This window comes from Cervus elaphus, chromosome X, assembly GCF_910594005.1.
Source record: "Cervus elaphus chromosome X, mCerEla1.1, whole genome shotgun sequence".
NCBI lineage: Eukaryota > Metazoa > Chordata > Mammalia > Artiodactyla > Cervidae > Cervus > Cervus elaphus.
In genome coordinates, this window is record NC_057848.1 from 63987886 (window position 1) to 64059974 (window position 72089).

The following is a 72089-nucleotide window of genomic DNA, read 5'->3' on the forward strand; positions in this document are numbered from 1 at the left end:
AAGATCCCCTGGGTTGGGAAGATCCCCTGGAGAAGGAAATGGCAACCCACTCCAGTACTCTTGCCTAGAAAATTCCATGGATGGAGGAGCCTGGTGGGCTACAGTCCATGGGGTTGCAAAGAGTCAGACACGACTGAGCGACTTCACTTTCTAGAGAGGTTACTCAGAAAGTGGGCCTGATTCTGTAGGATTTAAAGAAAGCACACAAACTTGAGAATTAGCATCACCATAGGGAAAGCAAATAGGAGGCTGTCAGCACTCAGTCTGGCTTTGTAAGATTTAGAGAAGGCATACAGTTTTAGGAATTCATTTCCCTGACCACACACAATAAGAGCAAACAAGAAGTGTGGAGCCAGTGTATTCATAAAAAAGGTCTGACAAAGCCTCAGAATGTCTAGAAGGACTAAAAGAAGGTATTTTTGTCTCCAAAGCAGTGAATAGACACTGGAGGACTTGACTGCTTCTTCAAATGTGAAGACAACGGTGTAATACATCAAGAAACATAAGAAGTCAAGTGAGAATGGCAACACTAAAGAAATAATAATCTATTAATCAACCAAAAAGAAATCAATATGCAATAATCAGTTGTGTTTCTATAACTAACAACAGACTATTGAAAAGAAAGATTAAGAAATTGGTCCAATTTACAATAGCATCAAAAATACCTAGGAATAAAGTTGAGGGCCTGTGTATTTAATGTAAATTTCATGAGTGAACTGTATACTAAAAAGTTTAAAATGGTGATGCAAGAAATTGAGGAAGATGCAAATAAACGGAAAAATATCCCTTGCTCATGAATTGGGAATACTAGTATTGTCATAAAATTTATTCTATACAAAACTATCTATAGGTTCTATGCATTCCCTATCAAAATTGCATTAACACTTTTTTGCATAAAAAATGCTGAAAGTTGTATGGAGCCACGAATGACCACAAATAGCCAAAGCAAAGCAATCTTGAGAAAGGATAACCAAGGTGGACATGTTGCAGGTTGTAATTTCAAGCTATACTACAAAGCTATAGTAATAAAAATAGCATGTAACTGACAAAAAAACAGACAGACCAATGGAAAAGAATTGAGAGCCACAAACTAAGCCCATGCATATACAATCAACCAATATTTGATGATTCAGAAAGAGTAGTTTCTTTAATAAATAATGTCAGGAAAACTGGACAACCACAATGCAGATGAATGAAACTGGACCCCTGTTTACACCACTCACGAAAATTAACTTGAAATGGATTAAAGCTTAAATACAAGACCTTAAACTGTAAAATGTAGAAGAAAACATAGGGGAAAAGCTGTTTAACATTGGTCTTTACAATGATTTTTTAAAAAATGATGCCAAGGCACAACCAACCAAAAACAAACATTTTTTATTATATATATTCCTAGTTTGTGTATGCTACACATTGCCAGTAACTCTGGAATATTCCATTTATAATTTACCTATATATATTGAAATGTTTATTGCCACCTCATTTCTTTTCTTTCATTATCATTGTTTCCTCTCTTAAGACTTCTTTTTTGGTTCATTTGATGTTTGACTAGAGTCCCATAGTCCTTTCTTGAAAATATCACTCAGACAGGGTTGTGGTTGATATATTATCTGATGGGTGATTTATATCTTGCCTATATTTGGTAATCACAGTTCTTTTTTTTTTTTTTTTCCAGTACTTTGTCCCTAATAGTATACTATTTCTAGTTGCTGGCATTAGACATGACAAGCTTCATATTTGTCTGGTTTTTTAAAAAAATTACTTTCTTCTGTCCAGATGCTTGTTATAAACTTTTTATTTCTTTTGTAGTTTGGGGTAATTTTAAAATGAATATACACCTAGTTGTACGGCTTTACCCAGGTGGGTAAAGAACCCACCGCCAATGTAAGAGACGTAAGAGACGTGGATTCTATCCCTGGATTGGGAAGATCCCCTGGAGGAGGGCATGGCAACCCACTCCAGTTTTCTTGCCTGGAGAATTCCATGGACAGAGGTGCCTGGTGGGCTACATTCAGTGGGGTTGCAAAGCGTTGGATACGACTGAAGCAACTTAACAGGCGTGCACGCACGCCTAATTGTATGTTCCTTAATGAGTCCTTTCTGTAAATTCCTCAGTCTTTCCAAGAGATTCATTCACATCTTTTCAATTATTTGATTAATGATTACTTCTGTTGAATTTTCTCTTTCTGGACCTCGTATTCATTTCTATGATCTGTTTCTTCGGATTTCAGTTCAGATTTACATCTCTTTGTTTGTGGCTTGTGTTTTTGTTTTGAGGTTTTTTTTTTTTTTTTTTTTTCCTACTAGGTCCTTCAGGAATTTCATTTTGGTTTCAATAATATTATCCTCTCCATTTTATCAACTGAAAATTTAACATGAAAACACATATTTCTTGTCATTCTGTAGTCTTTTCATGCAATAGTTGAATGTTTTTAAGTGTTTTTATTAAAACTGTTGTCATCCATCTCCTCTAGCAGCTTCCTTGTACTAGTAACCTCCTGTTACTTTGTTCTGTTTGGTAGTTTTCTTGCCAATGAATTGTCTTAAATTAGTGATTTTCCTTTACTTGCTCATGTATCTATTTACTCCCAGACCTTAAAAGAAGCTGTTAAGGTTCACTAGACGCTGTTGGTCTTGCCTGTGTCAGATAACATGGTAGTTTCTCTCCTAGTAGGTTGGTGAGGTACCACCTAGCAAGTCATCAGCTCCCTGTCAAGGTACCAACAGGAAGTATTTCTGTTCTATGGTCTCCTTAGTTGGAAACATGTCCACTCTATCTCTTAGAGGATAGAAGACTCAAATCGCTTCTTAAAATCTTTCCATAGCAAAGGGTGAGCTAGGGAGACTGCTACTCATCTTCTAAGAGGATTTGTAGATCTCCTCTTGCCAAACTTTTCCCAGCAGCTCCTCATTCCTAGGCTCTGCAGCAAATCACCAAGCTCTACCTTGAGTCACAGAAGAGAAAATTCATCCTTTAATTTTCTTTGTGAGAACTGCAGCAGAGCTGGGGCTTGGTTTTTATAGTCTTGGGGCTCCATAGGTTTTCTTTGCCTCAGCCACTAGGCTGGTAAAGAGAGTAAACTGGTAGTTGGATTAGAATTGGAGGTGAGAGATGCAGAGATGAATGTTAAAATTGGGATCTTCTACAGTCTTTCTCCATTTCACTTGACCATTCCTCACATGCCATGGTTTGATTCTCCTTACATAACATCCAACCAGTCTATCTTAAAGGAAATAAGTCCTGAATATTCATTGGAAGGACTGATGCTAAAACTGAAGCTCCAATACTTTGGCCACCTGATGCGAAGTACTGACTCACTAGAAAAGACTCTGATGCTGGGAAAGACTGAAGGCGGGAGGAGAAGGGGACGATGGAAGATGAGATGGTTGGATGGCATCACCGGCTCGATGGACGTGAGTTTGAGCAAGCTCTGGGAGTTGGTGATGGACAGGGAAGCCTGGTGTGCTGCAGTCTGTGGAGTTGCAAAGAGTTGGACATGACTGAATGACTGAACTGAACTGAACATAACATCCTGGTCACATTCATTAGGCTACCCTCTAGTTTTCAAATGCTCCAAGATACTTGTACTGACTACTGCAGAATTGGTAGGGAAATTAAAAAAAAATTATTTAGGCTTCAGAGACAAAGCATAGCAGGCCTCTGACCTTGCTTCTAACCTGCCTGGACACTGCCCTGGCTGGGAGTAACTGTAAGTGACTGCCTGCTGTGAGTTCAAGACTTGCAGCACCTTAGATAAGATGGGGGAGAAATCTTGAGATTGTTGAACCCCTGAAGGGGGCCTGGCCAACCAAGCCCCAGGCTTAGCAACATTCCAAGTTTTTCAAAACAAACATCATTAACATGAAACTAGGCTTGCAATTTGATCACAGATTGATGGTGATTATCAGTTTGCATCCATCCTGGGATTATATAAGCGGAAACCAAACTGCAGTCTTTGAAGTCTCACCCACAGAGTGGATGTTGCCACCTGGGGCCCTTTCTCAATTGGGACTTCAGATGTACTGTGACATGGGACTTCCCAGTGCTGTTTAAATCTAGATGTTGGTCAAAACCCAATTTGTTGATATATTCCCTGCTCTTTCTATGTCTCTCTCTTTTTTTAATGTTAGTATGTTGAACTAAACTTGGTAATTCTGTAATAAATATTTATATTATTCATTAGTATATAACGAGTGGCTTATTTTGCTAACAAATCCTTCGAACCTGAGACAAAAGTGAAAACTTTCAGCAAAACAAGAATTTCCACAATGAGCAACACAATCATCAGCAGATTACTGCCCCTAAAGAATTAGGGACACTTCAGTTTGCAAAAATGGAGCTATCCCCACTTGAAAGTAAACTCCTAAGAAAATAAAATTTCTGACATTTACTTTAAACACATAATCTTTTAGTCATTTAAAACCATATGGCATGTAAACTTTCATTATTTATCTTCTTAGTAATTAGAGCAGCACATTTTAAAATTACTGCCAAATGAGAAATAAAGATTTTACCCCCAGAGACCTAGAAACAAAATAACATGCTTTAAAGGTTTTCAGGAAAATGACATTTCATCAAGCAAGATACATGAAAAAATTGAGAAGCACCCAATATTTGTATCTCATTTTCCCTACAATATTTACTGTTTAGAGTAATAGGAAAACTCTGCCCAGGTGATGCTAGTGGTAAAGAATCCACCTGCCAATGCAGGAGACAGAAGAGACGTGGGTTCTATCCCTAGGTTAGGAAGATGCCCTGGAGAAGGAAGTGACACCCCACTCCAGTGTTCTTGCCTGGAGAATCCCATGAGTGGAGGAGCCTGGTGGGCTACAGTCCACAGGGTTGTAAGAGTCGGACATACTGAAGTGACTTAGCACAACATACACTCCTAAGAGGATAGTTTTTAATGATTTTGGAGAAACCATCTTCTCCAGGCCAGCTACTATAACACTAGGCCATGTCTTCCTAGGATCCAAAATTGGTTGTAGTATTTCATTGATTTATAATTACTGTGACCATAAATTCTGGAATTTCTAGAATTTTCTCATTTGAAAGTTCCTGTAATATTGTCAAGCCATATTTTGCAACACTGGGCTCAGAAATATGAGTTGTATGTTGCATCTAGATTTTGTAGGAGAATTTCTCCAAGGTTATAGAGGATGAATATCTATTAACCAGATGATGAACAGGTAATGGATTTGGAACCTCTAGCCTACTTAGCAATTCCTTCCATGTAAAGTGAAAGTGATCTTCGTTTTATGAAAACTAGCCTTGACAGTCTTGATATTGGGAGAAAAGAAACTGTAATTTGGAATGGATGGTTTAGTCCCTAATGCCTTACCAGAAAAGTTGCTCTGTTCCTGTTGTTATCTGTTCTGACTTGCAACAGTGAAAATAATATTTACTCCCAATTATAAAGACTTGGAATAAATGAAGGCCAGAAATCATTAAAAACCTATTGGGTTTAATATAACATTTTATTTTAATGATCTTTTTGCTACTTTTCATTTAACCTTTTCAGTGACCTAGTGTGCTCAGGCATGGTATAGAATAACCAAGGGAAGTAGGACAGTTAATTGAAGTTCATAGGACTCCATCTGAAAAAAGTGTTTTCCACTTTTTGTAATTTATTGGATTATTAAATGTAATATGTTTTGATTGTATTTTAATTACTTTTCTGAAATGCTTCAAGGACTGGTTTTTCTAGTATATGTTATGGAGTCGTGTTGTCTAGTACAGTAGCAACCAGCTAGAACTAGCCACATGTGGTTATCACACACTTGACATGTAGTCACTTCAAGTGGAGATGTGCTGCAAGTATAAAATACACACTAGATTTCAGAAGATAATGTGTAATATGTTATTAAAACTTTTATATGTTGAAATAATAATTTAGCTTTGTTGGGTTAAACCAAATCTACTTTTAAAATTAATTTGAATGTTTAAAATGTTTGTATTGTAGCTATTGAAAATTTTTAACATGCATTTCTATTGTTCAACACTTGTACAGTGAAGAGAGATTTTTACATGATTTAAAGGAGAAGCTGATAAAAAGCTTTTGCTGTTATTATCCCTGTCGGAAAGAATTTCAAGTAGGACTTAGCTACTCAGAAAATCTAGTCAGCTGCTGGTCCTTCATGAGGAAAAGGACAGTGTCAGTGTGCTTTAGTCAGTCCCTCACATTATATTTTGGGGCTTGTGGCTTACTGTGTCTGGCCCATATAAGGTATTCCACATGTATGTATGAATTGATGATGACTGACTTACGAATTAGGAATTTTTTGAGTTTTATCTCCAGCTCTGCCATAAACTAGCTCTGTGACCTTGTACAAATCATATCCCTTTTAATTGTCTCAGTTTTTTCATATGTAAAAAGAGAGAATTTAATAAGCTGACTAAATAATTTTCAGTTCAGACATACAGTGGTTCTATTATGTGACTCCATATTGCTAGTCTACTAGACTGTTAGAATCCCCATTTCTAAAGAGGCACGGAAGTTTCTGCTCTAATGAAGGTGAGTTTAGTTTGTATGTGTCTGTCCCCTTAGACTGATTATTTCTTTTTTCTTGAATATGTTACCATAATGAGGTTCTGGAACCTGTACACCCTTCTGTGATCCTTACCTGGTAAGTGAAATATTTCCCTTCATCTCTCTCTTTACCCTCTGTAAAGTTCAATACTTTCATTATTAACCATGTTGGAATTTTAACTTTGATTTTGCATTAGAATATGTCTAATTGCTCAGCGCATATGAGCACATTTGGACTTTGAGGCATAGTGCTGCCTTACTGGATGACAGAGAATCTGTCACCACTTGGTGCCTTAGTTTATTACTCCATAGAATCCAGTTGATAATACTCTCTATGTTCCTGCTGACCTGTGTGAGGGAAAGTTCTACTCTGGCAGCTGTACTTCCAAATGAAAGATGAAGAAGAACTAGACTGGATAATATGTGCCAAGAAAAAAATCCCTTGAGGAGCCCATTTAGCACCTTTTGTTCCTTTCTATCTATACTTCAAGTTTTACTGTTTGCATTGGTTCATACCTATTCCTCATAGCCCTGTTTTCCCATATATTTACCTTATTAATGGAGAGGACAAGAGATACTTCCGAGGAGTATCTATTCAAGATATTCAAGGAGCTATTCAAGGAGTGTAAATTGCTTGTTTCTGTGTACTGAATAATTCTTTGGCTTTGTCAAACTTAGATACTTCCACCAAAGAGCTCGCTGTCTGGTAGATGTCATATATAGATACAAATAACTCTAAAACAAGGAACACATAAATTGGAGTGCCATTAAAATTCAGAGAAGACAATTTAGAAGAATTAAGGAGGGCCTTGGGAATATTTATGCTGGCCTTTTAGGGATTGGTAACAATTAAACATGGGGAGAAGGTGGGAGGGTAAAGGATTAAAGGAAGGAGGAACAATGTAAGAAAGGCAGAAGTAGGAGCCAAGTTAATAGAACAGGAAGTAATCTCATTTGAATTGATCATAGATTAGACGGTTAGTGAAATGGAATTTGTTAGATTGTTTTAGGGTTGCAAGGGATCTCTAATGGGAAGCTGCAGATTTGAAAGATCTGCAATGTCATGGCATGATTTGTAGACATTATCTTCAATTAGCACAGTTCTCTCACTCACAATTGGCCAGTATAGTGAATATTATGGCTCTCCACTCAGATGCTAATCTCAAGTCTGTGCCGTCTGCAACAGAGAATTATAAACCATTTGAAAAGCAGCTCCTGCTGTTCTACTCTACTGAATGGTAGAGTTAGAATATCTAAGCATGGGACTTGAAGTGATCACAGAGACAGAGCTGCACATTAAGAGCTGGATCCTGTCAGACCTTCCAATCCATAAGGACAGGAGGACCCAGCAGGAATCCATTGTAAAATTGCAGTAATGCATTCAAGGACAGGATTGAACAGCTGTAAGCTGCAAAATTTATGTGTCTTCCTGCTTCATCTCTATGCATTTCTAAGGCAATTTCCCTTGCTGTCCATTAGGGATACATGTGGAGCAGTCAGGTTTACTTCTAGTTCATCTTTATGCTGAAATTGTGAATTTATGAAGTTTAAATTTGTGAAAGTAGGGTCTCCTATTAAATTATCCATCTTGTGAAAGTCCTAGGGATTGCCTTCCTTCCCTGCAGCCTCAAAGCTCAACTTCTACATGTTTGGCAACAAAATTAGTTTCATTGCTTTCAGAAATCCTGTCTTCATATATATTTTTCCATGATAAATTCTTACTAGCTTTCGAGTTTCCCAATGTCTTTAAGAAGCTGGTTTTTAATTCCATATTTTAATCTCTTTTTAGTAAGATTTTGGTTTGGATTCTCAGCCAGACATACTAATGGAAATAGGAATCTCTCAGATGGTCTGTCCTCCCCATACAAACTACCATGTTCTGTTTAAAGAAGTGAAAATCTCATTATGTTATTTACCTTTTATACTTAGGATAAATTTCAATCTATTTATCATGGATTACAAAGTCTCACATGGTCTGGCCTTCCACTGCCTCCTTGTCATAATCTTCTAGCATTCTCTGTACCATTCACCTCTTTGTACACCACTGGCTCCTTGCTAGTCCTGGAATATGCCAAGCATGCTCTTGCTTCAGGGCCTTTGCACTGTTTATTCCCTAGATATCCACAGGGCCTTTTCCTTTATTCCATTCTGCTCTAGTGTCACTTTCACAGAGAGATATTTTCTTTCTAAATTAGTATTTCCACATTTTGATACTCTGCTTTATATTTCTTCATAGCACTTTTCACAACCTGACATTATATTATGTATAGTTTTATCAATTTTGTTTCTCTTCTCTCTGTACCTAAAGAATATAAGATGATTGATTTTAGGGACATTTTTTTCCTACTGTACCCTAAACATTTGAAACTGGACTTTTCAACATCAGCAGGATTTATTAACCAACTACTGACATTTTGGCCCAGATAATTTTTTATTGTGGATGTCTATCCTATGCATTGTAGTTGGTTTAGCAGTATCACTAGTCTCTAACCACTGGATACCTGTCGTATACCTCAGCTGAGATAGCCCAAAATATCCCAAGATTTTGTCAAACATCCTCTAGGGGGCAAAATTAGCCTTGTTTGAGAACCACCAATCTAGAACAGCTACTAAAATAATATTTATTTATTTATAAATGAGGAGTCATAGTGTTGAATTGCAATTTTGCCCTTACTGACAGTGTGACTTTGAGTCTATAAAATGACAGTCATAATAGTAATTGACTTACAGTTTTGCTGGGAGAATTAAAGAAAATAATGTATATAAAGCATTTACCAGAGTGTTTGATGTGTAGAAACCACTTAGCAAATGTTTTACTATTATTATCACTGCTGTTGCTGCTGCTGCTAAGTCGCTTCAGTCGTGTCCGACTCTGTGCGACCCCATAGATGGCAGCCCACCAGGCTCCCCCGTCCCTGGGATTCTCCAGGCAAGAACACTGGAGTGGGTTGCCATTTCCCTTACTATCACTAGCATCCTTTAAGACCTAGATCAAATACCACTTTTTACTTGAAGCCTTCTCTGATTTCTTTCTCACAAAACTATTCATCCTCTGTTCTGAATTGTACTAAAATTTTGTGTTTTATAGGCCATGACACATCAAGTTTAATTATTTCTTTCAGTGTCTGTTTATTCAAGTGTACTATGAACTACTCTCCAGGAAAAGGTACAGGACCATATATGTTTTGGTATCACTTGAGCTACATAACATTTGGCACAATTGCCAACATCCTTTGACTCATAGAAAAAGCTAGAGAATCCCAGAAAAACATCTATCTATGTTTCATTGACTATGCTAAAGCCTTTGTCTATGTAGATCACAACAAACTGTGAAACATTCTTAAACAGATGGGAATACCAGACTACCTTACCCGCCTCTTGAAAAATCTGTATGCAGGTCAAGAAGCAACAGTTAGAACTGGACTTGGAAAAACAGACTGGTTCCAAATTGGGAAAGGAGTATGTCAAGGCTGTATATTGTCACCCTGCTTATTTAACTTCCATGCAGAGTACAACATGTGAAATGCCGGGCTGGATGAAACACAAGCTGGAATCAAGATTGTTGGGAGAAATATCAATAACCTCAGATATGCAGATGATACCACCCTTATAGCAGAAAGTGAAGAGGAATTAAAGAACCTCTTGATGAAGGTGGAAGATGAGAGTGAAAATGCTGGCTTAAAACTCAACATTCAGAAAAGGACGATCATGGCATCCAGTCCCATCACTTCCTTGCAAATAGATGGGGAAACAAAGGAAACAGTGACAGACTTTATTTTCTTGGTCTCCAAAATCACTGTGGATGGTCACTGCAGCCTTGAATTTAAAAGATGCTTGCTCCTTGGAAGAATGCAATGACAAACCTATACCACATATTAAAAAGCAGTAATATTACTTTGCTGACCAAAGTCCTTATAGTCAAAGCTACGGTTATTTCAGTAGTTATGTATGGATGTGAGAGTTGGACAATAAAAAGGCTGTCAAAGAATCAATGCCTTTGAACTGTGGTGTTAGAGAAGACTCTTGAGAGTCTCTTGGACAGCAAGGAGATCAAACCAGTCAATCCTAAAGGAAATCAACCCTGAAAATTCACTGGAATGATTGATGTTAAAGCTGAAGCTCCAATAATTTGTCCACCTGATGCAAAGAGCCGACTGACTAGAAAAGACCCTGATGATGGGAACGATCAAAGGCAGAAGGAGAAGGGGACAACAGAGGATGAGATGGTTGGATGCACCAACTCAATGGACATGATGAGTTTGAGCAAACTCCGGGAGATGGTGAAAGACAGAGAAGTTTGGGGTATTGCAGTCCATGGAGTTGCAAAGAGTTGGTAACAACTGAGTGACTGAACAACAAAAAGAAAATATGTTAAAAAACAAAAACAAAAAATAGCTGAAAAGGCAAGGAAATGGATTCTTACCTGGATCCTCCAGAAGGCCCTGCTGATACCTTGATTTCAGTTCAGTGAGACTCATTTCAGACTTCTGACTTCTAAAACCATAAGATAATAAATTTGTGTTTTTAAAGCAAGAAAAAATAAAAGAAAATATGTTCCCTCTCCTTTAGAGTGGAAGAGAGTGAAATCCACGGAAATGATGGGATGTTGGGAAAGGTCTTATTACTGATCTTAGTAGAATAGGAAACATTTTTCCTGCCCCTGGATAGTAAAGTCAAGTATCAATCAATAACACCAGAGCAAGTGGAGGCAGAGTTGGCATTAAGGAGAACCTTGCCTCATCTCACTACATTAATCTTCAAATAGAAGAATAGAATTAGGGAGATGAACATCCAAATTAATGGTATTAACCCTAGTCCTAGTACTAAAAGTCATACACATTTTGTGAAATGTTTCTTCTGAGAATATTCAGTGGAAATTAACCATAGGAAACAGTTATTCCCTTTAAAGAGACTAAGAATTTTACACAGACACCATGTAGAGGCAATAGAACATGGAAGGAAAGAATTAAGATGACATATTCACACAGACCTGGGCTTGAAACCTGACTTTACCTTGTATTAGCTGCCTATCCTTAGACCAGGTGGGAAAGGATCCACCTGCCAATGCAGGAGATGTGGGTTTGATTTTTGAATCAGGAAAATCCCCTGGAGAGGAGAATGGCAAGCCACTTCAGATTACAAAAGTGTCAGACATGATATAGTGACCAAATAGCAACTCAAATATTCTTTAAATGTTTTCTAAAAACTTTTAATTTTTCATTAACACAATAAACATAAACTGTAATGAGTAATGCTAGAAGTCTTACAGAAACATTTTAAATATAGTGAATGGGGAATTATGATTGTGGTTTATGTTTCAAAGCCAGTTTCACATTAAACACCTTTTCCTTTGTTCTTCATTTTCCAGTGAGAAAGAACTGTTTCCCACTAATCAAAAGTGCTAGTTTTCCTTTTGACTTAGGTAGCACAGAGAAGAAATTACCAAGAGGGAAGAAAAGGCTATAATTCTTTTCTGGTTCTTTATATGCCATTCTCATCCCACCGTGCAAAGCTGTTGACTAGTGTGAAACTCTGTGATGGTGTTTCTTCAGTCAAAAGTTTCAAGGATTTTTGCTTTTCTTTTTCTTCATTTGTTTTATTTAACCACATACTACCTACTTCCCCATGTTACCTAGAGCCCATTGCTTCTGTCAGTACTCTAAATAAGCTATTAAAAAATGAAATGAATGGAACAAATAGATCTGACTCCCAATTACAGACTATCCAAAAAGGCAATTTGAAGTTAGATGCGTACAATCACAATTTATGTATAAACTTGTTTCAAAATGCATTTATGAGAGAAATACTTTGGAGAAATTTAAAGTGGACTCACCAAAATTCCGATAGATGTTACAGAAAGTCTACCCTGGAAAATTAAAATACATTTCTCAGAAATAGCCAATGTTTTTTTCCCTTTCATAGTTTTAGCAGTAGGAACCACAATCATTTTAATGCATACATAGTTACATTTCAATGAATGTTTATTGGGCATATGGATGTCAAAATAAATAGAATAATGCAATATTGTTTGTACAGGCAAAAAAAAAATACCATATGCACAAACATACACACTGAAAGTGACGCTCATTAAAAGTGCCTTGATTATATACATAATAGTCCTTATATTTTATAAAATATTAACAAAATATTAAATAAAGTGAAAGATTTTAATCTACAATGTATCTTTTATATGTTTTCAAAGGGTTGAAGTGGGGACAGCAAATAGCAAATAAATATATGTTATGATTCAATTTTAAAAAAACAATTAAAGAGCTTCCATTTCTGCCCATGAAGGAATAACCAATTTAGCACTTTCCCTCCCAATACAAAAATTAGAAAATTAGAAAATAAACATTTGAAACAATCTCTTTTCAGAGATCACTACGATGGCCAGTGCAGGACTGTGATCACTAAGAGAAGGGAAATAAACAAGGTGAGCTCTACAATCATTCCAACTCCTTCCCAGGAGGTAAATTTGTACTGTGGCAAAGGAAAGAAGAATTCAAGTAAACCACAATTGTTTCAATAAGTTGAAGAGTAGAAATTGGAATTCAGGTAGGTTGAAATAATTGAAATTTGCATTGCAAAATAATGGAGAGGAAGGAGCTACTGAGAAAATGAACTCCAGATATCTTCATGGGGGCCTTTTGAATATTTGTCTGACTGCTAATTAACACATTTGCAGGATGAATTTTGTGACATCCAAGAAAGAATGATTGCTTGTGAGTCATAAATTGAAAATTTTCCAGAACTCACTGTCACTGCCCTCCAGGAACACACAAGTAAATGAAGTCAGGTTTATTACTCATCTCAGTGAGGGCTAATGAACACCAGGGCATCTTAGTAAGAGGGTGTTAGCAAGAACCTATTATAGGGTTTAGGCTTTGGCTGGGTGACTTGAAAAAGAGTCTAAGGAAGTAATGCTTTGTTCTTGATTTGACGCTGTTATAAAACAGAGGCAGTACTAGGAGTGGATATCAAAATAAACCTTATATAGAAGGGCAGACTAGGGCAAATAAAAAGCTATAATTAGAAAAGCAGCATTTTCTCCTATTAGCAGAGAGAAGGGGATATTAATATTTTGTGGGTTACACAGTGATCTTATTTTGTGCTTAGACAAACTTATAAAATGGCCTGTTTTATTTCATGTTATCATGGTCTGAAATTGATGTTCTGTGAGATTGTTTATGTACAACTAGAGAATATGGCTTAGAATATGGCTTAGCTGAGTGCCAGGCCAGCTTCTAACAGCACTGAAGCCTAGTTATAAGAGTCAGAGAAATTCCCAGCTATCAAGGACAGTTTCTTTGTTTTTTTTTCCCACACACAGGGATGAAATATCTCCAAAATCCTCACCCTAATACTTTAAGCAATCGGTAGACTTGTCCAAGAGTACATGCTACTCTAGACTCACCCTCCTAAAGCTTCAAAACAAACTTTAAAATCAAAGTCCAAAACTTTAAAATCACCATCCAAAAAAATCAAACAAGAAATCCTTAAAATCAAAACCCCCAAATCTTCATTTAACTTTCTAACAAAACAAACTGAACAGCAAATGTATTAAATAATCTCAATGAGGAGGGTGGGAGTGAAGGTGAATATGAATGGAGACTATGAGAGTAAAAGCAAAAGAATTTACATAAATACTGCAGACTGTTGGATGACACAGTTTCCCATTGGTGTATAGGCTAACAATTCTAAAACCACCCGACATGTATACTGGAAATGGATACCTAAGCAAATATATGATCAACTGTGGAAACTCAGTTACTCATTTTTGGAATGTGGAAGTTAGGCAAGCAAGACAAAAGGCTAGAATGATACATATGTTGGTGGATTAAGTTGAAACTATCAGTGTAAAAGCATATTTAGCTTAATATAGATACAGATGGCGACATATAGAAATATTTATAGGTATGGGTATATACAAAATTGTGTATGTGTATGTATACTCACTCATTGTATCAGTTGAGAGGGCCTAGAATTGATGACAACTAACTAGCAACCAACATACCTAGGGCTCAGAATTTGGTTTCTAATATCATTCTTTTAAAAAAATAAATCAGGGCTTCTTGAAGAAATGGCTGATTCTAAGAATGGGGGCAGGAAATACACAATATGAGCCTGGAGTGTCTTGTAATACCACAAAGTGATCTAAAATGAAAGAATGGGAGATTGTCCAAAGGACACAGAAACCAGCAGAAAGAGCTCCTAGTGGTCCAAGCTGGAATAATATGAAAAACAAAATTAATAAAACAGCATTTAGCTGTAATGCAAACTATACAGTAAATATCTGATATAAATAAATTGCTGAGTAAATAAATAAATGGAAGACAAGAGACAAATCTCCTATACAGAAGAATTCCAAATAATTTATGTTGATCATGCCATACTCAAGAGGTGGAAGTTAAGTCCCCCTTTCATTGAGTGTTGGCAACATTCAATTATTTGCTTTGAAAAAATAGTGTATAGAAAGGGAAGGGTAAGTGTACTGTGGCATCTCTTCCCTAAAACTTATTCTTCCCTAAAACTTATAGCTTCAGTTTAATAATAAGAAAACATCTGATAGATCCCAGTTGAGGGATATTCTACAAAATACTTCATGAGTAATTCTCACAGCTGCCAAGGTCATCAGAAACAAGGAGAGTTTGAGAAGTAGCTAAGAGGAAACTAAGGAAACAAATTACCAAATATAATATGGTGCTCTGCATAAGATCCTGGAGCATATAAAGGACAACATATAAAACTTAAGAAATACTGAATGAAGTATGTTTAGTTAATAATAATAAATCAATGTTGGCTCATATGATATATACACTATACTAGTGTAAGATGTTAACACTAGGGGAGCTGGCTATGGGATTTTCTTATATGTGAACTTGCTATACAAGTTTCACATCTTTACAGTAAATCTAAAATTATCCTAAAAATTATATCAAAAACTCTTCAGAGCACTGGGAATAAGTGCATGATGCTATATCATGCAATATGTGTATATTAGGAATCTAAGAAAGAAAAGGGAGAAAGATGGTAACAGAAAAAAATCATCTGAGGATAAATGGATATAATTTAGTACATTTGACTGAAAACATTGTAAATTCATGGAACCAAGGAATTAACCACAGGAGGATAAATTCAAAGAAGACCAAGCTGAAGTCATCACAAATATTTAAACAAGTAGAAAAATAAAGGCAGGAGGGGAATAAAAGAGCATGTTGCCTGTAGATGAATGCAAAGACTTATTACAGATTTCTTGTAAGAAATTATGAAAGCCAGGAGACACTTTGACAAATTTTTTAAAGTGCTACAACAAACAAAACTGATAAACTAGATGTCTTTTTTTAAAATCACTCAGTCATGTCTGATTCTTTGCAACCCCATGGCCTGTCCACGGAATTCTCCAGGCAAGGATACTGGAGTTAGTTGCCATTCCCTTCTCCAGGAACCTAGATGTCTATATCCAGTCAAAATATACGGAGATGAAGAATTATAGAAATTTTCTTGGAGAAGAATTATAGAAATTTTCAGAACAAAACAAAGCATAGAGAATATTTCAAGCAGTCCTGAAGTATAAGAAATGTTATAGGAAGTTCTTCAGATTAAAGAGAAATGAAATATATGGCAATGAAATTTGTATTTTTACAAAGAATAGGGCCTAAAATGATCAGTGTTTATGATGAGTTTTAAAGATTTTTTTTCATCAGTTAAGATAAAAAGATAGGAGACACAAACGACCAATATCAGGAATGAAATAGGAGATATCCCTATATATCCCATAGTTCTTTCATAAATAATATACATTTCAAACAACTTTATGACCATATATTTGCATCATAAATGAAATACACAATTATCATGAAAGACATAATACTTAAATATAGAGAATTGTAATAGGTCGACATTGTGTACCTATATTGTATACAAATGTGCAATTCATATATGCTAAAAAAGCTGAATGTAATTTCCTTTTAAATATAATACCAACATTGTTTTCCCATTTGTACTACATAAATACTTCTAATTATGCTTTCCATATACCTCCCATTAAAATTTTGTTATTAAAGAAAAGGAAGAAAAAGTCACAATGTTTTAACCATGATACAAAACATTTAGCACTAAGGAGCTGAGATCATCCAGTACCCTTCTTGCTTTACCATGATCATGAAATGAGAATAAATCATTCTGGTCAAAATCCCTTAAAAAGAAATAGCTATGAAGAAAAAAATAATTCCTGGAATGAAGTTATAATGTAAACTTGCCCTTGAAGCACTTGACTTTGGAACATTCAGAGTTTAGAAGTCTTCCTTGACAGCTAGCAATTATTTTTATTTTGTCTTGACAAATTACAAAAAACAAGGGCTTTGGTCAGAAAAAGCTGACTAAGCTATGTACTTCCTTACTATGCAACTTGATGAAATTTACCTAACTGAGCTGAGTCTCACGTCCAAACTTATTAAATGAGACATAATACTTATGTCTTGTTGTTGTTGTTGTTTAGTGTTAAGTTGTGTATAACTCTTTGCAACCTCATGGATTGCAGCATGCCAATCTTCCCTGTCCTACACTATCTCCCCGAGTTTCCTCAAACTCAGAGTTTGCTCAAACTCAATGGCATCCATTGAGTCAATGATGCCATTCAACCATCTCATCCTCTGTCTCCCTCTTCTCCTCCTGCCTTCAATGTTTCCCAGAATCCAGGTCTTTTCCAATGAGTTTGCTCTTTGCATCTGGTGACCAAAGTATTGGAGCTTCAGCATCAGAACTTCCAGTGAATATTCAGTGTTGATTTCCTTTAGGATTGATTGGTTTGATCTCTTTGCAGTCCAAGGAACTCTGAAGAGTTCACCAGCACAACAATTTGAAAGCATCCATTCTTTGGTACTCAGCCTTCTTTACGGTCCAACTCTCACACCAGTACATGAGTACTGGAAAAACCATAGCTTTGAATATACAGAGCTTTGTCAGCAAAGTGATGTCTCTGCTTTTAAATATGATGTGTAAGTTTGACATCACTTTTCTTCCAAGGAGCAAGCATCTTTTAATTTTATGGCTACAATCACCATCTGCACTGATTTTGGAGCCCAAGAAAAGAAAACCTGTCACTATTCCCACTTTTCCACATCTATTTGCAAAGAAGTGATGGGACTGGCTGCCATGATCTTAGTTTTTTGGAATATTGAGTTTCAAGCCAGGTTTTTCACTTTCACCCTCATCAAGAGACTCCCTAATTCTTCTTTACTTTCTGCCATTAGAGTGGTATCATCTGCATAACTGAGGTTGTTGATATTTCTCCCAACAATCTTGATTCCAGATTGTGATTCATCCAGCCCCGAATTTTGCATGATGTACCTTGGTGGCTCAGATGGTAAAGAATCTGCCTGTGATGCAGGAGACCTAGGTTTGATCCTTGAGTTGGGAAGATCCCCTGGAGGAGGACATGGCAACCCAATCCAATATTCTTGCCTGGAGAATTCTCATGGACAGAGGAACCTGGTGGGCTACAGTCCACGGGGTCGCAAAGAGTCGGATATGATTGAGTGACTATGCACACAAGCATACACACACTCTGCTTATAATTTACATAAGCAGGGTTACAATATACAGCCTTGGTGTACTCCTTTCCCAATTTTGAACCAGTCCATCATTCCATGTCTGGTTCTAACTGTTCCTTCTTGACCTTCATACAGGTTTATCAGGAGGCAAGTAACATGGTCTGGTATTCCCATTTCTTTAAGAATTTTCCACACTGTGTTGACTGTTCCACACAGTCAAAGGGTTTCACATAGTTAATGAAGCAGAAGTAGATGATTTTCTCTAATTTCCTTGCTGTTTCTATGATCCAATGGATGTTGGCAATTTGATCTCTGGTCCCTCTGCATTTTCTAATTTTAGCTTCTACATCTGTAAATCTTGGTTCATGTACTGTTGAAGCCTAGCTTGAAGGATTTTGAGCATTACCTTGCTAGCGTGTGAAATGAGCACAATTGTATGGTAGTTTGAAGATTCTTTGACTTTGCCCTTCTTTGGGATTGGAATGAAAACTGACCTTTTCCAGTCCTGTGGCCACTGCTGAGCTTTCCAAATTTGCTGACATACTGAGTGCAGCACTTTAACAGCATCATCTTTAAGAATTTCAAATACATGTATTCCCCATCCCAATCCCCCGTCCTCCATGTAAATCCATGGCTAATTCATGTCAATGTATAACAAAAACCATTACAATATTGTAAAGTAATTAGCTTCCAACTAATTAAAATAAATGAAAAAAAAAAAAAAAGAATTTCAAATAGTTCAGCTGAAATGCCATCGCCTCCATTACCATTGTTCATAGGGATGTGTCCTAAGGCCCACTTGACTTTGCATACCAGATGTCTGAATCTGAATGGCCACACCATCGTGGTTATCTGGGTCCTTAAGACATTTGTATATAACTAGTCTGTATATTCTTCCCACCTTTTCTTAATCTCTTCTGCTTCAGTTCATTTCAGTTCCTCAATTGTGTCCGACTCTTTGCAACCCCCATGGAGGCATGCCAGGCCACGCTGTCCATCACCAACTCCTGGAGTTTACTCAAACTCATCCCCATTGAGTCGGTGATGTCATCCAACAATCTCATCCTCTGTCATCCCCTTCTCTTCCCGCCTTCAATCCTTCCCAGCATCAGGGTCTTTTCAACAGTCAGCTCTTCACATCCGGTGCCAGGGTATTGGAGCTTCAGCTTCAACATCAGTCCTTCCAATGAATATTCAGGACTGATTTCTTTTAGGATAGACTAGTTGGATCTCCTTGTAGTCTAAGGGACTCTCAAGAGTCTTCTCCAACACTACAGTTCAAAAGCATCAATTCTTTGGTACTCAGCTTTCTTTATAGTCCAACTCTCACATCCATACATGACTATTAGAAAAACCATAGCTTTGACTAGACAGACCTTTGTTAGCAAAGTAATGTCTCTGCTTTTTAGCATGCTGTCTAGGTTGGTCATAGCTTTTCTTCCAAAGAGCAAGAGTCTTTTAATTTCACAGCTGTAGTCACCATCTGCAGTGATTTTGGAGCCCAAGAAAAGAAAGCTTATGATTGCTTACATTGTTTCCCCATCTATTTGCCATGAAGTGATGGGACTGGGTATTATGATCTTAGTTTTCTGAATGTTGAGTTTTAAGCCAACTTTTCCACTCTCTTCTTTCACTTTCATCATGAAGGTCTTTAGTTCTTCTTCACTTTCTGTCATAAGGCTGGTGTCATCTGCATATCTGAGGTTATTGATATTTCTCCTAGCAATCTTGATTCCAGCTTGTTCTTCATCCAGCCTGGCATTTTGTATGATGTCCTCTGCATATAAGTTAAATAAGCAGGTTGACAATATACAGCCTTGACGTACTCCTTTCCTGATTTGGAACCACTTTGTTGTTCCATGTCCAGTTCTAACTGTTGCTTCTTGACTTGCATACAGATTTCTCAGGAGGCAGGTGAGGTGATCTGATATTCCCATCTCTAAGAATTTTCCACAGTGTGTTGTGATCCACACAGTTAAAGGCTTTGATGTAGTCACTAAAACAGAAGTAGATGCTTTTCTGGAACTCTCTTGCTTTTTCTATGATTCAATGGATGTTGGCAATTTGATCTCTGGTTCCTCTGCCTTTTCTAAATCCACAGCTTCTTCGTCTCTTCTGCTTCTGTTAGGTCCTTGCTGTTTCTATCCTTTATTGTGCCGATCTTTGCATGAAATGTTCCTTTGGTATCTCTAATTTTCTTGAAGAGATCTCTAGTCTTTCTCATTCTATTGTTTTCCTCTATTTCTTCACATTACTCACTTAAGAAGGCTTTCTTATGGCTCTCTGGAACTCTGCATTCAGTTGGATATATCTTTCCCTTTCTCCTTTGCCTTTCACTTCTCATTTTTCAGCTATTTGTATGGCCTCTTCAGACAACCATTTTACCTTCTTGTTTTTATTTTTTATTTTTTGGAATAGTTTTGGTCACCACTTCCTGAACAATGTTATGGATCTCCATCCATAGTTCTTCATGCACTCTGTCTACCAGGTCTAATGCCTTGATTCTATTTGTCACATCCACTGTATAATCATAAGGGATTTGACTTAGGTCATGCCTGAATGGTCTAGTGGTTTTCCCTACTTTCTCCAGTTTAAGCTTGAATTTTGCAGTTAGGAGCTCACAATCTGAGCCATAGTAAGCTCCAGGTCTTGTTTTTGCTGACTGTATAGAGCTTCTTCATCTTCAAATATCTTGCAAATAACATGATCAATCTTATTTCATTACTGACCATCTGGTGATGTCCATGTGTAGAGTCTTCTCTTGTGTTGTTGGAAGAGGGTGTTTGCTATGACCAGTGTGTTCTCTCGGCAAACTCTGTTAGCCTTTGCTCTGCTTCATTCTGTACTCCAAGGCCAAAGTTGCTTGTTACTCAAGGTATCTCTTGACTTCCTACTTTTGTATTCCAACCCCTTCTGATGAAAAGTACTTTTTTTTTAAAGTGTTAGTTCTGGAAGGTCTTGTTGGTCTTCATAGAACTTTTGAACTTCAGCTTCTCCAGCATTAGTGGTTGGATCCTAGACTTGGATTACTATAATGTTGAATGATTTGCCTGGAAAGAAACTGAGATCATTCTGTCATTTTTGTGATTTTACCCAAGTACTGCATTTCAGACTTTTGTTGACTATGAGGGCTACTCCATTCTTCTGATAGATTCTTGCACACAGTATTAGACATAATGTTCATCTGAATTAAATTCGCCCATTCCAGTTTACTGATTTCTAAAGTGTCAGTGTTCACTCTTGTCATCTCTTGCTTGAGGACATTCAATTTACCTTAATTCACATACCTAACATTCCAGGTTCCTATTCAGTGTTGTTCTTTACATCACTGAACTTTATTTTCACCACCTAACACATCCACAACTAAGCATCATTACTTCTTTGACTCAACCACTTAATTCTTTCTGGAAATTAAAGTTATTATTTGGAAATTAAAGATATCACTTAGAAATCTAAAATGGGTAGATGCCTAATAAATGACAGCTATTATGATTGGTTTTACATGTTTAGTTTCTTGTTTGCAGTTATGCACAGGGCTGGTTTAGGGGTACATAATATTGTTCTCTTGAAGGTTTGAAATCCATTAAAGTTAAGAAATGCTTTTTTTTTATTGCTAACAAAATTTATAACTTTTTTTTTTCATGGATAGGACATATTAACACTGTGGGGGAGTGCATTTTAAACTTGAGTCACAAGGTGGCAATTTGAACAATGTAATTGTCTTTGTGTCTGGGGCCAAGGAACAAGAATTGTGAGGGGGCAATTCTTCTTTGCTAAAGTTTTTGATAATTAGTGTATTGACAGGTTGATTGGCAAAGTTACTTAGTAATGTGGGTTTCCTTCTTTGTATTTGAATTAAAATGCAATTTAGTTAAATGTCATCCAAAATAAATTCTGAAAAAGTGAACAACTTGCAATGATCCTATTTTGGTACATTGTAATTACATCTTTCATATTATTCCTTTCATTTCCATCTTGTTTCAGGTAGAAAAGTATAATTTGTAAGTTTTTCTTATTATAAATAAGAATACAGTTATCACAGAGAATGAAAAAAAATTCATCAAGGAATTAGCCAACTTACATTCCAAATAAAGCTTATTTCTGGTTTGTTATACATCTATCTTACTACTCCCTTCAGGGTACCTCTGAGAACAATAGTGTAAATGGAAAATAAACAGTGTGTGATCAAAGGTGTGAGGTCCTGCTTAGAGTCTTTTAACACATGAGATATATCATCATCACATGCCATGATCTTGTGGGAAAAGTCAATACAATCTACTCCTGAAACATACATCTTTTACAAGTAAAATCAAAGACAATAAATGTGATAAGTCACCTTTATTCTAAAGTGGCAAACTAAAGATTTGGGAATAAGCCACAAGGTAAAATGTCTTCAGTATTAGACCACAATTTTGTAAAAATTAATTATTTAAACATTGAATAACTACCACCAACTAAGCAATATGCTAACGAGATCTGAGATGGGGTTGTGTGAAGCAGAATTGAACAGGGCATAACCCTGGTTATCAAGAGATTTTCAATTTGATAAAACATATGAGTCTTGTGTTTTAATATTTATTCGATGTATTTCAAGTTGTGTGTTACGTATTTCTCCATATATTAGCTAACGAAATCTCCAAAACAACTTCACTTAGTGATTATCACCCATGTTTTGTGGATGTGGAGAAGGAGGCACATATAGACAAATATGATGCCAAAGGTCACAGATTTGGTAAATCACAGAAGTGGAATGTGAATCCCTGGCCTGCATTTTCTGAGTCTAAGTGCCATTTCCACCACAATTTCCTCTTTATACTTCACAGTGAAATATTACAAGAGAGCAACAATGTAATATAAGAGTTTAAAAGAAGTAAACCAATCTACGGTCAAAGGTTTTGGCCGTGTTTCATGGAAGAGGAAGCATTTCAATTGGGACTTGGGTGATAATCATACTTTCAATTGGCAGGTGTGGAATGGAACAGAGGGGAAAGAACAGGTCTGTCAGCTCGGGCACATCAGCAATGACAGCCACATTGGGAACCTAGACCCATGGGAGGAGGATGACAGCACCATTAAGTGTAATGGAAAACTTGACCAAGAAAATGCTTGGGATAATTGGCATTTGCCAGGACTGCTGAGTTGCTGATGATCTTGTCATCCATTTAAAATATTTTATTATTCAAAAAGAAATCACAGAAAGATATCAGTAAATCTGTGCTAGAGACTAAAGTACAGACCTGGTAAAGAGATGAATAAGTAAATTTGAGAAACATTCAGAGGATAACTCCAGAAAAGGGAAAAACAACTTCAAAGACACTGAAATGAGAATGTGCAGAAAGTATACAAAGAAAGTTAGGTGGCCTCAAGTGAGATTGGAGTAGAGAGAATGAGGAAAGTAGTAAGAGATGAGTAAACAGAGGTAACTGGGGGTGAATAAGAAGGGCAGGTGTGGGGACATCACAAAAGCATTTTGGCTCTGGCTTTAATTCTGAAGATGAGTGTTTTGAGAAAAAGAATGACTTGATTTGATTTTAAATGTATGACAAATGTGGCTTCTGGGTTGAGGATAGATTGAAGGAGGGGCATGGCTGAAACTAGGAATCCAGAAGAGGCTATTGCAATAATCTAAACAAGAGTTGATGGTGACTTGGATCAAGATATTGGCAACTGGAATAATGATAAGTGAATGAATTACAGATTCACTTTGAAGGTAGAATCAACAGGGTTTTCTGACCACTTGGATGCAAGGAGTGAGAGAATGAGAGGACTCAAAGGTAGCTCTGATATTTGCAGCCTGAGTAACTGGAAAGATGTTGCTATTTATGAGATGAAGAAGACAGAGTAGAGCAGGTGTTTGCAGAAAGATGCAATCTTGGCTTGGGGCATGTGTTAATTTGTGTTAGGGATATGAATGTTGAGGTCAAGTGAAAGGTCTATGCTAGAGAAATAAATATGGGAGTCATTGACATCAAGATGTTATCTAAAGTCATATGAATGAAGAAGATCACTCATAAAGAAAGCATTGACAAAGAGACTTAAGTTGTCTTGAAACCCAAATGAAAAGAGTTTTCCAAAAAGGAGTGAATAAACAATCGGGTCAAATGCAGTACAGGAATTGAATAATATGAGAACTGAGAGTTGACATTGGATTTTTAGCAATGTGGATATTACTGTGTGTGCTGAGTCACTTCAGTCCTGTCCGACTCTTTGCAACCTTATGGGCCATAGCCCACCTATCTACTCTGTCTATGGGATTCTCCAGGCAAGAATCCTGGAGTGGGTTGCCACGCCCTCCTCCAGAGGATCTTCCTAACCCAGGGATCGAACCCTCATCTCTTTTCTCTCCTGCATCGCAGGTGGGTTCTTTACCACTAGCGCCACCTGGGAAATAAAACAGTTTGGATGGACTGATAACGGTGATTTTCTGATTTGGTTTACTTGAGAATAGGCAGAGAATAAAAGGAAGTAGAGTTAAGAAAGGTGTTTTTTTTAAATGGTATTTTGTTTGTTGATAGATAATATTGGAAGAGTGTATTTGTATTTTGATGTAAATAATGCCACGGAGAGGGAGAATCCTATGATACTTGAAATAAAGGGATAATTGCTAAAGCAACTACCTTCAATTGGCAAAAGAAGATGGCATCTAATGTTTCTTTGAAGAAAATGGCCCTAACTAAAAGTAAGAATGGTTTATCCAGAGTAGTCAAGGTCAAAGGAGAGTGGTATATGGTACAGAGGCAGCTGGGTGGGTAGATGTGGTGAAGCGGCTCTAGGAAGTTCATGCCTTTGACTGCTTCAGTTACTTCTATTTAGAAAATCTCAGATGAGACCAAACTAAATGTTCTGCTTCCTTATTTATTCCTGTCTTCTATAGAAAAAGTGGTAAGTTCTTCCAATTACTCTTTAAATCATGAAAATGCTAAGTCTATGAGAAAGTAAGCAAAGAAAGAAAAATTAGGAAATAGGACTTGGAAAAGTCTCAAAGCAAAATATATGTTCTATAACATAAAATTATAATGTTAATAGTAACAATAATATTTAATTCTATGTAAGAATTGTTCCTATTCTAAGAATCTAATATAAATATTGTTTGTTTCTCATGATTTTCACCTGTTCTATTTTTGGAAGTAAGTATAAAGTAGTTTTTATATGGCTGATCTTTAGTGATATACCCAGAATGGTAATGCTAATAAATTTATGTCATAAAAGTAAAAAAATGGGCCAAAGAACTAAACAGACATTTCTCCAAAGAAGACAGACAGATGGCTAACAAACACATGAAAAGATGCTCAACATCACTCATCATCAGAGAAATGCAGATCAAAACCACAATGAGGTACCATTACACGCCAGTCAGGATGGCTGCTATCCAAAAGTCTACAAGCAATAAATGCTGGAGAGGGTGTGGAGAAAAGGGAACCCTCTTACACTGTTGGTGGGAATGCAAACTAGTACAGCCACTATGGAGAACAGTGTGGAGATTTCTTAAAAAACTGGAAATAGAACTGCCATATGACCCAGCAATCCCAATCCTGGGCATACACACTGAGGAAACCAGATCTGAAAGAGACACGTGCACTCCAATGTTCATCACAGCACTGTTTATAATAGCCAGGACATGGAAGCAACCTAGATGCCCATCAGCAGATGAATGGATAAGGAAGCTGTGGTACATATACACAATGGAATATTACTCAGCTATTAAAAAGAATGCATTTGAATCAGTTCTAATGAGATGGATGAAACTGGAGCCCATTATACAGAGTGAAGTAAGCCAGAAAGATAAAGACCAATACAGTATACTAACACATATATATGGAATTTAGAAAGATGGTAACGATAATCCTATATGCAAAACAGAAAAAGAGACACAGATGTACAGAACAGACTTTTGGACTCTGTGGGAGAAGGCGAGGGTGGGATGTTTTGAGAGAACAGCATCGAAACATGTATATTATCTAGGGTGAAACAGATCAGCAGCCCAGGTTGAATGCATGAGACAAGTACTCGGACCTGGTGCACTGGGAAGACCCTGAGGGATCAGGTGGAGAGGGAGGTGGGAGGGGGGATAGGGATGGGGAGCACATGTAAATCCATGGCTGATTCATGTCAATGTATGACAAAAACCACTACAATATTGTAAAGTAATTAGCCTCCAGCTAATAAAAATAAATGGAAAAAAAAAGGCTACAGGAAAAGATATGTAATCAGAGTACTCCAACTTGGCTCTGCAATGGACAATATGTACCTAATTATAATGATGCAAACAGAGACGGAAACTCCATCTGGTCCTATAGATAATCCAGACACTTCTGCTTCTGCGTCCAGTTTTATCAGCACTGAAACTGGAAAGTGGGTCCCTTTGAAGTTTGTCCAAGCCCTGGCAAGGTTTGAAAGGCAGTCATATACAGAAATTAGTTTCTTCTATAAAGCATGTTTGTCATGGTGCTGGTAATATTTCCAGAAATTGAAAAGAAGGACAAGTTCTTTCAAGAAATCAGAATTACAAGGACATATGATTAACTAGAAAGGTAGGTAATTTTAAAGCTACCTAGGCTAGGTAGGAATCCTTTTCCAATAGTTAATCAGAGTACTAAGAAAATTAAATGGCCCAGCAAAAGAATATGCCACAAATATAAATAAAATATTTAAATTAAATATGTAAATGACTAATAAAAAGTTATTCATCCATTTTGCATTTCTGAAGATCTGCTATATGTCAGATACTGTATAGGTTCTCTGGATACACAGAAAAGAAAGAATCATTTTCTGTTCTTAAAGAGATGTGGTTTGATGAGAGATAGTAGGGGAGAAAGACAAGAAAGTCGACAGTTGCAGTGGAGGTGGTATGTGCTATCATGGAGAAATAGAATATAATAAATGTCATGGAAACAGAGGTAGGAGTGACTAATTGTGGAAATTGTTTACATTGGCTCATAGATCGTGATATTTTGGCTGAATTTTTAAAATAATAAGTGAATATAACATACAACTTTATAATAACTTTTATGTGTTTATTTTATTTACCATTTATCATTATTTTACACATAATATAACATTTGCCCTTTTTAATTAAGTGATGTTCAGTACATGCAAAAATGTACAACCAACAGAACTAAGTGATTGCAGAATATTTTCATCACCCGAAAAGAAACCCTCTACACATTAGTGGTCACTTTCTTTTTCTTTTTCCTTAGGCTTGGCAACTGTTAATCTGCTTTCTATTTCTATGAATTTGCCTGTTGACATTTTGTACAAATGTGATTATATAATATGTGTAAGTATATGTGTATGTATAATATGTGTATAGCTTCTCTGATTTAATCTTTTCAAGGTTCATACGTGTTGTAGCATGTGTCAGAACTTCTTTTCTTTTTATAGTTGAATAATATTTTGTTTTTAAAATAATCAAAGCTTTTGGTTTTGATGACATGAGTTTGAGCAAGCTCTGGGAGTGGGTGATGGACAGGGAAGCCTAGCGTGCTGCAGTTCATGAGGTCGCAAAGAGTCGGACATGACTGAGGGACTGAACTGAATATTCCATTGTGTGGATACATCATATTTTGTTTATCCATTCTGCAGTTGATGCATGTTTGGGTGGTTCTTACTTTTGGTTATTATGAATAATACTGCTGTGAACACTTGGGTATACATTTTCGTGTGAAATAGTGAAAGGGTAGGGGACAGAAAACAGGTGAAAGTAGTCAAAAGGCACAAACTTTCAAATAATAAATAAATAGTGGAAAAAAAAATTCACCTCACAGTGTTCCTTAAATTTACCTATGATTTATTCTTTGATCCACTGGTTACTTGGGAGTGTATTGTTTAATTTGTGCAAATTTTCCAAATTTTGTTTTTTTATTGATATCTAATTTTATTCTTTTCTGGTCAGAGAATGTATATTGTAGGAAAAAGTATTGAGATTTGCTTTATAGCTTAAAATACGGTTTGTCCTAAAGAGTGTTCCATGTACACCTGAGAAAAATGTGTACTTTGCTAATGCTGTATGGAGTGTTTGATATATTTGTCAGGTCTAGTTGGTTTATAGTGTTGTCCAAGTTCTCTATTTCTTTGTTCAACTTCTGTATAGTTTCTTCTATTCATTATTGCAAGTAATATATTGACATTTCCAATTGTTAAAACTGAGTTGTCTGTATCTATTTTAAATTCTGTCAGTTTTTGCTTCTTGTATTTGGGGCTGTGTTGCTCTTGCCTCATGACATGGCTACCTGCTATTCCACCTAAAATGCTCTTCTTCAAAATCTTCACACAACTGACTATATCTCATTGTTCAAATCTTGATTCAAATATCAACTCGTCAGAGAAGGTTTCCTCACCCCCTTTAGCCAAAGCAGCTCTCCTCTGCCCCACACCAATACCATGAACCACCTCTTTGCCCATGAAAATAGAAATTACTTGATGACAGGAACTATTCACTTTATGTCCTTCACCATAAGTGCAGAACTAAGAAAAATATCTGGCACATACTAGGCACTAAAGACATATTTGTTTCCTCAAATACTGGTATCTTTCTTAAAGTATCATACTGTATGTATACATACATACATATACATATACATACACACACACACACATATATATGTATGCCTTTGTGAAATGTGTGAGCATTTGTCCTCTGATAGAAGTGGAATGTACACCCATCACCCCAAATTTCATCCCAGTGTCAAGACTAATGATGCCACACATACACCAAGAAGGTATGAAAAGGATTACTACTCACATAGTACATACTCATCAAAAATAGAGTTAGGCCAAAAAAAAAAAAATAGAGAAAAAATAGTAACTATGTAGTGATGGGTAATTAGATGATTGCGATTCTTTCATTCTGTAGATATATGTATAGATATAGATACAATCAAAGCACCAAGTCCTACACCTTAAACATATACAATTTTTATTTGTCCATTATACCTCAATAAAACTGAATAAAAAATGAGATAAATCTCTATTACAATTTACCCATGATGTTCGATTGATAACTAAAATGTTGCATGTTTAATTTAATGTGGACATATTTATGTAAGTCATATGGCACCTGCAGCATAAGACCAGTAAAGGAATGACAGTTCCATTGTATGTCTTGTTCAGGATCTGATATTGTGCATTCTGAAAGCAAAATGAGTGTCTTGTTTTCTAGCAATGTGTAGATCTCCAAAGAGGATAAGGAGTGCCATGGTGAGACATTGTATTGTGGCTTTAACATGTGCAGAAAGTGTGTAACCTTGATTTATATTTTGGGTATAATCTCTTGGAAGGCAAGAGATTCCATGAGTTCTTTACCCTAAATGAGACAAGCTTGGTTAGGAATTGTTTGACTTGGCCAGAACAGACAGTCAGCCCATTGGCAATGGCCCAAGGATCTAGAAAGGTGTGATGAGGCCAGTTGTTGGCCAAGACATTCTCTGCTAAAATAACTGCTTAAAGTTTCACCATTTGAGCTGATCTTTGGGTCCTGTCCTTTATCAGGAATATTCTGATTAAGAGATGAAAAGCAGCAACTCTCAAGCAAGCTCCATCAAGTGTGATAGTGAAGATATGATTGGTTAAGTGAATGAACTCCCTTTGGTTTTTGCTGTGTTGATCCTAAGGGGCTCCCCAGGTATCCTAGGGTTCTGAGAGATGAACTCTTCTAGCAGTGTGAAATCTAGCAGGGGACTGAGTACAGGGGAAATTAGTCTTTCCTGAATATAGGGTATGCAGAGGGCCCAGGTTCAGCTCCATCCTGTAGCAAGGGGCCTCACTAGTTAAGTAGAGCTTTCAGAGTGCTGCTTCCATAATCAAAGGCCAAATGGGCAGCTGGATATGGAGGGTCATAGGTTCAAGACCTGAGAGAGTCTACTTTTCTAGGAAAGTCCAAATGTACCCACACTTGCTACACTAAGGGCATACAACATTGGTCCAAGGTGGGCAGTTCCTTGTATCAGAAGCCCATGACACCAACGGCGATCACTGATGGTACAGGAACTCCAACACATATGAGAGGTTACTAAAGCTTACACAGTGAAGGAGTCTCAGAGGGTCCTAATAGCAGTGCCTGTTCTATGGAACTTTAAGCAGATTTTAGAATCTTTGACACAGAAAGTCTCATTCAAGGAGGGTTTATTTGGAAGTCACAGAGCAAACAAATGTGTATATGAGGAAATATTGCCTCCAGAACCTAAAAATGTCTAAAACATTGTCAGGGAACATTTAACAGGAGGATTCCTGCTTGCTGTTTTCTATTTCTCATAAATCTTCTGTTCCTTATCAGTTCCTGGCAATGGGAATGAGTGAAATGTCACACAGTTCTCAGGACTGAGATCATGGGAAAGGGTATCTGCTTGGATTCCTTTCAGTAACTCCCTTCATTGACTCTTTTCTGTGTCAGGGAACTTGTATGCATTAGACTATCCATATTGTGACTATTGATAAAATTTCATACTGTGTAATAGCTGAGTAATCATCTTACTAAAGATAAATAAGCCTGCATTTCTGCTAATAAAATACCCTTGCTCCATCAGAGCTTGGGTCCCCATGTCTTTCTCTCTCTCTCTCTCTCTCTCTCCCTCCCTCCCTCCAGCTCTCTCTTTCACTTTCTTATCGTTTACTCTGGACCACCAGGTTCCAGTCCATTAAAGGACCCCAACAAAACATGTTGGGCTTGTTTACAATACGGGCACTAAGAAGACTAAAAGCTGTTTCTCAACACTGTCAAGATTGGATCAGTCCTCCCCTTACCAAAGAATTTTCAGGATCTTAACTGAAGTGGTGGGACTGTGTACTATGTGTGTCATAGGAATCTCCTCAAAGGAGGATGTTATTATCAGTGTGAGGTCATGATTGTTTACCTGGAAAAAGCTAGAGCTGGTGAAAATATTGCCTGTAAACACTGTGTGAGATAGCAGGTGTGGACACGAGGCCCAGTGAGTAACCAGGTGAAGGTGTTCTTTTAATGTGAAGGTTAAGTGTTGCTGAGAGGTTGTTGAAATGGGCACTGGATAGATCATTCTAGACAAATGCTTTGCTATGATACAAAGTATCAACCAGTTATTCAGAGAAAGCAGTACTTTCAATAATATACATAGAGCTCTAGTGAGCAGGGCCATGACATGAAGGGTACAAGTTCACACTGAGGCACTGTCCTTGTTTTCCAGGTTTAAGATCACATAAAAGTTGTCTGTTAAGTGCAGCAGAAGTGGGAATAATCACAGCTTTTTAAAATAGGTCTCCTATAATGAGCTTCAATCTGTGAAGACCCTGCTTTCATTTAGATTTTTTTTTTTAAAAAAAGAGGTGAAAAGTGCTATTTTAACTAAGGGGAAAGGTCCATAGGATCTCATAATTTTAAAGGTGATTATAGGGGGCAAAGACTTAATTTATTAACTCTTGGGCAAGATTATCCATGTGCACTAAAGGCTATTTTGGGTTAATGGACATTTTGGCTATGGGAAATGTAGGCAAGGCAATAATTCCAATGGTTAAGGTTAGGTATATATGTTTCTATTGTATGTTCCTTTACTCCCTGGCTGTTTTTATCAGCTTGCCCAAATTTGGGCCAGAAGAGGAACAGAAATCGATGAGGTTTAAAAATTCAATTGTCAAACATCAAAAGTAGAATTTGATTATTACACATGGCCACCACCCCTACATCTCCCCTCTCCCCAGCTGGGACCTCCCAGACACACAGAAATACCAAGTCCTTTTCCTCCTCACCAGTGGGATAAAGTGTTCAGGAAGAAGTCTTCAGTGCTCAGAAATCTTCAGTGTTCAGTGCTCAGTCTTCATCCTGTCCTCATTCCCAGTGTTTGGCTAACTATGGACTGGCTGGTCTGGGCCCCAAACTGAAAGGATTCCACCTCCCTCCCTTCTCACCTCCCTGACACTTCCCTTCCCACCCTCCCCATCATCAAAAAACAGATACACATATCTTTTTATAGCTTGTTGATATTTTAATCATCAACATCTGAGTACCTGGTCTCTACAGAGGTGACCATTGCTGTATGTTTGATCCCTTCAAAAACGACTATTCTGCCAGTTCTTTGCCTGGAGGGACAGCAGATTGCTCAAGGTCTCAGGCTCCAGGTGGGCACATGGGGGTAATTGTTGGGAGAACTGTTGGAAGAATCCTCCAGGATTTGTTCATCCACCATTGGCTGATTTTCATTCTTCTTTTCCTTCTGCTGGTGGTGGTGGAAGACTAGCATCATTGACATCCTCCATTTCTCATTCCTTTCCCTATTCTGCTGAAGGGCTAATTTTAACTTCTTAATGTTCTCTCCTATCTGGTAAGAAAACAAATTCATACAGGAAGAGATTAGTAAAGGGGGATGGAAAGGAAAACTTTGAGTGAAAGGGTGTGGATTGAGGAGGGGTTTTATGCCAGGGAAAGGCAGGGTAAGTCTCGGGTGGGGGATGAAGACGAGGAACATGAGTAGGTTAATCTGACCTTCTCACTGTCCGATGTGTTGAATTTATCAGACTTCTTTCTCTTCTTTCCATTAGCACTTGGTTCTTGTTGCTCCAAATTTACACTGTGTATTTCGATCTCTGACTCTTCCTCCTTCACTCCCTCAGTTACTTCTGCCATGTTGTAGCAAGAGTGGCCTATACCAAGGCTCCTGGCCTCTCTATATACCTTCCCAGGACAATGACCACCTTTGAAAATTTATGGGTGATGGGAAGGGTGCAGAGGAGTCTAGGTGCTCTGGTTAGGAAAAGGGAGTGCTTCTTCAACACCAATTAAAGAGCCTTCCCAAGTTGACTTTCCATGTTTCCTCATGTTCTCTGGTTCAGTTCCTGTAGTGAACAAGTTAGGAAGCAAGTGTTCCCTCCAAACCATTCCTCATGGTCACCCCCATTCAGTGCTTAATTCTGTTGTCTTCCAGAGTTCATTACCTAGTATTTAGTGTTTTTTAAAAACTATTTTAGAAGTTTTAGATGTACAAAGTAATTGTGAAGAGTATATTTGTATACTTCACAACCAATTCCCCTTATTAACTGTACATTAGTGGAACATTTATTCAACTTAGTGAACCAACACTGAAACAGTATTATTAACTAAAGTCTGGACTTTATCAGATTTCCATGGTTTTTTTCTAATGTCCTTTTGCTGTCCCATATCATTTTCAGGATACTACATTGCAATTAGTCAATCCACGTTATGCCTTCTTAGGTTCCTCTTTGCTATGACAAGATTTAGGTTTCTTATTTCTGAGGAACTTAACAATTTGGAGTCTTATTTCATGGATTTAATATTAGATCCTGTGGTGTTATTGATCTTTTGGTTAAAAGTTTTTATAAGTTTGTTTTTCCAGAGGACCTCAAATCAAGTTAGTACTATCAGTGTTGTGGACTTCCCCATGGCAATGGTTGAATTAATCTCTTGGCTTTGTCACAGAGGTGACAAACAAAGTGTTTCTCTCTAGAGTCCAGAGGATCAAGATCATTTCTATTTTTGAGGTCTAGGTGGCAGCAGCAGGAGCATTTTGTAAAGTACTTGTGAATCCACCTGCCAATGCAGGAGATGCAGGAGACCCAGATTGGATACCCTGGAGGAGGAAATGGCAACCACTCCAGTATTCTTGCCTGGGAAATCCCATGGACAGAGGAGCCTGGCCAGATATGTCCATGGAGTCACAAAGAGTGAGACATGACTGACCATGCACAGACACACACAGAGATACCCCCCCAACATGCACAAAGTCATTTATTTTTAGAAGTATGACTTCAGCATTCTACATAGTACTGCTCTTCCTCCATGAGTGACCATCCTGTATATTGAACAGACTATCAGTTTTTCTCCTCAGTTCTATATAGAAAGGGAGCCAAAATATGGTTGAGACACAACCAGTGTTCACAAGTTCAGTTCAATTCAGTCACTCAGTTGTGTCCGACTCTTTGCAACCCCACGAATCTCAGCACACCAGGCCTCCTTGTCCATCACCAACTCCTGGAGTCTACCCAAAACCATGTCCATCGAGTCGGTGATGCCATCCAGCCATCTCATCCTCTGTCGTCCCCTCCTCCTCCTGCCCCCAATCCTTCCCAGCATTAGGGTCTTTTCCAATGAGTCAACTCTTCACATGAGGTGGCCAAAGTATTGGAGTTTCAGCTTCAACATCAGTCCTTCCAATGAACACTCAGGACTAATCTCCTTTAGGATGGACTGGTTGGATTTCCTTGCAGTCCAAGGGACTCTCAAGAGTCTTCTCCAACACCACAGTTCAAAAGCATCACAAGGTAAGCATCATTTCCTGATGCTTACTAACCTGGAGGAGGTTAGTAAGTTAGTATCAGTTATGAGTTATTTTGGAATAACTTAGTCATGAGTTATTTTGGAATTTATGCACATGATTCAACCTGAGACTCACACATAAGTCCAGGTTGAGATACACAATTCAGAACTGCTTTAAAGAGAGTTCCAGTCCAATAATCCTTTCACTATATGCCAACTGGATAAACTGATTTATGTTAGTCAAAGCTTTAGTTGGCGCTCACAAATGCAGCACAAAGAAATAAGGTCAAAGCACAAGCTAGCCAGATGGCAGTAGCTCAAAGTACTTGTTCACCAGCATACAGTAGAGCCAGTTCAAAAGCCAAAGTAGAAAAGACACTGGTGGTAAGGGAGAGCATCACAGTATTCTGCTCTTGGGACCAGTTACTGCCATCACTCCATAGAGACAGGATGGACACTTCAACCAAAATTAGGTTTGGATGTCGAGACTGATGACACATACATCCAAAGAATGAAAAAAATTTATTAATCACATATTGAGTTTTTCTGAGGAGAGCAGAGCAAGCTCTCAAGCAGATTCAAGAATTGCTTAAGAGAGCAGAGGAAGGAGACTGGTGTGGCTTTTATGCTCGTGAAAGGGGATAAAACTGGAGAGTTCCACACATAGGTCAGGGCTTGGATGGTCTGACCTTCATTTTGGCCGAGAGAAGAGAGTACTTGGGCTTTCTTATCAGATATAGATAAATAGGGGAAGGGGTGTGGTAGGGCTCTTTTATGGAAAAATGTTATGTAAATACAAGGTGTTTAGCAGTTATGAATTCTCATAACCGATATAGCTAAGCTTTTCATATTGTTTTCAGTTAAAGTGTTCTTCATTATATTTGTTGTTGTTCAGTTTCTCAGTCATGTACAACTCTTTGCAACCCCATGAACTGCAGCGCACCAGGCTTCCCTGTCCTTCACCATCTCCTGAAGCTTGCTCAAACTCATGTTCATTGAGTTGGGTATGCCATTCAACCATCTCATCCTCTGTCATCCCTTTCTCCTCCTGCCTTCCATCTTTCCAGCATCAGGGTCTTTTCCGATGAGTCAGCTCTTTGCCTCAGGTGGCCAAAGGTCTGGAGTTTCAGCTTCAGTGTCAGTCCTTCCAATGAATATTCAGGACTGATTTCCTTTAGGATGGACAGGTTGGATCTCGTTGCAGTCCAAGGGACTCCCAAGAGTCTTCTCCAGCCCCATAGTTCAAGGAATCAATTTTTTGGTGCTCAGCCTTTTTTATTGTCCTGCTCTCCCATTCATTCATGACTACTGGGAAAACCGTTGCTTTGACTATACAGACCTTTGTAGGCAAAGTATTATCTCTGCTTTTCAATATGATCTCTAGGTTTTTCATTGCTTTTCTTCCAAGGAGGAAATGTCTTTTAATTTTATGGCTGCAGTCACTGTCCATAGTGATTTTGGAGCCCAAGAAAGTGAAGTCTGTCACTGTTTTCCCATCTATTTGCCATGAAGTGATGGGACCAGGTGCAATGATCTTAGTTTTTTGAATGTTGAGTTTTAAGTCAGCTTTTTCACTCGCGTCTTTCACCTTCATCAAGAGGCTCTTTAATTCCTCTTTGATTTCTGCCATAGGGTGGAGTCTTCTGCACCAGTTCAGTCACTAAGTCATGTTTGATTTTTTATGACCTCATGAACTGCAACACTCCAGGCTTCTATGTCCATCACTAACTCCCAGAACTTGCTCAAACTCATGTCCAAAGAGTTGGTGATGTCATCCAACCATCTCATCCTCGGTTGTCTCCTTCTTCTCCTGCCTTCACTCTTTCACAGCCTCAGAGTTTCTTCAATGAGTCAGTTCTTCGCATTAGGTGGCCAAAGTCTTGGAGCTTCAGCTTCAGCCTCAGTCCTTCCAGTGAATATTCAGGACTGGTTTCCTTTACCATTGACTGGTTTGATCTCCTTGTAATCCAAGGGACTCTCAAGGGTCTTCTTCAACCCCACAATTCAAAAGTATCAATTCTTTGGTGCTCAGATTTCTTTATGGTCCAACTCTCACATCCATACATGACTGGTAGAAAAACAATAGCTTTGACTAAATGAATCACTGTCGGCAAAGTAATGTCTCTGCTTTTTAACGTGTTATCTAGGTTTGTCAGAGCTCTTCTTCAAAGGAGCAAGCATCTTTTAATTACATGGCTGCAGTCACTGTCTGCAGTGATTTTGGAGCCCAAGAAAATAAAGTCTGTCACTGTTTCCTTTGATTCACCATCTGTTTGCCATGAAGTGATGGGACTGGATGCAATTATCTTAGTTTTTTGAATGTTGTTTTAAACCACCTTTTTTACTCTCCTCTTTCACTTTCATCAAGAGACTCTTTAGTTTCTCTTCACTTTCTGCCATAAGGGTGGTATCATCTGAATATCTGAGGTTATTGATATTTCTACTGGCAATCTTGATTCCAACTTGTGCTTCATCCAGCCCAGCATTTTGCATGAGGCACTCTGCATAGAAGTTAAATAAGCAGGGTGACAGTATACAGCCTTGATGTACTCCTTTCCCAATTTGGAACCAGTCCATTGTTCCATGACTGGTTTTAACTATTGCTTCTTGATCTGCATATAGATTTCTCAGGAGGCAGGTAAGGTGGTCTGGTATTCCCATCTCTTTAAGAATTTTCCACATCTGTTGTGATCCACACAGTCAAAGGCTTTGGCATAGTCAATAAAGCATAAGTAGATGTTTTTCTACAATTCTCTTGCCTTTTCTACATTCCAATGCATGTTGGCAATTTGATCTCTGGTTTCTCTGACTTTTCTAAATCCAGCTTGAACATCTGGAGGTTCTCCATTCACATACTGCTGAAGTCTATCTTGGCAATTTTCAGCATTACTTTGCTAGCATGTGAGATGAGTGCAATTGTGTGATAGCTTGAACAATCCCTGGCATTACCTTTCTTTGGGATTGGAATGAAAAGTGACCTTTTCCAGTCCTTTTGCCATTGGTGAGTTTTCCAAATTTGCTGGCATATTGATTGCACCACTTGAACAGCATCATCTTTTAGGATTTGAAATAGCTCAACTGAAATTCCATCACCTGTTCTAGTTTTGTTTGTAGTGATTCTTCCTATGGTCCACATGACTTTGCCTTTCAGGATGTCTGGCTCTATATTAGAGATTACAACTTCATGGTTATCTGGGTCATTCACATCTTTTTTTGTATAGTTCTTCTTTTTATTCTCTCCACCACTTCTGATTATCTCCTGCTTCTGTTAGGTCTGCATCATTTCTGTCCTTTATTGTGCCTATGTTTGCATGAAATATTCCCTTGGTATCTCTACTTTTCTTGAAAAATCTCTAGCCTTTCCCATTCTATTGTTTTGATCTATTTCTTTGCATTAATCACTGAGGAGGGCTTTCTTATCTCTCCTTGCTACTCTTTGGAACTCTGCATTCAGATAGGTATAGCTTTCCTTTTTTCCTTTGCCTTCAGCTTCTCTTCTTTTCTCAGCTATTTCTAAGGCCTCCTCAGACAGCCCTTTTACCTTTTTGCACTTCATTTTCTCCAGAATGGTCTTGATCACTGCCTCCTGTACAATGTCATGGACCTCTATCCATAGTTCTTCAGGCACTCTGTCCATCAGATCTCATTCCTTGAATCATTTGTCACTCCCACTGAATAATCATAAAGAATTTGATTTAGGTCATACCTGAATGGTCACTTTCTTCAATTTAAGTCTGAATTTTGCAATAAGGAGTTCATGATCTGATCTACAGTCAGATTGGAAGCTGACTGTTTAGTATCATATGAAAGACTAATTATCTCAGCACAGTTTACTAAACAGATCATTATTTCACCACTGTTTTGAAAATTCAACTTTCATGTAAAATAAACTTATCAAAGTTTCTATTTGAATTCTCAGCTATACCAAATAGATCTATTTTCTCTGATAGCAGATAACCTTATACTACTCTAATTGGATACAAGATCCCATGTAAACTTCTCAGCCTATCCTAATCTGATGTGTTTATTATTTTAGATGAACATAATGTCTAGTTTATCAATTTTTCATTGGCTTTTCTAAAATACTCAATGAATTTTAAAGCTATGAAAACTCTTGGTCTAAATTAGCAAGTGAAAAATAATTAAAATACTGCCTTCATCTCTTTAGCATCTATTTAGAGCCATGTACAGAAAATAGTTGTAATAGTGTACATATCACAGGGTGTTTACAGTTTTTAGTGCTTAAGGTTCTTTTTTTTAACTTTCATCCTTGTCCTTTGAAAATTTAACAATAAAAATTTTAAATGATTTTAAGCTTAACATTTTCTAAAGCAAACATTATAATTCGGGGGACATGATCTAGTATATGCAGAATGATTTGAGTATTCACTCCTCCAGAAGTTCATCAAACATGCATTGAGCAGTGACCATAATATTGTGTCTCGTGTGTTCAGGTGGTTGGGATTACAGAGATGAATGAAATATGCTTGTCCTTGTTGCATTTGTATACTTAGGAAGACAAATAGGTACATGAACTATTTTAATACAAAGTGGCAACTGCTTTAATATAAGTCCCTGTAAGGACAGCAGGAGTAATGGACTCTGCTGGCATTGGTGGCTGAGAGACTTCAGAGTGGAAGCACCATTTGTGTTGAGCCTTAAAGAATGAGGACACTTTCATCACTCAGCAGCTCTGGGTGGGGAAGGGAAAGCAATTCCTTCAAGTGGAAGGAAATATCTAGTTCTAGTTGTTTATGTGGAGAAGGCAGTAAACAGCTTATTACTCACAGTCTTAAATGATGTTAATGTGGAAAGATGGGCAAATATCAGAGACCAAAACGAGAAAGTAAAAGCATCAGGGGAACAAGGGACTTTGGAAGAGTCCCTTCTAAGGAAGTAAGCAAATGAGAACCTGCTTTGAAAAATGCAAGCAGATTTTTCTGAGGAAAGAAGAACTCAAAGCTGCATTTAATGGAAGGAAGCAACTGTCAAAGCAGTCTGACTAAGCTCAGCATGTTCTGTTTGCAGCTAGGGAAAAAATATGTGTTGCTGTTCATTTAGGACCCATGCAAGAGGTTAGAGAAAGGGGATAGATAGCCTATTTGGATATATATATGTATATATATGTATATATATATAGTATATATATGTATAATTACAGATCAAATTTGATCTGTAATTTCACATATATATACTAGTACAGCCACTATGGAGAACAGTGTGGAGATTCCCTAAAAACCGGAAAAACCTGCCATATGACCCAGCAATCCCACTGCTGGGCATAAACTCTGAGGAAACCAAAATTGAAAGGGACACAGGTACCCCAATGTTCATTGCAGCACTGTTTACAATAGTTAGGACCTGGAAGTAACCTAGATGTCCATCAGCAGACAAGTGGATAAGGAAGTTGTGGTACATATACACAACGGAATATTACTCAGCTATAAAAAAAAAAAGAATGCATTTGAGTCAGTTCTAATGAGATGAATGAAACTGGCACCTATTATGCAGAGTGAAGTAAGGCAAAAAAAGAAACACCAATACAGTATATTAACACATATGTATGGAATTTAGAAAGACGGTAACGATGACCCTATATGCAAGACAGCAAAAGAGACACAGATGTAAAGAACAAAACATTTGGACTATGTGGGAGAAAGCGAGGGAGTGAAGGTTTGAGAGAATAGCATTGAAACATGTATATTGCCATATCTAAAATAGATGGCCAGTGCAAGTTTGGTGCATGAAGCAAGGCACTCAAAGCTGGGACAACCTAGAGGGATGGCATGCAGAGGGAGGTGGGAAGGTGTTTCACAATTGGGGGACACATGTACACCCGTGGCTGATTCATGTCGATATATGGCAAAAATCACTACAATATTGTAAAGTAATTAGCCTCCAATTAAATAATTAACAAAAGAAAAACAACTGAGGGGAAAAGTGTTACTTGTCTAAGGGGAAAGGTCCATAGGGTCTCATATTTTTAAAGATGATTACAGGGGCTGAAGACTTAATTTTATTACTCATTGGGTCAGATCTGATGATCCACATGCACTAGAGGATATTTTGGGGGTAATGGATGTTTTGGTTATGGGAAATGTAGGCACAGAAAAAATTCCAATTTAAGGTTAGGTATATATGTTTCTATTTTATGTTCATTTAGTCCCTGGATGCTTTTATCAGCTTGCCCAAATTTGGGCCACAAGAGGAACAGAAACTGATGAGGCTTAAAAACTCAATTGTCAAATATCAAAAGTGGCATCTGATTATTACACACAGCCACCACCCCTACATCACCCCTCTCCCCTGCTGGGACCTCCCAGACACACAGAAACACCAAGTCCTTTTCTTCCTCACCAGTAGGATAAAGTGTTCAGGAAGAAGTCTTCAGTGCTCAGAAATATTCAGTCTTCAGTGCTCAGTCCATCTTGTCTTCATTCCCAGCGTCTGGTTAACTATGGACAGGCTGGTCTGGGCCCCAAATTGAAAGGATTCCACTTCCCTCCCTTCTCACACACCTGACCCTTCCCTTCCTTCCCTCCCATTCACACACACACACACACACAAAAACCAGACACACACACATCTTTTTACAGCTTGTTGATATTGTAATTATCAACATCTGAGACCTTGGTCTCTACAGAGGTGACCATCGCTGTATGTTTGATTCCTGCACAGATGACTATTCTGCCGGTGCTTTTCATGGAGTGACAGCAGATTGTGCAAGGTCTTGGGATCCAGGTGAGCACAGAAGGATATTTGGAGAATTGCTGCCATCACTCCACAGAGACAGGATGGATCCTTAAACCAAAATTTGGTTTGTACGTCAAGACTGATGATACAAATATGCAGAGCATATGAAAAAATTCATTACTCACATAATGAATTTTTCTGGGGAGAGCAGAGAAAGCTGTTAATCAGGTTCAAGAATGGCTTAAGAGAGCAGAGGAAGGAGACTGGCTTGGCTTTTATGGTGGTGAAAGGGGGTAAAGCTGGAGAGTTCCACACATAGGTCAGGGCTTGGATGGTCTGAACTTCCTTTTGGCTCACAAAAGAGAATACCTGGGCTTTCTTATCAGATATAGGTAATTAGGGAAAGAGGTGTGGTAGGGCTCTTTTATATAAAATTATTATGTATATGTAAGGTATTTAGCACAGTTTTGAATTCTCATAACCAGTATAACCAAGCTTCTCATATTGTTTTCAGTTAAACTGCTTTTCACTAGATTTTTTGTTCTTGTTCAGTGGCTCAGTCATTTCCAACTGTTTGCAACCACATGGACTACATCACACTAGGCTTCCCTGGCCTTCACCATCTCCTGTAATTTACTAAAACTCATGTCCTTTGAGTTGGTGATGCCATCCAAACTTTACACCCTCTGTTGTTCCCTTCTCCTGCCTTCCATCCTTCTCAACTTGAGGGTCTTTCCAATGATTTCACTCTTCATCTCAGTTGACCAAATTATTGGAGCTTCATCTTCAGCATCATTACTTCCAATGAATATTCAGGGTTGATTTTCTTTAGGATTGACTGGTTTGATCTCCTTGATGTCCAAGGGACTCTGAAGAGTTCTTCCAGCACCACAGTTCAAAGGCATCAGTTCTTCAGCACTCAGCCTTTTTCATTTTCCAGCTCTCTCATACGTTCAAGACTGCTGGGAAAAAACCATTGCTTTGACTCTACAGATCTTTGTAGGCAAAGTAATATCTCTGCTTTTTAATATACTCTGTAGGTTTCTCATTTCTATTCTTCCAAGTAGAATGTATCTTTTAATTTTATGTCTGCAGTTACTGTCCATAGTGATTTTGGAGCCCGAGAAAATAGTCTGTCACTGTTGCCATTGTTTCCCCATTTATTTGCTACTTAGTGATTGGACAAGATGTCATGTTCTTAGATTTTTAAAGGTTGAGTTTTAAGCCAGATTTTTCACTCTCTTCTTTCACCTTCATCAAGAGCTCTTTAATTCCTCTTCACTTTCTGCCATAGGGTGGTGCCATCTGCAGCAGTTCAGTCACTGAATCATGTCTGACACATTGAATCACCATGGAATGCAGCATGCCAAGCTTCCCTGGCCTTTACCATCTCCTGGAGTTTGCTCAAACTCATGTCCATCTCGTTGGTGACACCATCCAGCTATCTCATCCTCTGTAATCTGCTTCTCCTCCTGCCTTCAATCTTTCCCAGCATCAGGATCTTTTCCAATGAGTCAGTTTTTTTGCAACCGGTGGCCAAAATCTTGGAGCTTCATCTTCAGTCTCAGTACTTTCAATGAATATTCAGGAATGATTTCTTTTACAATTGACTGGTTTGATCTCCTTGCAGTCCAAGGGACTCTCAAGGGTCTTCTCCAATATCACAGTTCAAAAGCATCAGTTCTTTGGCCATAACTTTATGGTACAACTCTCACATCCATACATGACTACTGTGAAAACCATAGCTTTGACTAGATGGACTTTTTCAGTAAAGTAAAATCTCTGCTTTTTAATAAATTTGTCTGTTTGTCATAGCTTTTCTTCCAAGGGGCAAGTGTCTTTTAAATTCATGGCTGCCATCTGCAGTGTGACATGCAGGTGACACTGCATGTCACCATCTGCAGTGATTTTGGAGCCCAAGAAAGTAAAGTCTGTCACTTTTTTCATTATTTCCCCATCTATTTGCCATGAAGTGATGGGACCAGATGCCATGATCTTTGTTTTTTGAATGTTGAGTTTTAAGCCAGTATTTTTTTTTCACTCTCCTCTTTCCCTTTCATCATGAGGCTCTTCAGTTCCTCTTCACTTTCTGCCATAAGGGTGGTGTCACCTGCATATCTGAGGTTTGATATTTCTCCCTGCAATCTTGATTCCAGCTTATGCTTCATCCAGTCTGGAGTTTTGCATGATTTACTCTGCATATAAGTTAAATAAGCAGGATGACAATATACAGCCTTGACGTACTCCTTTCTCAATTTGGAACCAGTTCATTGTTCCATGTCTGATTCTAACTGTTGCTTCTTGACCAGCATACAGATTTCTCAGGAGGCAAGTAAAGTGGTCTGGTATTCCCATTTCTTTAATAATTTTCCACAGTTTGTTGTGTTCCACACAGTTAAAGACTTTAGCATAGTCAACACAAGTAGATGTTGTCTGGGATTCTCTTGCTTTTTCTATGATCCACCAGATGTTGGCAAATTGATAACTGGTTCCCCTGCCTTTTGTAAATCCAGCTTGACCATCTGGAAGTTCTCAGTTCACATACTGTTGAAGCCTAGCTAGGAGAATTTTGAGCATTGCTTTGCTTGCATGTGAGATGAGTGCAATTGTGTGGTTGTTTGAACATTCTTTGGCATTGCCTTTTTTTGGGATTGGAATGAAAACTGACATTTTCCAGCCCGGTGGCCACTACTTCATGTTCCAAATTTGCTGGCATACTGAATTTAGCACATTCCTAGCATCATCTTTTAGGATTTGAGATAGCTCAGCTGGAAATGAATTGAGATCATTCTGTCATTTTTGAGATTGCATCCAAGTACTGCATTTTGGACTCTTGTTGACTATGAGGGCTACCCTATTCTAAGGGATTCTTGCTGACAATAGCAGATATAATGGTCTTCTGAATTGAATTCACCCATTCCAATCGATTTTAGTTCACTGATTTTTAAAATGTCAGTGTTCAATCTTGCCATCTCCTGTTTGATGACTTCCAATTTATCTTGATTCATGGATCTAACATTCCAGGTTCCTATGCAATATTGTTCTTTACAGCATCAGACTTTACTTCCAGCATCAGTCACATCCACAACTGGGTGTTGTTTTTGCTTTGGCTCAGCTTCTTCATTCCTTCTTGAGCTATTTCTCCACTCTTCTCCAATAGCATATTGGGTTCCTACTGACCTGGGAGTTCATCTTTCAGTGTCCTATCTCTTTGCATTTTCATACTGTTCATGGGGTTCTCAAGGCAAGAATACTGAAGAGTTTTGCCATTCCTTTCTCCAGCGGACCATATTTTGTCAGAACTCTCCACCATGACCTGTCCGTTTTGGGTGGCCCTACATGACACGGCTCATAGTTTCATTGAGTTATACAAGGTTGTGTCTAAATGATCCATTTGGCTCGTTTTCTATAGTTGTGGTTTCCATTCTGTCTGCCCTCTGATGGATAAGGATAAGAGGGTTGTGGAATCTTCATGATGGGGGAGATTGGCTGTGGCAGAATCATCTGCATATCTGAGGTTATTGATATTTCTCCTGGCAATCTTGATTCCAACTTGTGCTTCATCTAGCCTGATGTTTTGCATGATGTACTCTGCATATAAGTTAAATAAGTAGGGTGACAATATACAGCCTTGACATACTTTTCCAGTTTGGAACCTGTCCATTTTTCCACGTCTGAGTCTAACTGTTGGATCTTGACTTGCATACAGGTTTCACAGGAGGCAGGTCAGGTGGTCTGGTATTCCCATCTCGTTAAGAATTTTCCACAGTTTGTTGTGATTCACAGAGTCAAAGGCTTTAACACAGTCAATGAAGCAGAAGTAGATGTTTTTCTGGAATTCTCTTGCTTTTTCTGTGATCCAATGGATGTTGGTAATTTGATCTCTGGTCCCTCTGCCTTTTCTAAATCCAGTTTATACATCTGAAAGTTCTCAGTTCACATACTGTTGAAGCCTAGCTTCTAGGATTTTGAGCATTATTTTTTCCTGGCATGTGAAATGTGTGCAATTGTGTAGTAGTTTGAAAATACTTTGGCATTGCCTTTTTTGGGATTGGAATGAAAACTGACCTTTTCCAGTCCTGTGGCCACTGCTGAGCTTTCCAAATTTGTTGGCATATTGAGCGCAACACTTTAACAGCATCTTCTTTTGGGATTTGAAATAGCTCACCTGGAATTCTATCACTTCTACTAGCTTTGTTCATAGTCATGCTTCTTAATGACCACTTGACTTTACACTCCAGGATGTCAGGCTCTAGGTGAGTGACCATACCATCATATTAATCTGGATCTTTAAGACCTCTTTTGTGTAGTTCTGTGTACTCTTGCCACCTCTTCTTAATAACTTCTGCTTCTGTTAGGTCCCTACCATTTCTGTCCTTTATTGTGCCTATCCTTGTATGAAATGTCCCCTTGATATCTCCAACTTTCTTGAGGTAATCTCTAGTCTTTCCCATTCTATTGTTTTCCTCTATACCTTTGCATTGTTTACTTAAAAAGACTTTCTTATCTTTCCTTGTTGTCTCTGGAACTCTGCATTCAGTTGGGTATATCTTTCCCTTTCTCCCTTGCCTTTCACTTGCCTTCTTTCTTTAGCTATTTGTAAAGCCTCCTCAGACAACCACTTTGCCTTCTTGAATTTCTTTTTCCTTGGGATGGTTTTAGTCACTGCCTCTTGTGTAATGTTACAAATTTCCAATTTCCATCCATAGTTCTTCAGGCAGTTTGTCTACCATATTTAGTCTTTTAAATGTATTGCTTGTCCTACTTTTCAATTTAAACTGCACTCTCTTTTGGCTTGTTGTTTACTTGCAATGTCATTTCTGACTCTTTGTGATCCCATGGCCTCTAGCTTGCCAGGCTCCTCTTTTCATGGGATTCTGCAGGCAAGAATACTGGAATGGGTTGCTATTTCTTTCTCCTGGGAAGGTTCCTGACCCAGGGATCAAACTTAGATCTGCTGCATTGGTAGGTGGTTTCTTTACCATCTGAGCCACCTGGGAAGCCATTCTCTTTTGGCTTATCCACAGGCTCTAAGCTTCCAGTGCTAATAGTAGCCGTACCTTCTTCTTATAATCCTGAACCAACCTTCATGGTTTCCACCATTTAAAAATGTGAACAAAATACAGTATGTGAAATAATACAGTATGTGAAATAAATAGAGAAAACTATTTTGTTGTTTTTCTTTTAGCCAGAGGAACCTGTGAGAGATCACTATTTTTAAATAACACCAATTCAGGTGCTTTGTTGCTGCTAAGACTGACCTAATGCTTTTAAATGTAAAAGCAGTCTCTGAGGACATTTTCTATCAAAACAGATTAGTGAATCAATTTCTCAACATAGCGTATAATATCACCTAAATCTTTCATATCCTTTGAATAGATACTTGAACCATTCTCCCATGGGCAAATATGCAAATATGTGAACAAAATAAAACCTTGGCTTCATGGAGACATTTCCTTATTCAAACAAAAGGTGATTGATGATGAGATCCAGATGTAGAGCATATTGATTTGGCTTCATCACAAGGTTACAATATAGTAACCCTAAATATTTCAATAATTTTTTATAAAAAGAAGCTGTTACCGAAAACAATAATGATGTTGCTTTTTTTTTTTTTTAATTGTAAAAGAAGTTCACTAAAATGTTAAATCCAAGTCTTCAACTTTTAGGCTACAAATAGATTCATACTGATTGTGTGGCAAAATCAATCACAATATTGTAAAGTAATTATCTTCCAATTAAAATAAATTCTAAAAAAAGCTAAAAAATTCCTATTTTATGAGAAAATTAAAAGAAATTATATCTCCCAGTGCACCAGCCCTGAGCACTTGTCTCATGCATCCAACCTGGGTTGGCGATCTGTTTCACACTTGATAATATGGGGAGGGAGGTGGGAGGGGGGATCAGGATGGGGAACACATGTAAATCCATGGCTGATTCATGTCAATGTATGGCAAAAACCACTACAATATTGTAAAGTAATTAGCCTCCAACTAATAAAAATAAATGAAAAAAAATTATATCTCTTTGATCACACTTATTTTTACCTCTAACAAAGATATTTACTGTTTATCAGTTATGTACCACTTACTATGCTAGGGAATATTGATTCAGTGTTGAGCAAAAACAGACATGGTTCTCATGAACTTTATCTTCTAATTGGCAAGTATATATATTAATCAGATAGCCACATGAGTTAGTGTATAATTCTATCTTGTAGGACATTATATCTAAGAACTAGCTAGTAATTTAGGTTTTAAGAGTCTTGAGCCACTAGGGACTTTCAGGCATGCAGTTGGCATGCCCATCTTTGTGTTTTGAAAGATTCTAGTTTCAGCAGAGAAAGCGAATGGAAGGACCTGGAGTAGGAACAGGGATAATAGGTAGGAAGTAATATCGGTTGACCAAAGGAGAGAAGCTTATGGTAGATTTGTGACAGTGGAGACTAAGGGGAATATAGATTCAAAAGATATCAAAGAAGCAACATTGACAGAACCTGGTAATGAATTGGAAATGTGTGGCAAAGATGAGAAAAGAATCAAGAGGAACTCTGAGGTTTCTGAGTAGCACTACTGAATGCATATGATGTGTATACTTTAAAGACTTCTGGATAGGACACTTTCATGAATAAGATCAGGATTCATTTAGAAACAGAGATTTACAGTATAAGGTAACCAAGACTGTTTCAGACTCCTACAAACAAGTTATAGTCCAGACATCCACTCTACATATTAGAGCCAAGTGCAATGGTCCTATAGATACCATGCACAGCCATGAAAATTGCTTTTCTTGTAAGTTAGAATGGTTGATTACTATCAGTCTATTCATCCATAAGTCATGTTGACAGCAACATCTAAATTACTTTTATAACCATCTCTTCCTCCATCTTCCTGTCTTATTTTTAATCTTTCCTTTCTTGTTTGCTTTTTTCCTCTTCACTCCAGTTCACACTCTCCACACATATATTTATTGAGCATGTATTAGGGATTCATAATTATGTTAGGCAGTAGGAATACAATTGTAAATTAAACACATTTGCTGACTTCTTGACATTTAAAATCTATTAGGGTGCATGCACGCTAAGTCACTTCAGTCGTGTGAGACTCTTTGCGACCCTATGGACTGTAACCCACCAGGCTCCTCTGTCTATGGGATTCTCCAGACAAGAACACTGCGGTGGGTTGCCATGCAACCTCCTCCAGGGGATCTTCTTGACTCAGGGATCGAACCTGAGTCTCTTACGTCTCCTGCAATGGCAGGCAGGTTCTTACCACTAGCACCACCTGGGCAATCCAAACACTAAGAAACAAATATTTGATTATACTTGTGATAAGTAACATAAGGAAAATATGTAGGGTGCTATGAGGGTGATGGGCTTCTCAGGTGGCTCAGTGGTAAAGAATTTGCCTGCCAATACAGGAAACATGAGAGATGTACGTTCAGTCCCTGGTCGGAAAGTTACCCTGGAGGAGGAAATGGCAACCTCCTCTAGTGTTCTTGCCTGGAAACCTCATGGACAGAAGAGTCTTGTGGGCTACAGTCCATGGGGTCCCAGAGGGTGGGACACGACAGCAACTGAGCATGCATGAGGGTGATGCCCAGCATGTATGGTCACATGGGTATACAGAGGGGATAGCTACTTATGTGATAAAACAGCTCTTAGCCTTTTGAACCACGTTTCTTAGAGATAGAACAAAATAGAGCCATTATCTTCACAATAGGCCTTAACATAGAGAAAGTCTTTCTTTTTAAAGTTTTTACATCTTTCTATTTATTTTTCTGTATTTTTTATTGAAGTATAGCTGATTTACAATATTAGTTTCAGGTGTACAGCATAATGATTCAATATTTTTATAGATTTTACTCTGTTATTACAAAATAATATTGATGGCTATAATTCCAGGTGCTGTAAAATATATCCTTGTTGCATAGTTTTTACACGTAGTGATTTGTACCTCTTAATCCCCTACCCTTATCTTGTACGTCCCCCTCCTTCCCTCTTCCCAGTGGTGACCAGTAGTTTGTTTTTTATATCTGTGAGTCTGTTTCCCTATTACACCTTTTGAAATCTTTCTTTATATATTTTAAAATAAAACATTCATATTTAAGCTTTTCAACAGGATGATTTGATATATATATATAGTGAAATGATTATTAGAGTCCAGCTAGTAACATATTTCCTCATATATTAATATTTACCATTTTTATGTGTGATGAGAGCACCTGAAATCTCCTCTCTTAGCATATTTTCACTGTTCAGTGCAGTAGTAATTATAGTTATCATGCCAGTGCATTAGATGTCTAGACTTATTTGTTTACATAACTGCAACTTTGTATATTTTGATCATCTCCCCATTTCCCCCACCTTCTCCAACCCTTGGTAACCACTGTTCTATTCTCTGCTTCTGAGTTAGACTTTTTATTTTTAGATTCCACTTATAACTGAGATCATACAGTACTTGGTTTTGTCTGGTTTATCTTGCATAGCATAATATCCTCCAGATCCATCCATAATTCATGTTGCCACAAATGGCAAGGTTTTCTTCTTTCTCAAGGCTAAATAACATATATATATAAGTATGTATGCTCAGTCACTCAGTCATATTTGATTCTTTGTGACCCCATGGACTATAGACCGTCAGGCTCCTCTGTCTGATGGGTTTTCCAGGCAAGAATACTGGAGTGGGTTTCCATTTCCTTCTCCATATATGTTACATACACTTTATATATTAATAAAGATAATGTACACTTGAATGGTTCTATATGTTGGAGATTATGAATAATGTTGCAATGACTATAGGAGTGTAAATATTTCCTCCAGATGCTGAGCTCATTTTCTTAGGGTATACACTTAGCAATGAGATTGCTGGATCACATTCTAGTTCTATTTTTAATTTTTGAGGCGTCTCCATACTGTTTTCTATAATGCCTCTGAAAATTTATGTTCCCACCAACAAAATACAAAGACTCCCTTCTCTCCACATCCTTGCCAATATTTATTGTCTTTTGTCTTTTTGATAATAGCTTTTCTAATGGGTGTGAGGCAAGATCTCACTGCGGTTTTGATTTTTATCTCCATGATCATTAGTGATGTTGAGCACTTTTTCATGTATCTGTTGGCCATTTTTATGCCTTGTTTATTCAGGTCCTTTGCCCATTTGGGGAGAGTTGCTGTTGAGTTGTTTGACTTCTTTGTATGTTTTAGGTATTAACCTATTATCAGATGTATGGTTTTCAATTATTTTCTCCCATTTTGTAGATTATCTCTTTGGTCTATTGATCGTTTCCTTTTCTGTGTGGAAGATTTAAAACAAATACAATCCCGTTTGTTTATTTTTGTTCCTATTGCCTGTGCTTTTGGGGACATATAAAAAAAAATCATTACCTGGTCCTATGTCAAGAAGCTTTTTCCCTATGCTTTTTTTTTTTTTCTAACATAAGTTTCTAGTTTTGTGGTTTCAAGTCTTACAGTTAAGTCTAATCCATTTTGAGTTGAGTTTTGTATTTGGAGTGAGATAGCACTTCTTTCCTAAAAGATTTTCCTAACTAGTTTTCCTAGCACCATTTATCGAGGAGGTCTTTAATTTCACAGCTGCAGTCACCATCTGCAGTGATTTTGGATCCCCCCAAAATAAAGTCTGTCACTGTTTCCATTGTTTCCCTATTTATTTGTCATGAAGTAATGGGATCTGATGCCATGATTTTAATTTTTTGAATGTTGAGTTTCAAGCCAACTTATAACTTACAGCTCTCTATATCATACATCAAATTTCCACTGGATATCAGATTTTACAAATGATAATGTATAGGTTTCAATGCTACTCTCTCAATTCGTCCCACCCTCTCTTTCCCCCACTGTGTCCACAAGTCTGTTCTCTATGTCTGCATCTCCATTGCTGTCCTGCAGATAGGATCATCACTACCATTTTTCTTGATTCCACATATATGTGTTAATATACAACATTTATCTTTCTCTTTCTGACTTACTTTACTCTGTGTAATAGGCTCTAGGTTCATCCATCTTACTAGAACTGAGTCAAATGTGTTCCTTTTTATGGCTGAGCAGTATTCCATTTTATATATGTACCACAATTTCTTTATCCATTCATCTGTTGATGGACATCTTGGGTTGCTTCCATGTTCTAGCTATTGTAAATAGTGTTGCAGTGAACACTGGGGCGCATGCGACTTTTTCAATTATACTTTTTTTTTATCATGTATTTTTTTTAAAATGGGAGGATAATTGCTTTACAGAATTGTGTTGGTTTCTGTCATACATCAACATGAATTAGCGATAGGTATACATATGTTCCCAGCTCTTGAAACTCCTTTCCACCATCTCCCCATCCCACCCCTCTAGGTTGTTACAGAGAGCTGCTTTTTTAGTTCCCCGAGTCATACAGCACGTTTCTATTGGCTATTTATTTTACATTTGGTAATGTAAGTTTTCATGTTTATCTCTCCATAAATCCCACCCTCTCCTTCCTCCCTTCTCCCACCATGTGTCTGTAAGTCTGTTCTCTAGTTCTGTGTTTCCATTGCTGCCCTGCAAATAATTTCTTCAGTACCATCTTTCTAGATTTCGTATATATACCCATTAGTATACAATATTTGTTTTTCTTTTTCTGACTTACTTCACTCTGTATAATAGGCTCTAGATTCATCCACCTCATAAGAACTGACTCAAATGTGTTCCTTTTTATGGCCGAGTAATATTCCATTATGTGTATGTACCACAGCTTCTTTATCCATTCATCTGTCAAAGGACATCCAGGTTGCTTCCATGTTCTAGCTATTGTAAATAATGCTGCAAAGAACACTGGTGTACATGTGTCTTTTTCAGTTTTGGTTTCCTCAGGGTATATGCTTAGGAGCGGGATTGAGATCAAATTGCCAAAATCTGTTGGATCATCAAAAAAGCAAGAGAGTTCCAGAAAAACATCTATTTCTGCTTTATTGACTATGCCAAAGCCTTTGACTGTGTGGATCACAACGAACTGTGGAAAATTCTTCAAAAGATGGGAACACTAGACCACCCGACCTGCCTCTTGAGAAATCTGTATGCAAGTCAGGAAGCAACAGTTAGAACTGGACATGGAACAACAGACTGGTTCCAAATAAAGAAAGGAGTACATCAAGGCTATGTATTGTCACCCTGCTTATTTAACTTATATGCAGAGTACATCATGAGAAATGCTGGGCTGGATGAAGCACAAGTTGGAATCAAGATTGCCGGGAGAAATATCAGTAACCTCAGATATGCCTCCAGGGACGGGGGGAGCCTGGTGGGCTGCCGTCTATGGGGTTGCACAGGGTGGGACATGACTGAAGCGACTTAGCAGCAGCAGGTATGCAGATGACACCACCCTTATGGCCCAAAGCGATAAAAAACTAAAGAGCCTCTTGATGAAAGTGAAAGAGGAGAGTGAACAAGTTGGCTTAAAACTCAACATTCAGAAAACTAAGATCATGGCATCTGGTCCCATCACTTCATGGCAAATAGATGGGGAAACAATGGAAACAGTGACAGATTTTATTTTGGGGGGCTCCAAAATCACTGCAGATGGTGACTGAAGCCATGAAATTAAAAGACACTTGCTCCTTGGAAGAGAAACTATGACCAACCTAAATAGCATATTAAAAAGCAGAGACATTACTTGGCCAACAAAAGTCCATCTAATCAAAGTTATGGTTTTCTCACTAGTCATGTAAGGATGTGAGAGTTGGACTGTAAAGAAAGCTGAGTGCTGAAGAATTAATGCTTTTGAACTATGGTTTTGGAGAAGACTCTTGAGAGTCCTTTGGACTTCAAGGAGATCCATCCAGTCCATCCTAAAGGAAATCAGTCCTGAATATTCATTGGAAGGACTGATGCTGAAGTTGAAACTCCAATACTTTGACTACCTGTTGTGAAGAACTACATCTGCAGTGCTGCTAGGAAAGGCTGAAGGTGGGAGGAGAAGGGGATGCAGAGGATGAGATGGTTGGATGGCATCACCACCTCAATGGACATGAGTTTGAGTAAACTCTGGGAATTGGTGATAGATAGGGAGGCCTGGTGTGCTGCAGTCCATGGGGTTGCAAAGAGTTGGACACAACTGAACAACCGAACTGAACTGATGGTGGTTTTATTCCTAGTCTTTTAAGGTATCTCCATACTGTCTTCGATAGTATCAATATATATTCCCACCAACACTGCAAGAAGGTTCCCTTTTTCCCACACTCTCTCAAGCATTTATTGTTTGTAGATTTTTTGATGATGGCTACTGTGACCAGTGCTAGGTGATACCTCACTGTAGTTTTGTTACTGAATCACAAATCCATGTGCCTGATGCACAGTAAGGCTCATCGATTCTAAAACATTAGAGTTTGGAAAAGATAAAGGTTTATTACATAATTGTACAAGGAGATGGGTGGCTCATGCCCTAAGATCACCAAAGTTACCGAAAGCTTTCAGCAAGCCTCTTTAAATGCATAAGGTGAGGGAGGGGTGTGGTTAGTTGTTGCAGACTTCTTGGTGTCAGATCCTTTGTTCTTGAGGTCAGGTAATCATGTTCCTGTGAATCTCTACCAGATGAATGTTATATTCTCTGTCTTGACAAGAAAGGGCAAAGTCCCAAGGCACAACTTTCATCCTCCAAAGTCCCAGTCCTGGTTAATAGGAGGCAGATCTCAGTTGGCAGCTCCTTCAGGGCCAGGTTCCCACACCCTGCCCAGCTGTCATCCCTGAGGGAGCCAGGCACCCAAACCAACTGGCCCTCATTCTCCTCAGGCTGCCCTAATGGGAGTCTAGGTCTCATAGACTGTGACCAGAAAGACAGTCACTGCTAGTAGGTTGCAGAGACAGGGATGGGGGAGAGGTTCACCACTCCTCAGCGCCTGGGCCAAGGATAGTGAAGGGCCTTAGTGAGGGCTCTGGAGCCCTTGGGACATAGTCCCAAGTCTGTTCCCTGGGCCCTGCAGCTCACCTGCTGGCCCAAGACTAGTGAGCTGGAGGGCTTCCAGGAGAAGGCCTGAATCTGCCTCTTACCTCACTCTCCACCTGATGGCCACCACACCACCAACCCCTTGACTGAATTGCTTCTCCAGTCATCCCTCATTGAGAGTTAGTTACTTGTGGGGCAAGGCCCACTGTGGCACTGACCAATAGCTGAGCAGGACAACTAATGGTTGCTCATTGACAGTTGGTTGCTTGTGGGTGGAGCCCACTGAGGCACCAATCAATGGCTGAAGAAGACCTGTTGCCTAGAAACAGAGTGTTAGTATAATGAGGCACAGCAATGGCTGCCTGCTAAGGGCTGTGCTCATCTTGCTGTTACAGTTTTGATCTGCATGTTTCTAATAATGAGCAATGTTGAGCATCTTTTCGTGTGTTTCTTAGCCATCTGTATGTCTTCTTTGGAGAAATATCTGTATAGGTCTTCTGCCCACTTTTTGTTCTGGTTGTTTGTTTTTCTGGTATTGAGCTGAATGAACTCCTTGTATATTTTGGAGATTAATCCTTTGTCAGTTGTTTTGTTTGCTATTATTTTCTCCCATTCTGAGAGATGTTGGGCTTGGTTATATTTTAAACTTCTTGAGTGTATTGTTTTACGTATATAAGCCCTGATCTCACTGATTTATGCTAAGTAAGGCCATTTAGATTTGGAGAAGGGGTTAACAACCCACTCCAGTTTTCTTGCCTGGAAAATCCCATGGACAGAATATCCTGGCAGGCTGCAGTTCACAGGGTTGCAAAGAGTCAGACACAACTGAGTGGATACTCCATACACACCTATGCATAGAGCTGTTTTCCTTGGAAGAGGATAGTACAACTTTTCAGCTAATATGAACCTCACAGGGAAATGTTACTCTTTTGATATAACTGGGGAGATTTTATTTGGGAGATATGGAGGGATCCAAGAAGCACTTATATGTTTCTAGATTTAGCAGCTTCTGCTCTTTTATGTCATATTTGTGCTTCGTGGGGGCCAAGCATTCAAGAAAGCCCAGGCCACAACTCAGCCACTTCTCAGGAACTTGCCTGAGTTGCAGTCATTGCTAAGTGCTCTGGGCATGCTGCACCCAGTATCTGCACATGGAAGCCTGGTGACCTGAGTGCAGAGGAAAGACCCTCTGCCCCATGCTCAGCTCTCTTACTACATCCCTAGTGATCCTCTCTAGACTCAGGCTTAAGCTCTAAAGGATTGGTTGGGAAAGGTGGTGAACCAGGCCCAGTTAGAATCTGTGAGCCATGAAGTGGTAGGAACAGTTGGGATTGTTGACCTGAGGTTAGAAAATACGGTCAGACTCAGAGATGATTGACTGAAGAACTAAGTGGAGCACTCTTTGTAATGTGTTTGTGCTGGGGAGAGGCTGTATAAAGCCGGCAGGAGTGAAGTGACAGGCTACAACAGTAACCAAAGAGAGGCCTCAGCTACATATTAGCCTCAGGTTTGCCATCTCTAGCTACTTCCTCTGGCACGGAGCCTATCCTGGCTCCGTGGGCCCCAGCATTAACTTGCTGCTTGCAAGACTCCAGCCAACCATTTAGCCCCTGCAGCTTCCTTAGCCTGAGCTAGTTGGGCTTTAGCCTAAGTCAAGGAAAGTAGAAAAAATAAAAGAATTTTAAGTTATATATGGTGGTGGTTTAGTCGCCAAGTTGTGTCCGACTCTTGTGACCCCATGGACTGTAGCTTGCCAGGTTCCTCTGTCCATGGGATTCTCCAGGCAAGAATCTGGAGAGGGTAGTTCCCTTCTCCAGGGGGTCTTCCCAACCCAGGGATCAAACCCAGATCTCCCGCATTGCTGGCAGATTCTTTACCAGCTGAGTCACCAGGGAAGCCCTAAGATACACACACACACACACACATATATATGATATACATATACACATGTATATGCATATATATGTATATATGTATACATATAAGATATATATATATATAATATATGTATGCATACTATAATATACCATTATTTCTTTGAATTCAGTCATCCATGGGGGACTGGATCTTGAGACTAACAGCTGGCATTAGTATGAATTATATATTGAAGGCCTCAAGGTGAGATGGAATCACACTGTCTTAGGGAACCATATTTTGTGTACTTCATGCTGTATACCTGTCTCACAGCTCTGAACATTCCCTCACTCTATTAACATAGTTCTCCTTGTATGAGTCTGAATCTTCCATCAGATGTAGGGTAAGAAAAATCAGTGCCTTCTGTGTTGCATATCTACCACTCTGTCACTTAAATTGCAGCTCTTTGTAAGTTGTAGATGCATGACCGAATGCATGCCTGTTATGTCTTTAGAACTGCATTTAAAGATCTAAAGGAACCTTGTCAGATTTTTCTCTGATCATAGAAAATCCTTCAAATGAGAATTTTTTTTCCATAGTCAGAATTATTTTTTTCATAAACTACCCATTTTCTAAGAGATTACAAATCTTATTAACATTCTAGAGAATCTATCATTTCTTCCAATTGCACATCAATATTTGACTCTGCAAATACAGATGCCAAGGACAAAGCTGGTTGAGAGAGGAGCAGGGGTGAAAATAGCAATCACCTTTCTCTAGGCATCCTGATGCGATTGTTATTCAGTACAGGCTGCACTGCACTGGGGAGTGCAAGCTCATGGGATTCAACAGTTCCAGTAGTGCATATTTTCATTCCCATTTCTTTCAAGAGGTGAAGGATTTCATGATATTGCATTATTTTATATTCTTATGTTCCTGCATCTTATAGACAGCAAGGTGTATCCTGGAAGCTTCCATAGTCTTGCTGGCATCACTGCAGGGTATCTTGTGACAAGGCTACTTCTCTAGGAGCGACGGCTCCGCCTCCTTCCTTCCCCCTACCATCTGACCCATAAGGCCTGCAAGCCACATTTTTCAAACCTCTGCCCCAGCTGAGTTGGTTAATATATACTATTATTTGCCTTTTAAATTCAAGCTTGATGTAGAATTACTACCAGTGATTTTATATTCTACCAAATAACATTTTTATGTTTCCATCCTAATCAGAAAATCCCAGTTCAATCAGACTTTCTCAGCACTGAGCTACAAAATGTCCTCCTATTCCAATTTTTAATCTCCACCTTGAGATAAATATGCAGAAAGGCTCTATAGGCAGCAGTTAATCTGACAGTGATTTCTTTACATCAAAATTAGTTTCTAAAAATTATTTCTAAATTTAAAAATTCACCTCAGGAAATAAGACTTCAGCAGTCTTTATATATAGGCTTTTGAATAAGGAAAGGTTCTTCAAAACATGTTTTCTCTTTAGAAGGAAGGAAAGAAGGGAGGAAATTGACATTTATTGACCACTTACTACATATCATGTGATATGCAAAATGTTCTCACTGACCTTACTCAACCCATCTTTTTAGTTTTCACGGCAACCCCTTGAAATTGTCCCCATGAAAGAGTTATTATGTCCACTTTTGCATGTGAAGACAGACACACCTATTGAAGTTTGCTGATTTGCCTAAGGTTGCACAGTGCTCAACTGACAGTGCTGTTTCTTGAACCTACATCTGCCTGATTACAGCACCTATGCTCTTTTCACCACATAAGACTGCCCACTTATTCTTTGGGCATCTTGTTTTCCTGCTTCTATTTAGCTTTATAGTTAAACTAAATATTAGCCTTTCAGACTCATTTTGTTTCATTCTTGGGTCATCATTATGTTTACAGTTGAACTGCTGTATACTTTCAGTAGAACAACAAACACAGATTAAGACCAGGTGCATCAACGTCAAGTAATCCCCTGTCCCATAATTCTCTATAGTTGTCTTCTTTTTTCTTAGCACAAGAAAAATACCCTATAAGCCATGTTCATTATGATACAAAAATCTTTCTCTGCTCATGAATTTCATGAGAGCTTGTAAAGGAGCTCAAAAGAGAAGTGAGTCAACGAAATTGCAGAAGAAGATCCATGCTTATCACGTCTATTTTTAAATAGCTAGGACAGGAATCATTAAATCAAACAAACACATGAACATGAGTTCTTGGAACTGGAAGGCAGTTTAGAGATTATTTCCAAGGAAGTGGAATAAGATTCACCTTGCATGTCAGCTCGGATGGTTTGCTAGCAGCTGCCTGGATTGCTGAGTTGAGGATTGTGAGGCTTTATTCAGGTTCAGGAAAAATGGTGCCATGATTCATTGTAAGTATCTGCTGTTGCAGATAGAATCATGTTTTCCCCAAACCTACCTTTGCTCAATTTATTTAAACCTCCCTCAATTTCAAGATACATAAACTGAGACCCAGAGAGGAGAAATGACTTCTTGAAGATTTCATAGCTAGGTAGTGGCAGAGTCAGAACTAAAACCCAGGTCTCCTGCATCATAGCCTGATGCTCTTTCCATGTAGCATCACTGTCTCCAGACAGACACTTTCCTACTTTACACAAAGATCCAAGCATATAAAGTTGTCTCTTTGATATTTTGAATGAGTTTGCTACAAATGAGCTCTGAAAATTCCTTAAAATTTTCTTTTAGGGAATAGCTCAGAGGAATTCATTAGAGGAAGAGCTAAAGCTTATTTCTTCAACTACAACATTGGATGTATGTATGAAATTTGCTCAGTCATGTCCGACTTTTTGCGACCCCATGGAGGAGTCCACCAAGCTCCTCTGTCTATGGAATGCTTCAGGCAAGAATACTGGAGTGAGTTGCCATTCCCTTCTCCAGAGGATCTTCCTGACCCAGGTATCAAACCAAGATCTCCTGCATTTCAGGCAAACTCTTTACCGTCTGAGCAAATTGGATATTTGGGTTAATTTAAGAATAAGTTAAGAACAAATATGTATATTGGGAGGGGGATTGAGATGCAGCACCTCATTCAGATGGTGAAATTCAACACACATATATTTTTACAAGTTGATCTCTCTCCCTCTCTCTCTTAAGATTGCCTTGAATGTGACCTCAATGGTATCACAGCCCTAAAGCACAATGGTTTTTTTAATCATATATTTAGAAAATTTGAATAGATTCTATGAAAAGAAGCCATTGCACTTTTTTCATATTTATGTTATTTCATAAACATAAATAAACACATTCATCACACCTGTGAGTTTATTTGACTCTTCTCCTTTTTTGATGGTAATCATTTCATTGCACAACTGGAATTCCATCACCTCCACTAGCTTTGTTCATAGTGACGCTTCCTAAGGCCTACTTGACTTCACATTCCAGAATGTCTGGCTCTAGGTGAGTGATCACACCATTGTGATTATCTGGGTCATGAAGATATTTTTGTATAGTTCTTCTGTGTATTCTTGCCACCTCTTCTTAATATCTTCTGCTTCTGTTAGGTCCACACCATTTCTGTCCTTTATTGAGCCCATCTTTGCATGAAATGTTCCCTTGGTATCTCTAATTTTCTTGAAGCGATCTCTAGTCTTTCCCATCCTCTTGTTTTTCTCTATTTCTTTGCACTGATCACTGAGTAAGACTTTCTTATCTCTCCTTGCTATTCTTTAGAACTCTGCATTCAAGTGGGTATATTTTTCCTTTTCTCCTTTGCTTTTCACTTCCCTTCTTTTCTCAGCTATTTGTAAGTCCTCCTCAGACAGCCATTTTGCTTTTTTGCATTTCTTTTTCTTGGGAATGGTCTTGATCCCTGTCCCCTGTACAATGTCATGAACCTCCATCCATAGTTCATCAGGCACTCTGTCTATCAGATTTAGTCCCTTAAATCTATTTTCCACTTCCACTGTATAATCCTAAGGGGTTTAATTTAGGTTGTACCTGAATAGTCTAGTAGTTTTCCCTATGTTCTTCAATTTAAATCTGAATTTGGCAATAAGGAGTTCATGATCTGAGCCACAGTCAGCTCCTGGTCTTGTTTTTGCTGACTGTATAGAGTTTCTCCATCTTTGGCTGCAAAGAATATAATCAATATGATTTTGGTGTTGACCATCTGGTGATGTCCATGTGTAGAGTCTTCTCTTGTGTTGTTGAAAGAGGGTGTTTGCTATGACCAGTGTGTTCTCTTGGTAAAACTCTATTAACCTTTGCCCTGCTTCATTCTGTACTCCAAGGCCAAATTTGCCTGTTACTCCACGTGTTTCTTGAATTCCTACTTTTGCATTCCAGTCCCCTATAATGAAAAGGACATCTTTTATGGGTGTTAGTTCTAAAAGGTTTTGTAGGTCTTCATAGAACCCTTCAACATCAGCTTCTTCAGCATTATTGGTCAAGGCATAGATCTGGATTACTGTGATATTGAATGGTTTGCCTTGGAAATGAACAGAGATCATTCTATCATTTTTGAGATTGTATCCAAGTACTGCACTTTAGACTCTTTGGTTGACTATGATGGCTACTCCCTTTCTTCCCTTAGAAGAAGTAGTAGATATAATGGTCATCTGAGTTAAATTCACCCATTCCAGTCCATTTTAGTTCACTGATGCCTAAAATGTCAACGTTCACTCTTGCCGTGTCCTGTTTGACCACTTCTAATTTGCCTTGATTCATGAACCCAACATTCTAGGTTCCTATGCAATATTGCTCTTTATAGCATTGGAGCTTGCTTCCATCACCAGTCACGTCCACAACTGGGTGTCGTTTTTGCTTTGGCTCCATGTCTTCACTCTTTTTGGAGTTATTTCTCCACTGATCTCCAGTAGCATATTGGACACCTACTGACCTGGGGAGTTCATCTTGCAGTGTCCTATCTTTTTGCCTTTTCATACTGTTCATGGTGTCCTCAAAGCAAGAATACTGAAGTGGTTTGCCATTCCCTTCTCCAGTGGACCACATTTTGTCAGAACCCTCCACCACGACCCGTCCATCTTGGGTTGCCCTACACGGCTTGGCTCATAGTTTCAGGAAAAAAAAAACAACAAAACAAAACATCTATTTCTGCTTTATTGACTATGCCAAAGCCTTTGACTGTGTGGATCACAACAAACTGTGGAAAGTTCCTAAAGAGAAGGGAATACCAGACCACCTGCCTCTTGAGAAATCTGTATGCAGGTCAGGAAGCAAGAGTTAGAACTGGACATGGAACAATAAACTAGTTTCAAATAGTAAAAGGAGTACATCAAGGCTGTGTATTGCCACCCTGCTTATTAAACTTATATGGAAAATACATCACGACAAATGCTGGGCTGGGTGAAGCATTAGCTGGAATCAAGATTGCTGGAAGAAATATCAATAACCTCAGATATACAGATGACACCACCCTTTTGGCAGAAAGTGAAGAACTAAAGAGCATCTTGATGAAAGTGAAAGAGAAGAGTGAAGAAGTTGGCTTAAAGCTCAACGTTCAGAAAACTAAGATCATGGCATCCGGTCCCATCACTTCATGGCAAGTAGATGGGGAAACAGTGGAAACAGTGGCAGACTTTATTTTTTGGGCTCCAAAATCACTGCAGATGGTGACTGCAGCCATGAAATTAAAGATGCTTGCTCCTTGGAAGGAAAGTTATGACCAACTTAGACAGCATATTAAAAAGCAGAGACATTGCTTTACCAACAAAGGTCCATCTAGTCAAGGCTATGATTTTTCCACTAGTCGGGTATGGATATGAGAGTTGGACTATAAAGAAAGTTAAGTGCCAAAGAATTGATGCTTTTGAACTGTGGCATTGGAGAAGACTCTTGAGATTCCCTTGGACTGCAAGGAGATCCACCCAGTTCATCCAAAAGGAAATCAGTCCTGAATATTCATTGGAAGGACTGATGCTGAAGCTGAAATTCCAATACTTTGACCACCTGATGCAAGGAGCTGACTCATTTGAAAAGACCCTGATGCTGGGAAAGATTGAAGGCAGGAGGAGAAGGGAACAACAGAGGAAGAGATGGTTGGATGACATCACTGACTCAGTGGACATGAGCTTGAATAAACTCCAGGAGTTGGTGATGGACAGGGAGGGCTGGCGTCCTGCAGTCCATGGGGTTGCAAAAGTCAGACACGACTGAGCGACTGAACTGAACTGATTTCATTGCTGTCTCTGTGACCATATCAGGTCCCATATGTAATGGTTATGATACTCTGCTTTTAGCTTACTGCATTATCCTCCTTCCTTGCTCCACAAAGCCTTCCTCAATGCATCACATGAGATGATGATTTCATCTATGCCTCAGACTGGGCATATATATGTCTATTTTCATATCCAGTATTTTTTTGTTTTCATCTTGAAAAAAGGAATATAATGATTGAGCTAGAATTCTATTATGCTTGATTTCCAAGCAATTGTTTATATGCAATTTGAGCTGAATTCAGCTAATCTGAGCGGTCAAGTTCTTGACAATATACTACTGCCTCTATAGCAGCTTCTTTCCACAAAGTTTATTTTTCTTTTGCAGGAAAATGTTCCATTAAAAGTATTATTTAGGTGCAGATTAACTAAAGGCTCACTTTACTGCGCTTCAAGCTAATTGCTTCCCCCAATCTAGTCAGAAATAATGTTTTATAATTTTTTCTTAACTAATAAGATTTAACATATTCTCAGAACCTTATTCTCTCTTTTGATGCCTGAAAATAGCATCCCTTGTTGGTTGATAATTTTGTTTTAAGGACTTGTTGCAGAAAATGTATAACATGTCATTTTTCTTCTTTTCTATCGATACTCTCTCTGTGAAGCTAGGATGCTCCCTGTATTAGTTTCTTATGGCTACCATAATAAATGATTGCAAATTAGGTGACTTAACACAATACAAATTTATTATCTTCAGTTGTAAAGTTCAAAAGTCCAAAATGGGTCTCAACTGGGCTAAAAACAAAGTGACAGCAAGCCTACTTTCCTTTCTAGAAAGTTCCTTTCTAGGGCAAAATCTGTTTTTCTTGCGTTTTCCAGATCCTAGAGACTTTTCACATTCCTTGACTTGTGGCCATCTCACAAAGCCAGCGATGGGCAGTGGAGGCTTTCTTATGACACCATCTCCCTGGTTCTGACTCTTCTGCCATGCTGGTTGTTATGTAGGGGCCCTTACAGTTATATCAGTTGCACCTGAATAATCTAGGATAATCTCACCATCTCAAAATCCTTACCAGAAAAGTCCCTTTTGTGATGAAAGTAAGGTATTCACAGTTTTTGGGAATTGGGACATGGAAATCTTTGGGCAAGCCTTTTTCTCTCTACTATAGTTACTAATAGGGAATTGGGACAACACACCTATTGAAGTCACACGTCTGCTTTTCTAACGTTGAAAGAAATGTTGCAGAGTGTGCCTGGATTCAGAGTAGACACAGAGTTTCAAGGAACCTACTTTGTACATGCATAGGGAAATAGACTTGACAACACATCTACACATTTAATTAATTTGAGTAAAAGAAATTCTCTCAGCTGAAACACACATATCATCTGTCTTGGAATTGCCATTAAGTAATATTATTCAGAGCTTGGCAAAAACACATCCCAATGACATTGGCAAAATCAATTTCCACCTACTTGCTTTAGGCGTACCACTGTGCCAATGAACACATTAAACATGATTAATCTTTTTGGAGATGGAAGTTGGAATTGCTTATCAGGAAGCCCTAAATTAACAAAAAAAAATTGAACAAAACATTACCTTATTAATGCATTCTATCAAAAAGAGAAACTGCTAAGGTGGTGAAAGAACTATACACAGAAAATTATAAGACACTGATGAAAGAAATCAAAGACAACATAAATAGATGGGGAGATATTCCATGTCCCTGAGTAGGAAGAACAAATACTGTGAAGATAATTATACTACCAAATGCAGTCTACAGATTCAATGTGATCCCTATCAAATTACCAATGGCACTTTTCACAGAAACTAGAACAAAACTTTCACAATTCTTGTGGAAACACAAAAGACCCGAAACAGCCAAAGCAGTCTTTCAAAAGAAGGGAGCTGGAGAAGTCAACCTTCCTGACTTCAGATTATACTACAAAGCTACAGTCTTCAAGACAGTACGGTACTGGCATAAAAACAGAAATATAGACCAGTGGAACATGATAGAGAGCCCAGAAATAAACCCATGCACCTATGGGTACCTTATTTTTGACAAAGGAGGCAAGGACATTCAATGGGGCAGACAGTCTCTTCATTAAGTGGTGCTGGGAAAACAGGACACTACATGTCAAAGAATGAAATTAGAACACTTCCTAACAACATAAACAAATATAAACTTAAAATGGATTAAAGATCTAAATGTAAGCCACCAGGGAAGCCCCAAATGTAAGACTAGAAACTATAAAACTCTTAGAGGAAAACATAGGCAGAACACTGAATGACATAAATCAAAGCAAGATCCTCTATGACCCACCTCCTAGAGTAATGGAAACAAAAACAAAAGTAAACAAGTGGGACCTGATTAAACTTATAAGCTTTTGCACAGCAAAGGAAACTAAAAGCAAGGTGAAAAGACAACACTCAGAATGGGAGAAAATAATAGCAAATGAAACAACTGACAAAGGATTAGTTTCCAAAATACACAAGCAGCTCATACAACTCAATACCAGAAAAACAAACAACACAATCAAAAAGTAGGAAAAAGACCTAAACAGACATTTCTCCAAAGAAGACATACAGACGGCTAAAAAAACACATGAAAAGATGCTCAACATTGCTCATTATTAGAGAAATGCAAATTAAAACTACAATGAGATATCACCTCATGCCAGTCAGAATGGCCATCATCCAAAAGTCTACAAACAATAAATGCTGGAGAGGGTGTGGAGAAAAGGGAACCCTCTTGCACTGTTGGTGGGAATGTAAATTGATACAGCCGCTATGGAAGATGGTATGGAGATTCCTTAAAAAACTAGGAATAAAATCACCCAGCAATCCCACTCCTAAGCATATACCCTGAGGAAACCAAAATTGAAAAAGACACACGTATCCCATTGTTCATTGCAGCACTATTTACAATAGAACATGGAAGCAACCTAGATGTCCATCAACAGATGAATGGATAAAGAAGCTGTGGTACATATATACAATGGAATATTACTCAGCCATAAAAGGAATGCATTTGAGTCAGTTCTAATGAGGTGGATGAACCTAGAGCCTATTATACACAGTGAAGTTAGTCAGAAAGAGAAAGATAAATATCATATACTAATGCATACATATGGAATCTAGAAAGATGGTACCAAAGAATTTATTTGCAGGGAAGCAGTGGAGACACAGACATAGAGAATAGACTTATTGTTATGGGGAGGAGAGGAGAAGAGGGTGAGATGTGTGGAGAGAGTAACATAGAAACTTATATTACCATATGTAAAATAGATAACCAACCAGAATTTGCTGTATGTCTCAGGAAAGCACTTATCTGTAAGTGCTTTACAGTTTGACTTTTTAAAAATTAACTTATTGTGTTTTTTTTTTTTTAATTTTTATTTTTTTTATTAGTTGGAGGCTAATTACTTCACAACATTTCAGTGGGTTTTGTCATACATTGACATGAATCAGCCATGGAGTTACACGTATTCCCCATCCTGGTCCCCGCTCCCACCTCCCTCTCCACCCGATTCCTCTGGTGTATTTTTTGATTCACCAAATACATTACAATAGAGACAATTTCTGAGTTTACATTGTAATTTGTTTTGTTAGACTTAATGCCTCTATGTTAAGGTTAATACCTACCTCTTTGCTTTTTTTTTTTTTTTTTCTCCTCTGTATGAGGACCCTTACCTTGATCATAGCAATGGCATCCTGGGTGTGTGTTTTTCCAATTTTATAAAATTTTATACATTGAATATGTGCAGAATTTGCATATCAATTATACCTCAATAAAGCTGCAACATTTTTAAATTAAGAAAAATCTAGAGTGTAAGGGTGACTCCAGAGATGACAGAGAGATTTCCCACAAAGACAGCACCAAAGCAAGCAGTTAGTGATTACTGAATGCTTGCTTGACTTATTGATTCATTTATTCAAAACTTATATTGGTTATCAATTAACTGCCAAAATCTATGTTAGAAAGGGAGAATCGGAGAGAAAACAGGCATAATACTTCTTTGCTTCTTTGTGAGACTTGCAGTCCTCAGAAAAAGAGATCCCAGGAATTTATTTGGTGGTCATTCTTAATGACCAAGATGACTAGAGAGTAAGTAAGGCATTTTGGCCCATATACTAAGTGCCCACTCCAATAACGTGAAAAAATATCACATGGATCATGCTCAGTCTTGTTTTGTTAAAGAGCATAGCCAAGCTGTATGTGGTCAGCTAGATTTTATAACCAACTAGTTCATCTATATGGCTATGAGAGTTCTTGTCTTAGCTTTTCATGCTAGAAAAATAATTTTCCTAAAATATGTTAATGATTAGTGGGCCAAACAAATGGCATTGCAGGAGAAATGTGAATCATCATGTGTTTCTAAGCAACACAAAGAAAAGGTGAAATGCTCTTAGTTATCTGAATATGACTCCAGAACTTTCACATCGTATCCACCTTATACCTTAGAGACTGCTTTCAGTAATGAAATGCCCTATGACTCCGGAGGGGCAAACCAAAGACTTCATTTAATTCAGGCAAAGTTATTTTAGACTCTCTGTTGCCATAGCAAACTTACATGACTTTGCTCAGTTACCATTTCTAAAAAAATCAATGTAGCTCTGAATGAGGTCTGCCCATGCCTCTTCCCTGCTAATCCCCCCCTGAAATAGTCTACTCAGCTAGCATACATTAGAGCCTTGCCTTGTGACTCATGTGATATCAAAGTAATTGGTTGAAAAGTAGAAAATTCCATAGATAGGGACTAATTTACCATTTTCACTGATTTTTTTCTGAATTCATTTAGGCTCATAGATTTGATCTGTTTTAGACTCAGGTGAATATACTCCTGTCATGTCATTATTGCTATTCATATTTAATAAAATCAGCTTAATGATAACTGAATAATATTAAGTTTTTGTACTTTCTAAACTGAAGTCAGGTATGTATGAAATATCAACTGCTTTATTCTCATAGACACTGTACTCATTCTTTCTGATACCTTTTAATGAGACATATACAATTTATTCCTCAGCAATCCTTCCTAAATTTGTGGGCAGAATTTTATCGACTACTTCTACATTTTATTTTTTAAGAGTTATTTCACTTATATTGAAAAACTATGTACTTTTTCTTCTTTATTGTGGCATTACTGACAAAATTTTATACATGTAAGATATGCAACATGAGGTATGTGTGTGTGTATATATATATATTTATATACATATATGTTGTGTATTGTGAAGTGATTGTAACAATCAAACTAATTAATCTATTCATCACTCCATATAGTTACCATTTCTTCTTGTGCTGAGGACACTTGAGATCTATTCTCTTAGCAAATTTTAAGTATACAATATGATATTATTAGGGCATCCCCATTGGCTCAGCAGTAAAGAATCTGCCTGCAATGCAGGAACTGCAGGAGACTCGGGTTTGATCCCTGGGTTGGGAAAATCTTTGGCATAGGAAATGGCAAGCCGCTCCAGTATTCTTGCCTGGAGAATCTCATGGACTGAGGAGCCTGTCCAGCCTGTACAGTTCATAGGATCTCAAAAGTGTCAGACACGAATGAAGTGATATTATTAACTATAGGCAACGTGCTGCACATTGTATCTCCAGAACTTATTCATCTTATAACCGAAATTTTGTGCCCTTTGACCAACAGGTCCTGATATCCCCCATTTCCCCAGCTCCTGGTAACTGCCCTTTTACTCTCTGTTACTGTAAATTTGACTTTTTTAGTTTCCTTATATACATGGGATCTTAAAGTATTCATTTTTATCTATCTGAATTATTTCACTTAAATTCCTCCAATTCATCTATGTTGTTGCAAAAGGTAGGATTTCTTTTTTCAAGGCTGAATGATATTAATATTCCATATTGTATATAATTACATATATGTCATTTTTTCTGTATTCATCTATCAACAGACACTTAAGATTGCTTCCATATCTTAGCTATGGAGTTCATATATTTCACATATGTATACCCAGAAGTGCAATTGCTGGATTGTATAGTAGTTCTATGTTTTCATTATTTGAGAAACATCCATACTGTTCTCCCTAGTGGCTGTGCCAATTTACCTTCTAACCAACAGTCAGGAGGGTTCCCTTTTCTGTACATCCTCTCCAACACATCCCTCACCAACATACATGCACATCCTATTGTTTTTTGACTTTTTGATAATAGCTATTCTTCCAGATTTGGGGTAATATCTCATTTTAGTTTTGATTTTCATTTTCCTAATGATTAATGATGTTGAACATCTTTTCATATACATTTAGTCAATTGTATGTCTTCATTGGGAATGTCTACTCAGATCTTTTGCCCATTTTAAAACCAGGTTATTATTATTATTTTAGCCATTGAGTTATGCAAGTTCGTCATATATCTTGGATATTAATCCCTTATTGAGCATATGATTTATAAATATTGTCTTCCATTCTGTAGGTTGCCTTTTCATTTTGTTTATTGTTTACTTTTCTATGAAAAGCTTTTTAGTTTGATGTAGTCCCACTTGTTTATTTTTTTAATTTATTTTTAATTGAGGGATAAATACTTTATAGGATATAAAGGGATAAATACTTTTGTGTTGGTTTCTGCCAAACATCAGCATAAATCAGACATAGGTATACATATGTCCCCTCCTCCTTGAACCTGCCTCCCAACTCCCTCCCTATCCCATCCCTCTAGTTAGTCACAGAGCCCCAGTTTGTGTTCTCTGAGTCATATAGCAAATTCCCATTGACTATCTATTTTACATATGGTAATGTATGTTTCCATGCTACTTTCTCCATACATCCCACCCTTTCCTTCCTCCCTCTCCACTGTGTCCATATGTCTGTTCTCTATGTCTGTGTCTCCATTGTTACCTTGCAAATAATTTCATCAGTACCATTGCCCTAGATTTCATATATATATGTTAGTGTATGATGTTTATTTTTCTTTTTCTGACTTTCTTCACTCTGTATAATAGGTTATAGTTTCATCCACCTCATTAGAACTGACTCAGATGCATTGCTTTTTATGCCTGAGTAATATTCCATTGTTTATATGTACCACAGCTTCTTTATCCATTCATCTGTCGATGGACATCTAGGCTGCTTCCATGTTTGAGCTATTGTAAATAATGCTGCAACGAATATTGGGGTACATGTGTCTTTTTCAGTTTTGGTTTGCTCAGGGTATATGCTTAGTAGTGAGATTGCTGAGTCATATGGTGGTTTCATTCCTAGGTTTTTAAGGTATCTCCAAACCATCTTCCATAGTGGCTGTATTAATTTACATTCCCACCAACAGTGCAAGAAGTTTCCCTTTTCTCCACACCCTCTCCAGCATTTATTATTTGTAGACTTTATGATGATGGCCATTCTGACTAGTGTTAGGTGATATCTCATTGTAGTTTTGATTTACATTTCTCTAATAGTAAGTGATGTTGAGCATATTTTCATGTGTTTATTAGTCATATGTATGTCTTCTTCAGTGAAATGTCTGTTTAGGTCTTTTTCCCACTTTTGATTGGGTTGTTTTTCTCATATTGAGTTGTATGAGCTGCTTGTATATTTTGGAAAATAATCCTTTGTCAGTCGTTTCATTTGCTTTATTTTCTCCCATTCTGAGGGCTGTGTTTACATCTTGTTTATAATTTCTTTTTTTGTGTAAAACCTTTTAAGTTTAATTAGGTGCACTTGTTTATTTTTATTTTTGTTACTTGTGTCAAGAAAATCATTGTCCAGACAAATGTCAAGGAGATTTTCCCCTGTGTTTTCTTTTTTTTTTTTTTAATTTATTTTTTTTATTATTAGTTGTAGGCTAATTACTTCACAACATTTCAGTGGGTTTTGTCATACATTGATATGAATTCTTCTAGGACTTTCATGGTTTCAAGTTTCTACATTTTCTTTAGTACTTTATTTCAAGAAAGAGAAATACTGGGTTCATAGCACCACTAGTTCTTATTGACTATTTATGGTCATCAGGTATTCTTTCTATTTTAAATTGCTTGCTTCTCTGCCCTCTGTGGATTCCTAATTGAGAAATAGCAATCTCAGGCCTGTAGGCAGTGGTGTGCTGTGTTTGCATTCTTGGTCACTCAGTTGTGTCTGACTCTTTGTGATCCTTTGGACTGTAGACTGCCAAGCTCCTCAGTCCATGGATATCTCCAGGAAGAATACTGGAGTGGGTTTCAATGCCCTCTTCCAGGAGATCTTCCCAACCCAGGCACTGAACCCACATCTCCCGTGTCTCTTGCATTGCAGATGGATGCTTTACCAGCTGAGCCATCAGGGAAGATAAATGTTTAATAACTGGTTCTCTGAAAAAACATAAAGGCCCATTTTTAAGGGTAGAATATATCTTCCCAAAATTCATATGCTGAAGTTCTAGTGTCCAGTACCTTAAGATGTGACCTTATTTCCAAGTATTGACTTTGCAGATATAATTACTAATCTAAGGTTATACTGGAGTAGATTGGGCCCTCAATCCAATGTGACTTTAATCAAAGAATGTCATGTGGAGGGAAAGAGACACACATAGAGGGAAGATAATGTGAAGAAATACTAGAAGGAGATGGCCATCTACAAGCCACGGAGAGAGGCCTGAAACAGATCCTTCTCTCATAGCTCCAGAGAGACCCAACTCTGTCAGTCTTGATTTCAGACTTCTAGCCTCCAGAACTCTGAAAGAATCGATTTCTGTTGATTAAATTACCTGATTTTTGGTAATCATTATCACAGCCCTAGTAAACCTCATTTGTAGCATTTGTCTATTTTCATGGAGCAAATACTCTCACTATGGCTGATATCAGCCTACTGATATACTATCACCAAACGCAAAGTTATGAAGAGACATAGACAATCAACTCTGTCAAACTGGTTATGCCAGCTCCAGCATACCACTATCTATGGGTCAATAAATTATACCCAATCAAGGCTACCTATAAAAACAGTGAACAGGTAGGTGATCCTGAGGTAAACACAAATGGCCAATTAAAAATAATGTTTATATTCTTAGTCATGTTCCATCTCCAAGCTAACTGCATTACATAAAGAAATATGTGCATTGAAGAAGAACAAGAGGAGTAGAATGAGGAGATGTGACGGAAACCATATGACTTGCAAAACTATTTACTATCTGTTCTTCTACAGAAAAATTTCCTTCTCCTAGAAATAAAGAATTATTAGAAGCAGAGCAGCACATGGTCAAGTTAATTCCACTTAGAGGAAAGATATTGGAAGGAATTTACGCCTTTGACAAAGCAATGATGCCATCAGGAACAAAACTGGTGTTCCATATACAAGAGGTAATTTGAGTCTGCTGATTCCAGAAGATTCTGGGCATTGGTGATCTTATTCTTGTTCCACTGACTTAGTTTAAGGTAGTATAAATACTATATAGTTAGAAATATATATTTTCTCACCTGCTCTAGCTTTGACATCAGTCCTTGTAAGGAACCTTGAACTGGGAAAAGGCAGAAATTCACTTTCTTGGCACCCTATGTAAATTGACCTGTAATTAATCATATAATTCTTGTAGTCTGCTACTTAGATTGTTGTTCTACCATTTCCATTTGTTGATAACAATAGTGAAAGTAAAACAAGAAAGCAGAAATCTATTGTTATTATTATTATTCTCACTGTGGACCAAGTGTGCTTCAAAATTGCAAGGCTTTTCCTGCATAAAATTGAATAAAAATTATCTCTCTATAAATTCATATATAAAATGAAAAGGTACATAACCAGACAAAAAGGGATGCATATACAATAATTATTAAAGATCTTTTAGAAAACAATAAGGTAAATATAAATGTTCCAATTGGAAAATGGGCAAATATTTAGTTAAGTAACTCCCAAAAGAAAAAATATATATGGTCATTTAACTTTAAAAAGATGTTGTAGTTTTACTGGCTTTAGTTGGATTGATTACTGACAAATTACTTGACATATTTGTTCTCATCTCATTTGACAGTAATGAAAAGACAAACATTTCCAAATATTCACCAAATATTTATTGGTCACCTACTATGTGCTAGACATTGCATATTCAACCCCTCCCCCACCCAGAAATGTTAACCAGGTCTTTGTTCCTATTATGTAGGCTTATCCTTGGGTAGAGGCATGTTAATATATCTTTTACATTTCAGTAACCACCTCCAACCCTGCAAAAAACAAAA

General features: G+C 37.9%; 1 long non-coding RNA gene across 1 annotated transcript; it reads left to right on the forward strand.

Moving 5' to 3' along the window:
- The first annotated feature begins 21163 nt into the window (after nucleotides 1–21163).
- Nucleotides 21164–43971, forward strand: LOC122689244. The gene is made up of 3 exons (XR_006339770.1): nucleotides 21164–21246; nucleotides 26926–26932; nucleotides 43896–43971. It is a non-coding gene; the product is annotated as an uncharacterized LOC122689244 (long non-coding RNA).
- The last annotated feature ends 28118 nt before the right edge of the window (nucleotides 43972–72089 follow it).